The sequence below is a fragment of the Cannabis sativa genome, chromosome 7 (assembly GCF_029168945.1).
Source record: "Cannabis sativa cultivar Pink pepper isolate KNU-18-1 chromosome 7, ASM2916894v1, whole genome shotgun sequence".
NCBI classification, from domain to species: domain Eukaryota; kingdom Viridiplantae; phylum Streptophyta; class Magnoliopsida; order Rosales; family Cannabaceae; genus Cannabis; species Cannabis sativa.
Genome location: NC_083607.1, coordinates 45134488 through 45206576, shown reverse-complemented (window position 1 = coordinate 45206576; position 72089 = coordinate 45134488). Strand labels below are relative to the sequence as shown.

Here is a 72089-nt window from a genome sequence, read left to right as displayed (position 1 = left end):
CCTTCTCTACACTTAATTATTTATTTCTTGAATTTAATACATTTAATTAATTTAAAAATTAAATATCTAAGTTGATTTTCATCGTGATACTTAAATATTTCTTTTTCATGACACTTAATTAAATAGAAAATTATTTTTAGTTGAAATTTATTTTTTTTTCAACTAAATTTAAATAATTGTCAAAATATATTTTTTCTTTATTTTATTAATCAAATTTCGAAATTGCATTTCTTAAATGCTGGAATTTCGAATTTTATTTTTTAAAATAGATTAAAGTTGTAAATTATTTATTTTAATTTTGGACCAACTTAAATCAATGATTTTTTTCATTAATTGATTAATTTAAAATAAATGAATTAAAATATATTATTAGAAATTGAATTAATTAGTCAGAGGAAAATCTAGATAGGTGATATTTTTGCTTGCATTATTTTTCTAGTGTATTTAATTAAATAGAAAATTAATATTTAAGTTAATTTTCATCATCATACTTAAATATTTGAAATTTTTCTTATCTATTTAATTAAATAGCAAAATTATATTTTTTGTTGTAAATTAATTTTATTAATTAATTTTAGGCCAACATTAAATTAGATTAATTTTTCCAGGATTTATTTTTTATTTTAACATGCATTTTCGAAAATTGCATCCTTAAATACTTTAATTTTTCGAAATGCAATATATATTTATAGAAAATTAAATTTGAGTTGTAAATTAATTTAAATTAATTTTGTAACAACTTAAATTGAACATTTTTCTAAATATTTATTGGAAATTATTACTAAGATGGAAATAATTCATATTATTTTCATATCCATCTAAGTAAAATTTATAAATATTAAATTAAATTTATATTTAGAATTTTTCATTCTAAATTGGAAATTTTAATTAAATAAATATATATTTGAAATAAATAGAATAAATAAAGAGAATCAAAGAAAATACAACTCTCTTTAAATAATGAGCTTTATTATTAAGATATTCAATCTCCATTGTTGGTTTTACATCGCGTTTGTTTTAGTGAGTGATCCTCCCTAATGGAGGAACGTTCATTAGCAATTTCGCACCGTTTAATCTCGAAAGATAAGTAGTTTGTAAGTGTTTTATATGGTATGGATCACCCTAATGGTGGCGACCATATTTGACTTGCAAATTGCGAAACTATGGTGGAAGCTCATAAGATAGAATTGCCGTGACTCTCGCCTAAACGGGACAACGCTGAATTCTAATCTTGATCGAATAAAAGGTTGCTAGAATGTTTATTTTAGATGAGCTGACAACTCTATTCAATGGATGGTAGCTTTGACTCTCACCTAAACGGGACACTGATATCAGTTTGTTGAAAACTTTGGAAATTATTTAAGATTGTAAGTTTTAGTATTTTCACTTGTCATTCCTACTTGCTATATGTTTATAATTTCTGAATTGTGTATGAATTTATATTGAACCATGTTATTTTCTGTTATTAAGTTGTAGTTTAATTTCGAATCTTCATTGTTGGTCTATCTTGGCTTGTTTATCTAATGAGATAAATCCCTAGTGGATTTTCACCATTAGACATACATAATAGTGTTAGATCTCGAAAGATAAATATTGTATATGCGACATCTAGCTGTTCATCAATTGATGACACCTTAGACTAGTATTTTTGCGATATGAAACAAGAAGATTGTATAAATAAGATTACTTTGACTTTCGCTAATCGAAGCATCGTTGGATTCTTATTTTAAACGAAATTATCCTAATTCCTCTTAGCTTATTCATTTCAAATTAGCTCAATAACATATCATTGGATGAATGGTCTATAAATCATTTCATGTCATTTTATATTTTCTCTTAAGAAATTAAATGACACATATGATTATAATCCCAAAATTCTATTCCCAATTGATATAAATCCTCAATCTTAGAAATCTCCTACTTGTATGAACAAATCTGACTTAAGTTTGTATTAATTGTGGTGGTCCAAGATAGAATTACTCATCATATTTGGTATAAATTTAAGTCTTTGACTTTAATTTTAGATTCCAAATAGAAATTTTCTTATATTTCTAATTCCAGAATACACTACAGTTACACTTTCTCAAGTGTTTAATATCCATCTTCTATTAATGGATTAAAACTGTATGGAATATGAGTTAGGTATTCTGTGACAAGGATCCACTTGCAGTATTCTAAGAACTCTTTGATGTAACTAAACCTATGTCATCAAAAGACACTACCACATTTTTTTAATCTATGGCATTTGTATCTTGTTCATAGTGGATTTGACAAGATCAATCTCTGCAAAGAGTTAATATGCCTATATCCACTGAAAGTAGTTCATCTCATTCGCAGATGGATGTACATTCAGGGGTGGATATGAGTTTTTCGTTGTATTCTTAAAACGATAACTCTAGATTATACCTTTTAGCAAGAAATTTGAAATGTTTAAAAAATTTCATTAATTTCTAGCAATGGTTAAAACCATTAAGGTAAGTGGTAAAAGATCTTGCGAACTGATAGGGGTGGAGAAATAGTTAGTAGATATGCAGTTCAAAGATCATTAAATCGATTTTTGAAGTATATCCAAACTTACCTCCCCAAAAATTTTGAGTTGCATGTTGATGATTAGTTACTAGTCGTTGCCTAATTCCTTCTATGGTAACACAATTTTAGAATGATGTAATGGTTGTATACTTAATGTAAATCATTACTAGATTCATGGATGACCTAATCAAAATCTTAAGAAAAGCTAGAACTGTTAACCATGGTTTGTTAGCTATTCTAAGTGATTAGGGGTGGACCATCCCATAGTCAATAGATAAGAAAGTGTTTGTTTAAACAAATACTACTTTTCTAAGAAAATGACTAAGTCTGAAAATAAAGTAGCAAATAAAGGAGATATTTAATTCTTGATTCCAAAAGTGTTCTATCATCTTATTTGACATATGATGATCCCACTGCCTCTGTTGTCTTGTCACAACCAAAGAGGTTAATACCATTTAGTTTTCTTAGACATAATTCACGGTACCTTGTCGTAGTGGGAGAGTTTCTAGGAACTCACCTTCTTATGACTTGGGAGACACTAGTGATTAAAATCCATTGTGAGTTTAAACAAGTAATGGATTGTCAAGATAAGAAACTAAGAAGAAAGCCAAAAGAACTATGGTTTAATCCAGTCACATGGAATAACCTAAAGTTTTCTATTACAAGGACATAAAAGGAAATTTTCGTTTATAAGTCCATTCAATGGACTTAACAAAACTTCCTGTTCGTAGTATTATAGGTTTGAGTTTATCTAAACCTATGGCTTGTGGTATACCTGGTAATTACTTACTCTAATGCAAGCAACTTACTTTAGTAAGATGCTGAAGCATTTTCTTTCTAATGGCAATCTATAGAAGCTTCACAACTTCTTAGGTATAGATTTTATTTATCTAAGAAAAAGTCTCTACTATTCTAGAAAAGATAAAGCCATGAAAGAATTTCTTATATCAACAGTGAGAGGTCTCAGATATGCTTTGGTATGCCTTAGACCAGATACCTGCTGTTGAGTGGGAGTAATGAGTAGGTATCAGATTAATCCAGGAGAAGAACATTGGAAGACAATCAAGTAAATCCTAAGATTTAGAAGAGGAACTATATGTTAGTCTATAAGGGTGTGTTTAAAACTCTTAGACTACACCATATCAGATTTCGAAATTTGCCTTTGTGCTAGAAAATCTTTCTGATAAGATGGTGGTTACTCTGGGTGTGGAATAGTGAATTTGGAGAAGTGTAGAAACCGATCTGAAGTCTCTAGGTCTACCAGGAAGGGACTGAATGTTAAAGTTACAGGAAAGGTACTTATTCAGTCTAAGGAAAGTTTTATACATTTTTGGCACCATTCCAATTTGCCTTAACTACTTGTGTTACTTCCTGAATAACCAAGAAGTAGTTGCCAAAGGTATAGAATCCAGTATCCCAAGAGAGTAGACATATAGACAGGAATTTCACATTATTAATGATTTTGTGATTAAGGAAGAGTAATGGTGGAGAAAAGGTTGTGTTTAATTCAACCTTTCAGATCCTATTACGAGGAGTTTACTACTACTACACTTGATTTGTATATCAAGGGGTTGAGATTATTTGAAACGTACTTTTTGTTTTATATTAGTGCAAGTGGGAGTTTGTTGGGTTTTATGACCTAAATAAAACTCATTTCAATATAATCAGATTTACTTATTAATATAGATCAGAAATAACATTTAATGTTGCATGGTTCACATGATTTATTTCATGATTATATGTATATAATGTATGAATTCATCTGAAACCCTTTTCACATACTTGATCCTGTTTATTGTGCTGTCAACACATTGGAAAGTAAACATGACTATGTGAATAAAGATTCCTAGATTTATCAGACATAGGGTTTTACTGATATGATAATCTACAACAGAGTTTACTTGCATTTGGAGAAGTGCTATGTTCTTTCCAGAGCATTGGTTAAAGTAAAGCTCAGGTTGGATGCATGGAGTATGCATCGGAAGGGACCGATATTGAACTTTTACTTACATTTATTAAACTTATCGTAATCTCTATTCAAGTCAATATCACTTAGTTGATCCTAGATAAAATGTTCTTAATCCTGTTATGATTAGGCTCAATCTTGAAAGGCTATTCGTGTTCTTTGATTTGTTAGTTAAGCCTACTTTTAGGTCAGGGTGATACGTGCATTTTGGGAACACGGTAGTGCAACTGAGTGGGAGCGCTAGCATAAACATGGAATCTATAGCTTCTATTTGGCGAATAGTAAGAAAAGGATGATCTCCTTCGAGCTTGACCAAACGAACATAAATGGTGGAGTACTCATTTCACATAAGCTGAAATATCATTTATACGGGGTCAAGTGTTTTAAGGATAAAATACATAGTAGGGTGTTACGGTAATCTAATCCCTTTACAGTGTAGATCATTCATATAGAGGATCATTGATCACATTAGGATTATAACAATGGATAACTAATGATGCATCTATATGGTGGAACATATAGAGCATTCTATATACTGAGAGTGCAATTCTAAGTTCTATGCGTGGATTCAACGAAGAATTAATAAGTTAGTGAATTTTAGTGCTAAATTCTTGATCTACTTATTGGAAGCTTGGTTATATAGACCCATGGTCCCCGCACTAGTTGAGATAATATTGCTTGTAAGACTCATATAATTGGTTTTGATTAATCAATTATAATTCTCAATTTAGACTATGTCTATTTGTGAAATTTTCACTAAGTAAGGGGGAAATTGTAAAGAAAGAGTTAATAAGGGCATATTTGTTAATTATGATACTTTGTATGGTTCAATTAATAAATATGATAAATGACAATATTATTTAATAATTATTTATAGTTATTAAATAGTTAGAATTGGCATTTAAGTGGTTGAATTAGAAAATTGGCGTTTTTGAGAAAATCAGATGCAGAAAAGATAAAACTGCAAAATTGCAAAAAGTGAGGCCCAAATCCACTAAGCATGGCCGGCCACTTTTGTAGGTAATTTAAACTGATATTTTCATTATTTTAATGCCAAATAATTCAAACCTAACCCTAGTGGAATGCTATAAATAGATAGTGAAGGCTTCAGGAAAATTACTTCTTCTGATTCAGAAAAACCTGAGCCTTCTCTCTCCCTATCTGGCCGACCACTCCCTCTCTCTGTCTTCCCTCTTAAATTTCGAAATTCTTAGTGTAGAGTAGTGCCCACACACAGCAAGTGATACCTCAACCATAGTGAGGAAGATCGTGAAGAAAGACTTTCAGCAAGAAGGAGTTTCAGCATCAAAGATTCAGAGAAAGAGATCCAGGTTCAGATATTGATAATGCTCTGCTACAGAAAGGAATCAAGGGTTAGATATCTGAACGGAAGGAGTCATATTATTCTGCTGTACCCAATGTAAGGTTTCTTAAACTTTATACGTGTTTATTTCATCATTTTAGAAAGTTCATATTTAGGGTGTTAATCAACATACTTGTGAGTAGATCTAAGATCCTGGTAAAATAATTTCCAACATAAGTGTGATTTTCCTTTTATAGAAAATAAAAGTCTTCCTTCATTTTTCTTCACAAGATATCTGATCAAGCATATTACGAAACTCACACAAGATCAGATATACACAGTTGGATAGATAATGAAATGATGAGTCATCCAATTTACCCTTTATGTCTTATTTTCTATAAATAGAGAAGCTAGACATATTTCCTTCCATATTTAATTTAATCAATACAAAAATATGGAAACCAAATAACAACTCAGCCGAAATTAATAAATAAATAACAAAATATTTTTGTCAAATTAAAGATGCCAAAAATAGAATTAACAATCTATTCCTTTTGAACTTTGATTGACAAAATATTTTATAAGATCAAAACCTACATCAAGTCTTAGAAACAAAAACAATAAAGAATAGAAAATACTCCCCCTACATGAAATCATACTAACACATAAAATAAATAACTTTTTAAATGGAAAAGTTCACAAACCACAAACAAAACAAGTCCCCCTAAAATAAGGATCCAGAGTTGTAACCAACAATCCAAAAAATAAATACTATTCTCCCTTTTTGTCTATCAAGGAGTCAAAGATAACAAGAAAAACATATAAAGTCATAGTAGTTCAACAAAACATAGAGAATAAGAAAAATGATTAAAAAAAATGAACCACTTAAGCATCATCATTGAATCGAAAGAATTTCATGATGTTGTCCATTCTCCTGAGAAGTAAGACTTGACTAAATGCAAGTTGAATTCATCCATTTCTGTAGGAGAAAAATTGGAGGCAGATGCAGCAGGAAGTTCATCAGTAGCACCAGGCAAAGTAGACCAAGCCTCTTTCTTAATAGATTTTCCTTGAGGAGGTTTCTCTAGGACTTTGAAAGTGGTACCAACAGAAGGAAATTCAATAGATTCATTCTCATGACTCAACATCTTTTGGTTAGATAAAATCTTATAAATCAAGTGAGGAAAAACAAGATTAACCCTAGGTTTCTTGACCTTTCGAAGAGAGACAATTTGCTCCCAAATCATATGAGCCAAATTAATTTTTGCACTAGTAGAAACTTTATACAAAAAGAAAGCAAGTTCATTTGAAACATTTACTAGATTGGGGCAAGGAAATAAGTTGGGTAGGGCAAACCTCATAAGTGTAGCATGATGGTAGATAAGTTGAGACATGTCCATTGTGTGGGAGAGTTCCATATCATTGACACCAGTGAGAAACCTGAAGACCTTTTGATGATCAAATTCAACATCAGTTGGTTCAATTCCAATAGGCAGATAGAGAGCTTCAGCCACATCCATCACAGTAAAAGAATACCAGTGTCCTTTGACAAAGACTTTGTCAAACATAAAAGAGTCCTCATCGAGACTCTCAATAGTTATATTAGCATAAATCTCCTTGAAAATTCAATCCACATAGCCATCAAACCCGATCAGTGTATCCACCATTGTCTTTCTTTCAACAAATTATACACCCCAAAAGGATTATGAGCAATAACATTGAAATTTTCCTCCGTAGTAAAACTCTTATTTTCTTAAAATTTCATATCTCTAACATGATCATTGTAACAATAATAATGAGAATAAGGCTTGAAGTTTTCAAGAGTAATACTAAAGGGCCTTTTCCTTTTCAAACGAAGAATAGGGCTTGGAGAAACCATGGGTCTTTTTCCTTTGTCTTTCTTTTGAACTATAGCAGGAACAACAACTGAATATGTACTGGCAGGATCATCTTCTGGCACTTAACTTTTAAACCCAAAATCATAAACAAATGAGGGATCTTCTGGAACAAATTCCTCACTAGAATGAGACCCAGCCTCTGATTCTTGTTCTTCATCTTCATGCTCTTCTTTTCGTTCAGAATCTGATTAAGAGATGGAGGGTGGATGATCTTTGAGTCTTTAAGCCCTAGAAAATGAGGTAACCATCTTCTTCTCTTTGGAGACTTCTTTGGACTTCACCACCTCTAGTTTCTTATGAGTAAAAACCTTTAACCTAGTTCGAGAGCTTACCATAGGCAAATGAACAATGGCTCTCTCAACATTGGGAACACCATTGGAAGAGCACAACTTCAACGAGGTGTGATCCGATAAATGGGATTCATCGTGATCACCAAGCCAAAGGGTTGGAGATGCAATTGGAGAACTTATGATCAGAGGGGAGCTAAGATTGTAGGTCAACTTACGGGTTTGGGATTTTAATTTCCTAACAACTTGATGGAGCAGAGGATGACCCAGGAGGTTCGACCAGTGGTTCAGGGAGCATAGGTTGGGATTATGGAAAAACAGAGGAGGAAGCATGAACAAGTTTCTTGGATGGTTGAGCATTCTTTGTTTTTCCATTAATCCTTAAAACCCTAGAAAAAAGACCCAAAAAGAAGAATAAAGGAAACTTTACCTTCTTACCTTGAGCACCATGTGTACCATAAAAAGAAAACACAAGGGTTTTTCTAATTTTGGTCAAAGGTTACCAAAAATGGAAACAGAAATAAAAACTCAACCCCAAAAATCTAAAAAAAAAAATACAATGAATTTACCCAAAAAAAATTCCTTATACGAAAATGCCATGAAAAAGAAAACCAAAAAAAATTTAATTAAAAGCACATGATTCCTAAAAACTCACAAGAAGGATAAAAGCACATCCCCACCAAATAATAAAATAAAGAAAACTTACCATCCTAAGACTAATCGAAAATGATAAAAAGGAAATGAAAAATATGTAATGAATACATGTTTCCATAAAATAAATGAAAAAATGCTCAAAAATAACAAAACCCACAAAAAAAAGCCCCCTTATTTCTTGATTTTTTCAAATAATGCCCTTTTAAAAAAAATAGAATAAAAGAAAAGAAAATATGAGAAGAAAAACAACTTGAAAACACATAGGACGTTAAATAACACTTTTTAGAGCAAAAATAAAATGACTAAGAAAATAAAGAAACAAAACAAAAAATATTGTTTTTTTTAGAAAGCTAATTACAATTGGTCGAATTTTTTTATACATAATAAATATAAGAAAAATAAAAATAAACCTTGATATTATTGCCAACAAAAAGAACACCATACTTGCTTCATCTTTGTTCATGATGAAAAAATCAAACTCATAAGAATGTATAGAAATTATTTTAGCAAGCTAAGGAACAGTGTAATAAGATCATACAAGCTACACAAGAAAATAATTTAACTTAGTCACCAAGAATATGTTAAGTAATTCAAAAAGTATGTAACAACTTTATAAGACCATTTTCTAATTTCAACATGTTCTTTTAAATTGTGTCAAGCATATGTGTGTGAAAGTGAAAGCAGCGAACATTGTCTAAATTTTCAAAAAGACTTTTTTGAGTAAATGTAATCAATTGAGATACTGTCACACTACCTCAATGGTAGCCCTTTTCAGTGGTAATGTATCCCGTACATAACTTCTAATTACATAGTGCCAAGTTATTCAAAGACAGATTTCACACAATGAGATAGGTAGCTCAATTCTTCCAATGTAGCTTGAACACACAGTTTTTACACCTTTTTTACATTTCGAAAATGGTAGCTTACATAACACTATTTGAAGAACTCAAATATTCCTAGGAGGAGTGAAAAACTTTTCCTAAACTAGTCATATATGAAATCATTACACTAAAAGCATTAGAAATAAAAATAATGACTACAATTCTCTTAAGTTTGAGATTTTCTCCTGGAACAAAAACAAAGACAAAGCATTATAATCATTGAGTCAAAGCAAAAATTCAAGGACCATGAAACACAAAAAATTAGACAGTCCAAATCATTAAGGATTTCCTTAGAGAGATAAAATGAACCGAGTCAACAGCTTTAGTAAAAATATCTACTAATTGTTTGCTGGTTTCAATATATTCTAAGACAAGAATTTTATTTTCCACAAGCTCTGTAATAAAGAGATCTCATTTGTCAATATGCTAAGTGCAAGAATATGGAACATGATTTTTTGAAATATTTATAGGACAAGTATTATCACAGAAAATAGTTGAAGTTTTCAAATCAAACCAATACTCTTCCATCATTTGATTCTAACATAACAGTTGGGTACAACAACTACATATTGCAATGTACTCAGCCTCTATAGTAGATAGAGAGATTGAGTTTTGCTTCTTACTATGACATGAAACAAGATTGTTCCGAAGATGGAAACAATCGCAACTAGTTCTTTTCCTATCATCAGCATTACCTGCCCAATAAGCATCACTAAAACAAACTAGATTAGAATTAGGGTCCTTAAAAAACCAAATCCCAAAATCAACAATACTATTTACATAGCGAATGATTATTTTCACAACATAAATATGACATTCTATGGGATTTTCCTGATAACATGCACAAACACCAACACTATTGAAAATATCAAGAGGACTAGTAGTAAGATAAAGCAAACTACTAACAATACTTCGATACAAAGTGGGGTCAACCTTTACTCCTTGTTCATCTTTGGATAATTTTAAAGTTGTGCTCATATGAGTATTGGTATGTTTGGCATTTTCAAGCCCAAACCTTTTCACCAAGTTCTTTGCATATTTACTTTGAGAGACAAAGGTACCCTTATCAGATTGTTTCACTTGTAGACCCAAAAAATAGGTGAGTTCACCTACCATGCTCATCTCAAATTCTTGTTGCATTTGAGAAACAAAAACCTACACTTTAGAGTTAGAAGTAGAACCAAAAACAATATCATCAACATATATTTGAGCAACAATAACATCATTATTAATGTTTTGATGAAAAGTATTTTATCAAGATTTCCTCTATAGTCATGAGAAGAAAATATTCAGTTAGATGCTCATACTAAGCACGAGGTGCTTGTTCATATCCATACAAAGTCTTGTCTAACCTATAAACATGATTAGGAAAATGAGGATCCTCAAACACTTTGGGTTGTTAAACATACACTTCTTCTTTCAAAAAATTATTCAAGAAGGTAGAGTTAACATCATTTTGATATAATTTAAAGCAAAGAATACAAGCTATGGGAAGAAGTAACTTGATGGATTCTAGTCTTGCTACCAGATAAAAATTTTCATCAAAATCAATACCCTCAACTTGAGTGTATCATTGGGCAACTAATCTTGCCTTATTTTGAATGATAGTACCAAAGTCATCACTTTTTTAAATTCCACTTTGTTCCAATGATATTCACAAATGGTGGTCTTGGAATCATTGTCCACACCTTGTTCCAAATGAAGTTATGTAGTTCTTCTTGCATTGCTAGGAGTAAATCTTCATCCATTAAGGCTTCTTTCACAGGTTTTAGCTCTAAAGAAGAAACAAAGCAAAAGAATTGAATTGTATTAGCAATTTTTCTTCTTGTTACCATGCTTTTGTCCAAGTTTTCAAGGATGAGATCAAACAGATGGTTCTTTTTAAATCTTTAGGATGGTTCCCTCTGGATTGGATCGGTGATCACATTTGAAGGATGCTCCAATTATTTTATTGATGAAGATAATAGTAGAACAACATCTATAGCTACAGAGTCCCGCAATGTAGTCTCAGCTACAGCTTCTGTGGCATTATCGATTTCATTTTCCTCAGCAGAAAGCTATTATAGCAACTCTTCAATCTGTTCTCCGATTTAAAACTCGGAAAATTCTTTTTAGATCATCAACAACAACATTAGCAGATTCCATTACTGTTTGGGTTCTCATATTATACACATGATAAGTCCTACCATCAATGGAATACCCTAAAAAACATCTTCATCACTTTTTGAATCAAATTTTCCAGTGTAATCATGATCTCTCAAGATATAACAAACACAACCAAATACATGAAAATGACTTACATTTGGTTTCTTACCATTTCGGATTTCATATGGTGTCTTGTGAGTACTTGGACGTAAGAACACCCTAATTGTAATATAGCAAGAAATGTTGATTGCTTCAGCCCAAAGATGCCTTGTAAGCTTCTTACAATTCAACATCACTCGAGCTGTAAAGACTACTTAACTTTAATTTGGAAATTAGTGAATAGATATGCTTTAATTATGAAACTTGCATATTAGTTATGAATTATCATTTTATGGAGATTTATTTTGAATTTAGAATGCATTATATATGTCAAATATGAAATTTTATATTTTTGCATACTTTGTGTTCGGCAACATCAAAACGCGGGGTTTGGCTATTAGAATCACATTTTAGTATTTTTGTTATAGTGGGACAATATAGTTATACATTGGGAATGTTGAAAATAGTCGAGATTTTAGAATTGACCAAAATACGCTTGACTGGTTTAGTGACTTTTTGGTTAAGTGAAAGGCAAAATGGTCTTTTTGCCTAATTGGAATTTTGTCTTTAGTGGATTAATTTAAGTTATTAAATTTGATTATGACTCTAGATAAATGAAAAAAAAACTAAAATTGATTTATTCTTTATTCAAAAATAGAAAAATTCAAGAGAATTGCTTCTCTTTCTCTCTCTCAAGCTCCATAGAAGCCAACTAGGGCTTGTGATTTTTCAGCCTAATTCTGGAAGTTTAGCTAATTTCTTTGTGAATTAATCCAAGGTAATATCCTAGTAGCTTTTTTCTTTGTAGTTTCTTAGGTTTCAAGCAAGGCTTATGCATGATTTTGGGGTTAAGGTTTATGTTGTTGTGTTTTCTTTTCATTGGTGTTCTGAAGTTGGAATTATACTTATTGAGCTGATTTGAAGCTAGTTGGTTGCTTAATTTGGTTGTTAGACAAAGTTTGAGTTTTAGAACTCAAATTTTGGTCTTTGATGGTGGATTTTGATTCTGAGCTTGTTTAGTTGTTTTGTTGCTTGGAATATGTTTATTATGGTATATATAATAGGTCTGGAAAGTTTCGTAGAGTTTAAGGTTAATTTGTGTGAGTAGTGTAATTTTGGACCCCAGGAAACCCCACATAACTAGAATTCCCGTTGAGGAACCGGTCTATCGATTGGGGCAGTTTTGAGAACCCTAGTTTTTCCCATTTTTGCGATATTTAGGGTATTGCCATGTTATTTAACGACAAAGGAAACTTTTAGTTTCAATTTTAAGTCCCCGAAAAGTGAGTTAGCGTGTCACTCGCAGTTTTACGAATAATGTGATTTAGGGGCCTGCAATTCGTCGAGCAGCTATTCCACTCAGATTGGCCGACGCACCTGAATTCAAAAATAAGGTAAGATTAGTATAATAATATGCATATGTATTTACATGTTTAACATGCATGTTAGTTAAGCCTATTAGATTACATTATAATAACGATATTAGTATTTTTAATAATATATTGGATATCGATAAATGTATCTTGGCTTAAGTACTACTCGACAATATCATATCTGTACGACTAGAGTACGACTAGCGTACCGAGTATAGGCTGATATCATGATCGATAGTACTGTACTACTTGACAGTAACACATTAGTACGACAAGAGTACGACTAGCGTACCGAGTATAGGCTGATATTATGGTCGACAGTACTGTCGTACGAATGTTCTAGACTCAACACTGTGTTTGTAACACCCTAACTAACATAGGCGTATTACGTGATTTTTAAACATACTGTGCAGCTTGTTGCTAATCAACGAGGTTTATGGAAAAACGTGATTAATTAAAATTTTGCTTTTTAATTAAACTTATAAAACAATATTACCAAAAGACTCGGGATCCCGATCGTAAAATCATTTACAAAAAAGATTTAACTATTTAACTGTTACATAAAATAAAGTCGTCTAACGACCAGTTACAAAAATCAGCCTCGATGTCCCGATGATCGTACGCTCCAGGCCTAACCGCCCCGACATGTACAATCTTCACAAGCTCGCTCACGGTCCATCAGCTTTAGCCTTGCCTTTACCTACACATAAATGTAAACTGTGAGTCGACAGACTCAGTAAGAAAAGCATAATAATACTCATACATAATTCTAACTGCCTTGTCCAACACGATACTGAGTCCCGCTACTGCCGTGTCCAACACGGTACTGAGCCACTACTGACATGTCCAACATGGTACTGAGTTTTGAACGTTCACAGGGACGGTACTATTGACAAGTATCCTCCTGATCGGTCGAACCGGTCATACTCCGGCTGCTGGTCACACTCCAGCCTGTACCGACGGGATAGGTCAATAGCACGGAACCACCAACCAAATGTCAGCCTGATCGGTCAAACCGGTCATACTCCGGCTGCTGGTCATACTCCAGCCTGTACCGACGTGACAGGGTTGGATGGTTCGAAGCCAACATACAACTAATGTAATCTAATAGGCTTCCTACATGCACGCTAAACATGTAATCTACATATGCATACTGTTATACTAATCTTACCTGGATTCCGAATTCAGTGTGCTTGGCCAACCCGACCGGAACTTAGCCGAGCTACGGACATGTGCTCCTAAACCGTAAAAATCACAACACCGATAAGTGACACGCTAAATCACAACGGGGACAAAGGTTTTAAAACCAAACTTAACCTACTGCAACTTAATACAAAAATACCCCCAAACTAGCAGAGAACAAACTGTCTGAAAACCCGAAACTAGCACGAAACGACAAGTTGAGAAAACCGTTTCACACCTACCGCAAAATCCGGGTAACCGGTTTTACACGCAGTGTAAAACGGGTTAGCCGGTTTTACCCAGAAAAACCTCAAAAATCAATTCTCCAACCAAAACGTTTCCAAACTCAACCAAACTTTCCAGACCTGCTAATTAGACCCTAATAAACATTTTCCAAGTGATAAAACAAAGCTTCATGCACAAAATCAAAATCCACCATTAAAGCTCCAAGCTTTGAGTTCAAAACTCAAACTTGGTTAAATCTAACCAACAAGCATCCAAACCAACTCAAATCTACTTAAACATGCATAAAATCACCTCTGGAAACTACAACAAACATCACAGAACAGCAGCAACAGATTTCAACAATTTTCTTTGAAAATCATAGTTTTGAGCCAAAATTTCATAACTTAATAATCTCAAGAAATCATCAGCCCTAACATGCATGAATCAACATTTTAAATCAAAAATAAACCTCTGAAAACTACATCAAGATACGGCAGCAACCACAACTCAAAAATAAGCATGCAACATACCAATTTCATCATTTTTTCAACAAAACAAAGAAGGAAATAACAAAAGCTAACCTAGCTTGAAGTGGACCTTAAAATGAGATGAATCAACAAGCAACTTCAATGGAGAAAAATCAGCTCCTTGCTGCTCCAAAGCTTGGCCGAAAGTGAGAGGAAAGAAAGAGAGAGTGTTTTGCAATTTTTTTCTATTTTCTAACTTTGAAATTTTGAGTGAAATGAAAAAAAATGAAAAGAAGGCTTTACTAATAATCTATTTCAGCCACATAATCAAATAAATAACATATTATTTTTCAATTTAATCAAGTCACTAAAAGACAAAAGTCAATGGGGCAAAAAGACCATTTTGCCCCTCCACACTAAAATCACATAAAAAATCACTAAAGGGGGTATTTTGGGAAATTCTAAATTCCCGGCCATTCCCGACATTCCCAATGTCTAATAAACCGTCCCAAACTACTAACATACTAAGTTGTGATTTCTACTGAGCCAAACGCCGAGTTCCAAAATACCGGGCACCGGAAATGCAAAATATGAAAACTACTGAATGACATAGCAATGCATTTCTGAATTCAATAAATAACAGTATAATAAATTATTTAAATAGCTATAAATAATTTCATAATTAATCATAAACAACTGATAATTTCCAAATTAACTAAGCGGGCTTTACAACTATTCCCCCCTTAAAAGGATTTCGTCCCCGAAATCTAACCTGAATAACTCTGGATATTGAGCTCTCATATCTGACTCTAGCTCCCAGGTGGCTTCTTCCACCTTACTGTTTCTCCAGAGAACCTTGACCAATGCTATGGTCTTATTCCGAAGGACTTTATCCTTTCTATCCAGGATCTGCACTGGTTGTTCCTCATAAGTCATGTCTGGCTGTAGCTCAAGACTCTCATAACTGAGTATATGAGACGGATCTGAAACGTATTTTCTCAACATCGAGACATGGAATACGTTGTGAACTGCTGATAAGGCTGGAGGCAATGCTAACCGATATGCCACTTGACCTATCTTCTCGAGAATCTCGAAAGGTCCTGTAAATCTAGGGCATAACTTGCCTCTTTTCCCGAAACGTTTAATCCCCTTCATCGGAGATACCCGTAAAAACACATGTTCCCCTACTTGGAACTCAACATCTTTGCGTTTCGGATCTGCGTAACTCTTATGTCTGCTCTGTGAGGCAAGCATTCTAGCTTTTATCTTCTCTATCACCTCATTGGTCCGCTGAACTGACTCTGGACCTAGGTATTTCCTCTCCCCTGTCTCATCCCAGTGGATAGGGGATCTACATTTCCTACCGTACAACAGTTCATAGGGAGCCATCCCTATCGTACTCTGATAACTGTTGTTGTAAGAAAATTCTATCAACGGTAGATACTTATTCCATGAGCCTTCAAAGTCCATGACACAGGCTCTCAACATGTCCTCCAATATCTGAATTGTCCTTTCGGACTGACCATCTGTCTGAGGATGGAATGCTGTACTAAATTTCAGCTTGGTACCCATTGCTCGCTGCAAACTCTGCCAAAATTTGGAGGTGAACTTCGGATCCCTGTCCGAAACTATAGACTTCGGTACCCCGTGAAGTCTCACTATTTCTCTGACATACAATTCTGCCAATTGATCCAATGAAAATGTTGTTCTAACCGGCAGAAAATGAGCAGATTTCGTAAATCGGTCCACCACTACCCAGATGGAATCATACAAACCCGTGGTCCTAGGTAACCCGACCACAAAATCCATCGTGATATCTTCCCATTTCCATTCTGGTAGGGTTAGAGGCTGCAACAACCCTGCTGGTCTCTGATGTTCAGCCTTAATCTGCTGACAAGTGAGGCATCTCGATACGAATTCTACCAAATTCTTCTTCATACCGCTCCACCAGAAGTACGGTTTCAAATCTTGGTACATCTTAGTGGTGCCGGGATGCAGAGAATACGGGGTAGAATGAGCCTCCTCAAAGATCTCATTTCTAAGTTCCACACTGTTCGGAACACAAACCCTGGCTTTATATAAAAGCATCCCACTGTCTGACACTGAAAAGTCCTTGGCTTGACCCGCCAACACTTCATCTCGGATCTTCACTAACTCTGGATCCGTCATCTGAGCGACTTTTATTCTTTCCAACAGATCAGATTGCAGCGTTAAGTTGTGAAGCTGACCTATCACAAACTCAATGCTGGATCTAACCATATCCTCTGCTAGCTAAGGTGAGATCTGAACCATACTAGTTACTTGCCCGGGACCCTTTCTGCTCAGGGCATCGGCCACTACATTGGCTTTCCCGGGATGATAGAGGATCTCACAATCGTAATCCTTCACTAATTCCAACCAACGCCTTTGTCTCATATTCAAATCCTTCTGAGTAAAGAAATACTTGAGACTTTTATGGTCGGTATAGATCTCACACTTCTCCCCGTAAAGGTAATGCCGCCAAATCTTCAATGCGAAAACCACTGCGGCCAACTCTAAATCATGAGTCGTGTATCGCTGTTCATAATCCTTTAACTGACGGGAGGCATAAGCGATAACCCGATGAGCTTGCATCAATACACACCCCAAACCCTGTTTGGAAGCGTCGCAATATACTACGAATTTTTCCTTGTCCGAAGGCAAAGCTAGTACTGGAGCAGTAATCAACCTCTATTTTAGCTCCTGAAAGCTAGCTTCGCACCTGTCTGACCAAATAAGTCGCTGATTCTTCTTTGTAAGCTCGGTTAGGGGCATTGAAATTTTAGAGAACCCTTCGACGAACCTACGGTAGTACCCAGCTAAACCCAAGAAGCTTCTAATCTCTGTCACTGTCTTCGGTCTCAGCCAATCCCTGACGGATTCGATCTTCCCGGGATCCACCTTGATCTCATCTTTACTCACAATGTGCCCTAGGAAGGACACCTGAGATAACCAGAACTCACATTTCTTGAACTTGGCATAAAGCTTATGTTCTCGAAGCCGTTGCAGTACCATCTGAAGATGTAACTCATGCTCCTCTTCTGATTGAGAGTACACGAGGATGTCGTCGATAAACACAATCACACAGCTATCGAGAAAATCCTTGAATACTCTATTCATCAGGTCCATGAATGCTGCAGGAGCATTGGTTAGTCCGAATGACATAACCAGAAACTCGTAATGTCCATACCTAGTGCGGAAAGCCGTCTTTGGAATGTCCTCCTCTCGGTATCTCAACTGATGATAACCCGAACGGAGATCAATCTTAGAAAAGACTGTCTTCCCCTGAAGCTGATCGAACAAATCATCGATCCTAGGTAATGGATATTTATTCTTCACCGTCAGCTTGTTCAATTCCTTGTAGTCGATGCACATCCTCATAGATCCATCCTTCTTCTTGACGAATAAAACCGGGGCTCCCCAAGGTGACACACTGGGCCGAATGAACCCTATGTCAAGCAACCCTTGAAGCTGAATCTTTAATTCCTTAAGTTCAGCTGGAGCCATTCTATACGGGGCTTTGGAAACCGGTTCCACCCCTGGTGCCAAGTCTATCACGAAATCAATCTCCCGCTGAGGTGGTAACCCTGGAAGTTCTTCGGGAAAAACATCCAAAAATTCCCGAACCACTTTGATGTCTTCTGGCCGAATGGTATCTGGCCGAGTGGTGTCCACCACCACGGCCAGAAACCCTAAGCAACTGCCGTGCAATAATTCTCTAGCTGACATAGCCGAGATCACCGGGATCCGAGATCCCTGAACTGAACCAACAAATACAAATGGTTCCTCACTTTCCGGTTGGAAGACCACCATCTTCCTTTTACAGTCAATGCTCGCCGAATATTTAGATAGGAAATCCATTCCTAAAATAATATCGAATTCGACTAAACTCATCTCTATCAGATCAGCACTTAACTCTCTACCATCTATCCTGATCGGCATAGACCTAATCCACCTATTGGAGATAACCAATTCTCCGCCAGGTAACAGGGTTCCAAACCCTGATTCATATCTATCATACGGTCTACCCAATTTACCAAAGACTCTGGCCGCCACATAAGAATGTGTAGCCCTAGAATCAAACAACACTGAATATAGCGAGTTGTTAATAAAAAGCTGACCTGTGACAACTGATGGGCTGGCATCTGCATCAGGCTGCGTGATAGCGAACACCCTGGCTGGAGTGGGTATCGCTGGAGCTCGCGGTGCCTCTAGTCGGAGCTGGGGACAGTCCCTCTTGAAATGTCCGGGCATGCCACAATGAAAGCATCCCTGACCTTTGCACTCGCCCCGATGGTGCCTCTTGCAGCTAGGGCACTCGGGATAGGAGAATCGGGTCTTAGTACCACATGGACGACTCCCTCTGTTCTGGTTCCCCCGGAACCTCTTGTTCTGACTCGAGCCACCGGAAGCAGTGGGTGCTCTCTTCCTCTGATCAATGGTCGAACCACTACTCCCCCTGCTGAAGCCTGATGCAGGAGGGGTAGGAGCTCCGCCACTCACCGGAGTACTGGCTGATTCTGACATACACCCAACTGCGCCCTCAGCTCGCAGTGCCTTCTCCACCATCTGAGCATAGGTGGTGCTGTCGTCTGTGGTGATCATCAAATCATGCCTGATCCTGGCATTTAACCCGTCCAGATACTTCTCCTTCTTGCTGAAGTCGGTCGGCACAATTCCCAAGGCTAACCTCGCCAACCGATCAAACTGAGTAGTATACTCAGTGACGCTCATGTTCTCACGCTGGGTCAAGTGAGCGAACTCTTTCCTCTTGGCGCTTCTGACCGCCTCGTTGTAGTATTTTGCATTAAAGAGTTCCTGGAACCTTTCCCAGGTCATGGTGGTGACGTCATGGATCTGAGACACCATGTCCCACCAGACCAGCGCGTCCTCCTGGAACTGGAATGTGGCGCACACCACTCTGTCGTTACCGGTGACACCCATAAAGTTCAAGATCTTGGTAATCACCATCAGCCATTGCTCGGCTTTCATCACGTCCGGGCCTCCCAGGAAAACCGGAGGTGCTTGCTTCCGGAACCTTTCGTACAAGGGTTCCAATCTATGGGCCGCCACCACTATCTCGGCCTGGGCAGCAGGGGCAGGTGCCACTGGAACTACGGGCACTGGAACTGCAGGAGCACCCTGCTGTCTCAACCTCTGAATCTCGAGGTCTTGTTCTTCGATCCGGGCTTGCATCTCCGCAAACCGTAACTCCCAATTCTGGGCTCCCTGATCGGCTGGGGGAGCCTGGGCAGCCTGTGGTGGGTTCTCATCACCCCGACCACGAGCCCTGCCTCGGGGACCTCTACCTCGGCCTCTTACAGGTGGGGGAAACTAAGCTCCCTGTCCTTGGTTCGACCCCACTGAGTTGCCCTGACTCCTGGTGGTCCGCCTGGTGTCCATCTGATTAGAACCGCCTGCGAAACCAAGAGTTGGCATATCAGGTCGTATTCAAGGAGAGCTTACTAATGCCGCTTAATTTGGAAATTAAAAACGAAACATGCGCCTATTCTACTATCAGGCTACTAACATGCTTCCTAACAGGCTTTTCTTTTTCATAACTGAATAAAATAAACTACTAAAGCAATAAAGGCTTACTGAACCGTGATACGACCTAACTGGTGATGATGATTGTACATGTCGTGACGATCTTTGGAAGACAACCTGGCGGCTCTGATACCAAATTGTAACACCCTAACTAACATAGGCGTATTACGTGATTTTTAAACATACTGTGCAGCTCGTTGCTAATCAACGAGGTTTATGGAAAAACGTGATTAATTAAAATTTTGCTTTTTAATTAAACTTATAAAACAATATTACCAAAAGACTCGGGATCCCGATCGTAAAATCATTTACAAAAAAGATTTAACTATTTAACTGTTACATAAAATAAAGTCGTCTAACGACCAGTTACAAAAATCAGCCTCGATGTCCCGATGATCGTACGCTCCAGGCCTAACCGCCCCGACATGTACAATCTTCACAAGCTCGCTCACGGTCCATCAGCTTTAGCCTTGCCTTTACCTACACATAAACGTAAACTGTGAGTCGACAGACACAGTAAGAAAAGCATAATAATACTCATACATAATTCTAACTGCCTTGTCCAACACGATACTTAGTCCCGCTACTGCCGTGTCCAACACGGTACTGAGCCACTACTGACATGTCCAACATGGTACTGAGTTTTGAACGTTCACAGGGACGGTACTATTGACAAGTATCCTCCTGATCGGTCGAACCGGTCATACTCCGGCTGCTGGTCATACTCCAGCCTGTACCGACGGGATAGGTCAATAGCACGGAACCACCAACCAAATGTCACTGATCGGTCAAAACCGGTCATACTCCGCTTGGTCATACTCCAGCTCGTACCGACGTGACAGGGTTGGATGGTTCGAAGCCAACATACAACTAATGTAATCTAATAGGCTTCCTACATGCACGCTAAACATGTAATCTACATATGCATACTGTTATACTAATCTTACCTGGATTCCGAATTCAGGTGTGCCGGTCAACCTGACTGGAACTTAGCTGAGCGGCGGATTACAGGCTCCTAAACCGTAAAAATCACAACACCGATAAGTGACACGCTAAATCACAACGGGGACAAAGGTTTTAAAACCAAACTTAACCTACTGCAACTTAATACAAAAATACCCCCAAACTAGCAGAGAACAAACTGTCTGAAAACCCGAAACTAGCACGAAACGACAAGTTGAGAAAAACCGGTTTCACACCTACTGCAAAATCCGGGTAACCGGTTTTACACGCAGTGTAAAACGGGTTAGCCGGTTTTACCTTAAAAACCTCAAAAATCAATTCTCCAACCAAAACGTTTCCAAACTCAACCAAACTTTCCAGACCTGCTAATTAGACCCTAATAAACATTTTCCAAGTGATAAAACAAAGCTTCATGCACAAAATCAAAATCCACCATTAAAGCTCCAAGCTTTGAGTTCAAAACTCAAACTTGGTTAAATCTAACCAACAAGCATCCAAACCAACTCAAATCTACTTATACATGCATAAAATCACCTCTGGAAACTACAACAAACATCACAAAACAGCAGCAACAGATTTCAACAATTTTCTTTGAAAACCATAGTTTTGAGCCAAAATTTCATAACTTAATAAACTCAAGAAATCATCAGCCCTAACATGCATGAATCAACATTTTAAATCAAAAATAAACCTCTGAAAACTACATCAAAATACAGCAGCAACCACAACTCAAAAATAAGCATGCAACATACCATTTTCATCATTTTTTCAACAAAACAAAGAAGGAAATAACAAAAGCTAACCTAGCTTGAAGTGGACCTTAAAATGAGATGAATCAACAAGCAACTTCAATGGAGAAAAATCAGCTCCTTGCTGCTCCAAAGCTTGGCCGAAAGTGAGAGGAAAGAAAGAGAGAGTGTTTTGCAATTTTTTTCTATTTTCTAACTTTGAAATTTTGAGTGAAATGAAAATAAATGAAAAGAAGGCTTTACTAATAATCTATTTCAGCCACATAATCAAATAAATAACATATTATTTTTCAATTTAATCAAGTCACTAAAAGACAAAAGTCAATGGGGCAAAAAGACCATTTTGCCCCTCCACACTAAAATCACATAAAAAATCACTAAAGGGGGTATTTTGGGAAATTCTAAATTCCCGGCCATTCCCGACATTCCCAATGTCTAATAAATCGTCCCAAACTACTAACATACTAAGTTGTGATTTCTACTGAGCCAAACGCCGAGTTCCAAAATACCGGGCACCGGAAATGCAAAATATGAAAACTACTGAATGACATAGCAATGCATTTCTGAATTCAATAAATAACAGTATAATAAATTATTTAAATAGCTATAAATAATTTCATAATTAATCATAAACAACTGATAATTTCCAAATTAACTAAGCGGGCTTTACAGTGTTGGACACGGGGATAGGGTTATAATTGGGGGTATGGGCACCTGATGGAGCAACCGTGAGAGCGAGTAGATGGAGATTGTACATGTCGGGGCAGTTAGGCCTGGAGCATACGGTCTTTAGGACATCAGGGCTTATTTTGTATAGTCGCTAGGGGACAAATTTTTATATATGCATAGTGAAACTTTTGTAAATACTTTTGTAAACGGGATCTCAATTTTATATAAGTATGTTAATTTAGTGTTTATAACTAATTAAGTAAAGTTTTAATTAATCACGATTTTCAATAAACTCGTTAATTAGTAACGAGCTTGACAGTTAGTTAAAAATCACGTTAACATGCCTAAACTAGTAGGGTGTTACAATTTGGTATCAAAGCCGCGAGGTTGTCTTTCAAAGATCGTCACGACATGTACAATCATCATCAGCGATCAGCTCGTCTCACGGTTCAGTAAGCCTTTATTACTTTAGTAGTATATTTTAATAGTATGATTTAAGAAAAGCCTGAAAGGAAGCATGTTAGTAGCCTGATAACTGAATAGGTGCATGTTTTAAATTTCCAAAATAAGCGATAATTGGTAAGTTATTCTTGATCGCGATCTGGCTAGACTAGCTCTCAGTTACGCAGGCTATTCTAGTACTATAGACGCCAGGCGAAACACCAAGAGTCAGGGTAACTCGGTCGGGTCCAGTGGCGGTCAGGGAGTTCAGATTCCCCCAAATGTTTATGGCTGGGGCAGAGGCCCTAGAGGCAGGGCACGCAGTCAGGGTGATGTTAACCCGCCCCAACCTGCCCAAGCTGCCCAGGAATGCAAAAATAGGTTTGCGAAAATGCAACCTAGAATTAATGAGCAAGATGATGAAATCAGACGCTTGAGACAACAGGTGCTCCTGCGATCCCTGCTCCAAAAATGCAAGTAGCTCCTACCCCTGCTATGCAGGCAGGACCAGTTATTGCGAGAACTGTATGGAACCACTGTATGAAAGGTTCCGCAAGCAGGCACCTCCAGTCTTTCTGGGAGGTGCTGATGTAATGAAAGTCGAGCAGTAGCTGACTGTTATTACTAGAATTTTGAATTTTATGAGTGTCACCGGCAATGGTAGAGTGGCATGTGCCACATTCTAGTTTCAAGAAGATGCTCTAGTTTGGTGGGACATGGTGTCCCTAACTTGTGATGTTACCACTATGACTTTTGGAAAAGTTCCAAGAGTTGTTCAACGCGAAGTACTATAATGAAGTAGTCAGATGTGCGAAAAGAAAGGAATTTACTCAGCTGACCCACAAAGAAAATATGAATGTTACTGAATACACAACTCAGTTTAATCAATTGGCAAGATTGGCTTCAGGAATTGTGCAAGTTGATTTCAGTAAGAAAGAGAAATACCTGGATGGATTAAATTTGAAGATAACACATGCCCTTATGATCACCAGTGATGACAACAAACAACAACATCCCCTAATAAGAATGACCCCGTACTATTTTTGTTCTTTGTAACAAACCGAGTCATATGGCACACAAGTGTCGAAACAGGTCTAGTTTTGTTCCATAAGCTAACCTAAATGAAGTGTTGCCTTATACAGCTATGATTTCAAAGATCAACCTAATTGATGGATTAGTAGGGTGGTGGGTGGACAGTGGTGCTTCTTGCCATGTTTGCTTTGATCGTGCTATGTTCAAAACATACACAACTGTGACCAAGGATAAGAAAGTGTTGTTAGGTGACTCTCACACTATTATTGTTGCTGGTATTGGTGATGTGAAATTAACATTTACCTCTAGTAAAATCATGATTTTCAAAGAAGTCATGCATACTCTAGAGATGAGAAAGAATCTAGTCTTAGACTATCTTCTCAACAAGGCGGGGTTTACACAAATTATAGGAGAAAATTTGTTTACTTTAACTAAGAATTGGATTTTTATGGGGAAAGGGTATGCTACTAAAGGAATATTTAGATTGAATGTTAAAGTTAATAAAATGAATGTTTCTGTTTACTTGTTGTGTTCTCTTAATACTTATCATGCTAGACTTTGTAACGTTAACAAATGAATAATTAAGAGTATGACTAGTTAGGTTTAGTCCATAAATTATCTTTGAATAATTTCGAAAAATGTGACTTTAGTAGCCAGGCTAATATCACAAAAATACCACATAAATTTATAACTAGAGAAAGTGAGCCTCTAGAATTAATTCATTTAGATATTTGTGAATTAGACGGTGTTTTGACAAGAATCAAAAAATGTTACTTTATCACTTTTATTGATGATTGTTCTGATTTTACCTATGTGTATTTAATAAAAAATAACAGTGAAGATCTTGATATGTTTATGTTATTTATGGATGAAATTGGGAATCAACTGTTGGGTTTTATGCCCTAAATAAAACTCATTTCAATATAATCAGATTTACTTATTAATATAGATCAAAAATAACATTTAATGTTGCATGGTTCACATAATTTATTTCATGATTATATGTACATAATGTATAAATTCATCTGAAACCCTTTTCACATACTTGATCCTGCTTATTGTGCTGTCAACACATTGGAAAGTAAACATGACTATGTGAATAAAGATTCCTAGATTTATCAGACATAGGGTTTTACTGATATGATAATCTACAACAGAGTTTACTTGCATTTGGAGAAGTGCTATGTTCTTTCCAGAGCATTGGTTAAAGTAAAACTCAGGTTGGATGCATGGAGTATGCATCGGAAGGGACCGATATTGAACTTTGACTTAGATTTATTAAACTTACCGTAATATTTATTCAAGTCAATATCGCCTGGTTGATCCTAGATAAAATGTTCTTAATCCTGTTATGATTAGGCTCAATCTCAAGAGGCTATTCGTGTTCTTTGATTTGTTAGTTAAGCCTACTCTTAGGTCAGGGTGATACGTACATTTTGGGAACACGCTAGTGCAATTGAGTGGGAGCGCTAACATAAACATGGAATCTATAGCTTCTATCTGGCAAATAGTAAGTAAAGGATGATCTCCTCGAGCTTGACCAAACGAAAATAAATGGTGGAGATCTCATTTCACATAAGCTGAAATATCATTTATACGGGGTTAAGTGTTTTAAGGATTAAATACATTGTAGGGTGTAACGGTAATCTAATCCCTTTACAGTGTAGATCATTCATATAGAGGATCATTGATCAAATTAGGATTATAAAAATGGATAACTAATGATGTGTCTATATGGTAGAACATATAGAGCATTCTATATACTGAGAGTGCAATTCTAAGTTCTATGCGTGGATTCAACGAAGAATTAATAAGTTAGTGAATTTTAGTGATAAATTCTTGATCTACTTATTGGAAGCTCGGTTATATAGACCCATGGTCCCCGCACTAGTTGAGATAATATTGCTTGTAAGACTCATATAATTGGTTTTGATTAATCAATTATAATTCTCAAATTAGACTATGTCTATTTGTGAATTTTTCACTAAGTAAGGGCAAAATCGTAAAGAAAGAGTTTTAGGGACATATTTGTTAATTATGATACTTTGTTTGGTTCAATTAATAAATATGATAAATGACAATACTATTTAATAATTATTTATAGTTATTAAATAGTTAGAATTGGCATTTAAATGGTTGAATTAGAAAATTGGCGTTTTTGAGAAAATCAGATGCAGAAAAGATAAAACTGCAAAAATGCAAAAAGTGAGACCCAAATCCACTATGCATGGCCGGCCACTTTTGTAGGGAATTTAAACTGGTATTTTCATTTTTTTAATGCCAAATATTTCAAACCTAGCCCTAGTGGAATGCTATAAATAGATAGTTAAGGCTTCAGGAAATTTACACTAAATTTCTACACTTTTCTTCTGACTTTTCATTCAGAAAAAACTAATCCTTTCTCTCTCCCTATCTTTGGCCGACCCTTTCTCTTTCTTCTTCTCTCTTCAATTTCGAAATTCTTAGTGTTAGAGTAGTGCCCACACACAGCAAGTGATACCTCAACCATAGTGAGGAAGATCGTGAAGAAAGACTTTCAGCAAGAAGGAGTTTCAGCACTAAAGAATCAGAGAAAGAGATCCAGGTTCAGATATTGATAATGCTCTGCTACAGAAAAGAATCAAGGGCTAGATATCTGAACGGAAGGAGACATTTAATTCCGCTGCACCCAATGTAAGGTTTCATAAACTGTATATGTGTTTATTTCATCGTTTTAGAAAGTTCATATTTAGGGTGTTAATCAATATACTTGTGAGTAGATCTAATCTCCTGGTAAAATAATTTCCAACAACTGGCCTCAGAGCCATGGTAATTGATTTGCTTGCAAGAAATTTGGACTTTAAAACGATTGTTTGATGTTTTGGATGGTATCATGTTGTATTGACTGTTATTTGATGATTGAATGATGTTTGTGAATTTTTGTGAAAAATAATTGAATATCTGTTTCTGAAATTATTTTTATTGGATAGTATGGAAAAAATTATGCAATTTACCTTTTAACAGAACTCAATTTCGATTTAATTTGAATTAGTTATGATTTTTTGAAGTTTCGAAAATATCGGGGTGGTGTCGCTGCAACTCGCGCGCGCGCGAAAATCATGCAGCCTTCCCCTGCGCCGAGATTTCACGCCCAAACACCCCCCATGCGCGCGCGGACGGGTATGCACAACATACCGTCCGTACAGCTCGCATTTTTTTTCGTTTTTCTTCGATTTTTCATGCTTTTTCATGGATTTAACTTCTGATTTTTTGTGTAGTTTTGTATTTATACATTTACTATTCCTAATTCAATTCTAATTATCATAATTAAATTAATTAATATTTTTTAAATTTAATGCATGATATCAGTGTAATTTGAATTTGAAAAAATAGTAAATATCTATCTTTTTTGTTTAATTATCTATCTTATTTTTAAATTTGATTATATCTTATCTTATTTTTTAAATTTAAGGTCAGATATTAAAATTTTTAAATTAATTTTTTTTTTAAATAATTTGACCTTATTTAAATTTAAATTAAGATAACTATAATCATGTAATTTTAAATAGATCTAAGATATTTTGCTAACTTTTAAATTTTGTTATTTTATTTATTTAAATTACATTTAAAATTTGAAAAAGATATTTATTTATCTTTTTTAATTTTTTATTTAATTTTTATTTATAAAATAACATTAAATTTTTAAAAATAGTTAGCAAATTTTGAAATGATATTTAGGTTGGTTGAAACTTAATTTTTCAAAATTGTACGTTTAATTTTAAATATTTTTTTATTAATTTCAAAATTTTTAAATTTATTTATTTTTATTATTTTCGACAATAATTTTTTTTAAAATTAATTTTTCGAAATTAATAATTTAATTTAAAATTAAATAAATCCTACATCCAACTATCTAGCTAACCTTGTTGCAGGAGTATATGTTTTAGCTTGTTTGTAAGTTTTTAAAACCTATTATTGCTTGATTGCAAATAGCCATGGTTAACTTGTTGACAGATCCAATGATCTGATTTTAACTCATGGCTCCCTTGGTCAAGTAAATAATTTGTAACAGGTATATTTACAATCTTCTTTCATCTGTGTATGACCTAGCAACATGATAGTACCCATCCAAAGTGTGCCTGTGTGAGCCTATGTGTTTAATTTCATTATAGATGCATATAGGTTGTTGTTGCTAAATAAAATATCATAGTTCTTGATAGATTTTATTTAGGTCCATCTAGTTTTTGGGCCTATTCAATTAATAACAGTTGTTCATTTTAAGGTTAAATTCCTCTCTTTTGGGCCTTGTGTGAGAGTTGGGAGCCATAGTAGTGGGTACGACATACTGAACCCAACACCCCCTCACATGAACTACCCCAATTGTGAAGGCCCATTTGCCTGATTTGAATAACTGTACTAGGTTAATTAAACTAGTTTAACCTAATAAAATTGATTAGCAACATAATTAATTTCATTTATTTTGAAATTAATTTGAGAAAATCATAGTTTAAAGAATTTTATTCTAAGCTAAACTATATGTATTTTCTTGTATTTAATTAAATATAGAATTATAACCATCTAGATTCTTTCTGAAGCTTAATTTAAATTTTTCATTAAATATTCCTATTTAAGTTGACATTTAGTTATCTATAACTAACCAGCTTAAATCTGAATATCTTTTGGATTTAAAATTTCAAAATTAAGTTGAGGAATTTTAGGCATTGGTTATTAAGATTCTTTAGATATTTTTTAAGTTAATATCTTTTCGAATATTAACTTAAAATGGAATATTTTTAAATTAAGTGGTTACAACTTAATTTTTGATATTTAATTAAATTTAAATTTGAAAAATATTTAGGTTCTATATTTTTTCTAATACAACCTAAATTAGATATTTTTTTTCAAATTTTGTGGAAAAGATACTTAGTCAAATAAGATATTTTCTAGATAGTTATTTCTAGACTACTTATTATTTCTAATATTAAATAGGAAAATATTATACATTGTGAAATTAATTATTTAAATAATTAATTTTGGTACAATTTATTTTAAGTATATTTTTCCTAGTATTAAACTAGAGATTAATAATTAAGCTTTCTCTACACTTAATTATTTATTTCTTGAATTTAATACATTTAATTAATTTGAAAATTAAATATCTAAGTTGATTTTCATCATGATACTTTAATGTTTCTTTTTCATGACACTTAATTAAATAGAAAATTATTTTTAGTTGAAATTTATTTTTTCAACTAAATTTAAATAATTTTTTAAAATATATTTTTTTTCTTTATTTTATTAATCAAATTTTGAAATTGCATTTCTTAAATGCTGAAACTTCGAATTTTATTTGAAAAATAGATTAAAGTTGTAAATTATTTATTTTAATTTTGGACCAACTTATATCAATAATTTTTTTTTCATTTAATGATTAATTAAAATAAATGAAGTAAAATATATTTTATTAGAAATTTAATTAATTAGTCAAAGGAAAATCTAGATAGGTGATATTTTTGCTTGAAGTATTTTTCTAGTGTATTTAATTAAATAGAAAATTAATATTTAAGTTGATTTTCATCATCATACTTAAATATTTAAAAATTTTCTTATATATTTAATTAAATAGAAAAATTATAATTTTTGTTGTAAATTAATTTTATTAATTAATTTTGGGCCAACATTAAATTAGAATAATTTTTCCGGGATTTATTTTTTATTTTAACATGCATTTTCAAAAATTGTATCCTTGAATACTTTAATTTTTCGAAAAGCAATATATATTTATAGAAAATTAAATTTGAGTTGTAAATTAATTTAAATTAATTTTTGTAACTACTTAAATTGAATATTTTTCTAAATATTTATTGGAAATTATAACTAAGATGGAAAAAATTCATGTTATTTTCATATCCATCTAAGTAAAATTTATAAATATTAAATTAAAATTTATATTTAGAATTTTTCATTCTAAATTGGAAATTTTAAATTAAATAAATATATATTTCAAATAAATAGATTAAAATAAGTACCAGAGAAAATACAACTCTCTTTAAATAATGAGCTTTATTATTATTAGGACATTCGATCTCCATTGTTGGTCTTACAATAGTTAAATGTTTTCAATATAACCTCGAGAAGCTAGACTTTGTCCCCCTATGGATGGTTATTCGTTGAACGCATTTAACATCGTAAGATCTCATTTGATAAGTGTTTTGTAAGTTTTCGTCTCTATTAGACTCTCCCCTACGGTGACTACTTAGAGATAAACTTATAAAACATGAAACAATGGTGGAAGCTCATAAAATGAGAATAACTTTGACTCTCGCCTACCGGGACAACGTTGGATTCTTATTTTGATCGAATAAAAGGTTGCTAGAATGGTTTGCATTTTAGATGAGCTGACAACTCTATTCAATGAATGATACTTTGACTCTCGCCTACCGGGACACTGTATCAGTTTGTTGGAAACCTTGGAAATTATTTAGGATTGTATGTTTTAGTATTTTCACTAGTCATTCCTACTTGCTATATGTTTAATAATTTTTGAATTGTGTATGAATTTATATTGAACCATGTTATTTTCTGTTATTAAGTTTTAGTTTAATTTCGAATCTTCATTGTTGGTCTAACTTGGTTTGTTTATCTAATGAGATAAATCCATAGTGGATTTTCACCATTAGACATACATAATAGTGTTAGATCTCGAAAGAGAAATATTGTATATGCGACATCTAGCTGTTCATCAATTGATGACACCTTAGACTAGTATTTTTACGATATGAAACAAGAAGATTATATAAATAAGATTACTTTGACTCTCGCTAATCGAAGCATCGTTGGATTCTTATTTATAAATGAAATTATCCTAATTCCTTGTAGCTTATTCATTTCGAATTAGCTCAATAACATATCATTGGATGAATGGTCTATATATCATATCATGTCATTCTATATTTTCTCTTAAGAAATTAAATGACGCATATGATTATAATCCCGAAATTCTATTCCCAATTGATATAAATCCTCAATCTTAGAAATCTCCTACTTGTATGGGCAAATCAGACTTAGAGTTAAATTAGTAGTGGTGGTCCAAGATAGAATTACGCATTATATTTGGTATAAATTTAAGTCTTTGACTTTAATTTTAGATTCCAAATAGAAATTTTCTCATATTTCTAATTCCAGGATGCAATACAGTTACACCTTCACAAGGGTTTAATATCCATCTTCTATTAATGGATTCAAACTGTATGGAATATGAGTTTAGAATTCTGTGACCAGGATCCACTTGCAGTATTCTAAGAACTCTTTGATGTAACTAAACCTAAGTCATCAAAAGATACTACCACATTTTTTTTAATCTATGGCATTTGTATCTTGTTCATAGTGGTTTTGACAAGATCAATCTCTCTAAAGAGTTAATATGCCTATATCCACTGAATGTAGTTCATCTCATTCGCAGATGGATGTACATTCAGGGGTGGATATGAGTTTTTCGTTGTATTCTTAAAACAATCACTCTAGATAATACCTTATGCAAAGAAATTTGAAATGTTTGAAAATTTTCATTAATTTCTAGCAATGGTTAAACACCATTAAGGTAAGTGGTTAAAGATCTTGCGAACTGACAGGGGTTGAGAAATAGTTAGTAGATATGCAGTTCAAAGATCATTAAATTGATTTCTGAATTATATCCAAACTTACCTCCCCAGAAATTTCGAGTTGCATGTTGATGATTAGTTACTAGTCGTTGCCTAATTCCTTCTATGGTAATACAATTTCAGAATGATGTAATGGTTGTATACTTAATGTAAATCATTACTAGATTCATGGATGACCTAATCAAAATCTTAAAAAAAGCTAGAACTGTTAACCATGGTTTGTTAGCTATTCTAAGTGATTAGGGGTGGACCATCCCATTGTCAATAGATAAGAAAGTGTTTGTTCAAACAAATACTACTTTTCTAAGAAAATGACTAAGTCTGAAAATAAAGTAGCAAATAAAGGAGATATTATTCTTGATTCCAAAAGTGTTCTATCATCTTATTTGACATATGATGATCCCACTGCCTCTGTTGTCTTGTCACAACCAAAGAGGTTCATACCATTTAGTTTTCTTAGACATAATTCACGGTACCTTGTCGTAGTGGGAGAGTTTCTAGGAACTCACCTTCTTATGACTTGGAAGACACTAGTGATTAAAATTCATTGTGAGTTTAAACAAGTAATGGATTGTCAAGATAAGAAACTAAGAAGAAAGGCCAATAGAACTATGGTTTAATCCATTCACATGGAATAACCTAAAGTTTTCTATTACAAGGACATAAAAGGAAATTTTCGTTTATAAGTCTATTCAATAAACTTAACGAAACTTCCTGTTCCTCATATTATAGGTTTGAGTTTATCTAAACCTATGGCTTATGGTATATTTGGTAATTACTTACTCTAATGCAAGCAACTTACGTTAGTACGATGCTGAAGCATTTTCTTTCTAATGGCAATCTATAGAAGCTTCACAACTTCTTAGACATAGATTTTATTTATCTAAGGAAAAGTCTCAACTATTCCAAAAAAGATAAAGTCATGGAAGAATTTCTTATATCAACAGTGAGAGGTCTCAGATATGCTTTAGTATGCCTTAGACCAGACACCTGCTGTTGAGTGGGAGTAATGAGTAGGTATCAGATTAATCCAGAAGAAGAACATTGGAAGACAATCAAGTAAATCTTAAGATTAAGAAGAGGAACTATATGTTAGTCGATAAGGGTGTGTTTAAAACTCTTAGACTACACCACATCAAATTTTGAAATTTGCCTCTGTGCTAGAAAATCTTTCTGATAAGATGGTGATTACTCTGGGGGTGGAATAGTGATTTTGTAGGTGTAAAAACCTATCTGAAGTCTCTAGGTCTACCAGGAAGGGACTAAATGTTAAAGTTGCAGGAAAGGTATTTATTCAGTCTAAGGAAAGTTCTATACATTTTTGGCACCATTCCAAATTGTCTTAACTACTAGTGTTACTTCCTGAATAACCAAGAAGTAGTTGCCAAAGATATAGAATCCAGTATCCCAAGAGAGTAGACATATAGAGACGAATTTCACATTATCAATGATTTTGTGATTAAGAGTAATGGTGGAGAAAAGGTTGTGTTTAATTCAACCTTTCAGATCCTATTACGAGGAGTTTACTACTACTACACTTGATTTGTATATCAAGGTGTTGAGATTTTTTGAAACGCACTTTTTGTTTTATATTAGTGCAAGTGGGAGTTTGCTGGGTTTTATGCCCTAAATAAAACTCATTTCAATATAATCAGATTTACTTATAAATATAGATCAGAAATGACATTTAATGTTGCATGGTTCACATGATTTATTTCATGATTATATGTACATAATGTATAAATTCATCTGAAACCCTTTTTACATACTTGATCCTGTTTATTGTGCTGTCAACACATTGGAAAGTAAACATGACTATGTGAATAAAGATTCCTAGATTTATCAGACATAGGGTTTTACTGATATGATAATCTACAACAGAGTATACTTAAATTTGGAGAAGTGTTATGTTCTTTCAGAGCATTGGTTAAAGTAAAGCTCAGGTTGGATGCATGGAGTATGCATCGGAAGGGACCGATATTGAACTTTGACTTAGATTTATTAAACTTACCGTAATATCTATTCAAGTCAATATCGCCTAGTTGATCCTAGATCAAATGATCTTAATCCTGTTATGATTAGGCTCAATCTCAAGAGGCTATTCGTGTTCTTTGATTTGTTAGTTAAGCCTACTTTTAGGTCAGGGTGATACGTACATTTTGGGAACACGGTAGTGCAATTGAGTGGGAGCGCTAACATAAATATGGAATCTATAGTTTCTATCTGGCAAATAGTAAGTAAAGGATGATCTCCTTCGAGCTTGACCAAACAAAAATAAATGGTGGAGATCTCATTTCACATAAGCTGAAATATCATTTATACGGGGTTAAGTGTTTTAAGGATTAAATACATTGTAGGGTGTAACGGTAATCTAATCCCTTTACAATGTAGATAATTCATATAGAGGATCATTGATCAAATTAGGATTATAACAATGGATAACTAATGATGTGTCTATATGGTGGAACATATAGAGCATTCTATATACTGAGAGTGCAATTCTAAGTTCTATGCGTGGATTCAACAAAGAATTAATAAGTTTGTGAATTTTAGTGATAAATTCTTGATCTACTTATTGGAAGCTCGGTTATATAGACCCATGGTCCCCGCACTAGTTGAGATAATATTGCTTGTAAGACTCATATAATTGGTTTTGATTAATCAATTATAATTCTCAAATTAGACTATGTTTATTTGTGAATTTTTCACTAAGTAAGGGTGAAATTGTAAAGAAAGAGTTTTAGGGGCATATTTGTTAATTATGATACTTTGTATGGTTCAATTAATAAATATGATAAATGAAAATATTATTTAATAATTATTTAAGGTTATTAAATAGTTAGAATTGACATTTAAATGGTTGAATTAGAAAATTGGCGTTTTTGAGAAAATCAGATGTAGAAAAGATAAAACTCCAAAATTGCAAAAAGTGAGGCCCAAATCCACTATGCATGGCCGGCCACTTTTGTAGGGAATTTAAACTGATATTTTTATTATTTTAATGCCAAATAATTCAAACCTAACCCTAGTGGAATGCTATAAATAGATAGTGAAATTTACACTAAATATCTACACTTTTCTTCTGACTTTTCATTCAGAAAAAACTAAGCCTTTCTCTCTCCCTATCTTTGGCCGACCCTTTCTCTTTCTTCTTCTCTCTTCAATTTCGAAATTCTTAGTGTTAGAGTAGTGCCCACACACAGCAAGTGATACCTCAACCATAGTGAGGAAGATCGTGAAGAAAGACTTTCAGCAAGAAGGAGTTTCAGCACTAAAGAATCAGAGAAAGAGATCCAGGTTCAGATATTGATAATGCTCTGCTACAGAAAGGAATCAAGGGCTAGATATCTGAACGGAAGGAGACATTTAATTCCACTGCACCCAATGTAAGGTTTCCTAAACTTTATATGTGTTTATTTCATCGTTTTAGAAAGTTCATATTTAGGGTGTTAATCAACATACTTGTGAGTAGATCTAAGATCCTGGTAAAATTATTTCCAACATCAACTTAGTTGAAAGATCAAGAAGCTACGTAGTGATAGAGACACTGAATATGATTCCCCTTTTATTGATTTTTATAACTCACGTGAAATTATACATGACAAGGCTAAATTGTATTCACTTAAAATGAATCGTAAAGTTGAAAGAAAGAATAGAACTTTTACTGAATCTATTTTTGTTATTTTACTTAATTCATGTGCTGCTTCTCATTGGTGGGGAAAAATTCTTTTAACTGTATGCTATGTGCTGAATAGGGTACCTAAATCGAAAGGAAAAATTTCTCCTTATGAGATTTTGAAAAATAAACAACCAAACATTTCCTATTTTAGAACTTGGGGTTGTTTAGCTTATGTTCGTATTCCTTATCTTAAGAGATTTAAGCTAGCAATTAGAGCCTATGACTGCGTATTTTTAGGGTGTGTTATTAATTGCTAATCCTATAGGTTCTATGATCTTAATGCGCATGTGATAGTAGAATCTAATTACGCTGATTTTTTTGAAGATAGATTTCCATTTATATTGTGAAATTGTGGGGTGCATAAACTAGCAATATTCTAGTGATTGGGAGTAATGAACATGCTGAGGATTTAGAGGATGGACCTAGAATAAGTAAGAGAGTGAAGGTAGCTAAAGACTTTGGTTATGATTTCTATGCTTATACCTTAGAGGAGGATCCTGGTAACCTCCAAGAAACTGTCTTCTTTAGATGTAGAGAAGTGACCAGAGGCCATAGATGATGAGATAGACACTCTTGTGACCAACAAAAGCTGACACATTGTAAACTTACCACCTAGCTAGGTTGTAAGTGAATTTTGAAAAAGAAATGAAACCTAATGGAACTGTTGACAAATACAAGGTTTGTTTAGTAGCCAAGGGTTATAGACAAAGAGAGAATGTAGATTTCTTTGACACCTTTTCACCAATCACTAGAATAACATCAATTAAAGTTTTAATTTCACTAGCTGCCATATATAGCTTAGTCGTGCACCAAATGGATGTTAAGACCTCAATGGTGAATTAGAAGAGAAAATTTACATGGATCGACCTGAAGGGTTTGTGATCCCTAGCTAGGAGCATAAGGTCTACAAGTTGGATAAATCTCTATATGGTCTAAAATAGGCAGTGGCATGAAAAATTTGACAATTTAGTCATTTCAAATGGCTTTAAAGTGAATGAAAGTGGTAAGTGCATTTATTACAAATCTAAAAACAACATATGCACAATGGATGACTTGCTTATTTTTGGTTCTAACATTCAGGTCGTGAACACTATGAAATCAATATTGTGTTCCAACTTTAATATGAAAGACCTTAGAGAAGCAAGTGTAATCCTTAGAATACAGATTACTAGGTCTGAGATAAGGGAATTTTTCTAGATTAATCTCACTACATTGAGAAGATTCTAAGAAAATATAATTACTTTAACTGTAAACCCGCTTGTATCCTATATGACCCCAAGTGTAAAATTATTTAAGAACACTAGAGATGGAGTAAGACAGTCAGATTATGCTAGCATAATCGATAGCCTTTGATATGCTACTGACTGTACTAGACCCAACATTACCTATGTCTTGGGATTACTGTGCAAGTTTATTAGTAGACCTAGTATAGAGTATTGACATGCTATTGAGAGGGTCATGAGATACCTTAAAAGAACCATAAATCTTGAATTACACTATCAGAAGTTTCTAGCTGTCCTTGAAGGATACAACGATGTTGACTGGAATACTTTATCAGATGACTCCAAAGAAACTAGTGTCTATATTTTTAGTATAGCTGGTGAAGCTATATCTTGGAAATCAGAAAAACAAACTATTTTGGCACAGTCCACCATGGAGTCTGAAATGATAGCACTAGCAACTGCTAGTGAAGAAGCATGTTGGTTGAGAAGCCTACTAGTTGAGATCCCTTTATGGGAAAGACCGATACCCACTGTGTTGTTCCACTGCGATAGTACTGCAACTATTGCATAAGTTTAGAATCGTTATTATAACGGTAAGAGACGACAGATACATCGTAAACATAGTACAATTAGGGAGTTCCTCTCTAATGGAGCAGTAAGAGTGGATCATGTATGCACTGATGAAAATTTAGTCGATCCTTTGGCGAAAGGATTTGCTAAAGAGAAAGTTCTTAAAACCTCAAATGGTATGGGACTATTGCCCTTAGAATAATGAGTCACTCATAATGGTAACCCGACCTATAGACTAGAGATTCTATGAAATAGATTCAATGGGTAATAATAAGTTATGATGTGATAAGAATGAGATCATGCTATGGTTACAAGAAATATGAAGCATGAATTCCTGAAGCGATATAAGGTAATAGAAACTCTTAATGAGAACCGTACTCAATGCAGATTAGAGTACCGAGCTACAGGAGTACTCTTGATAGACACACCTACGTGAATGAGAGAGTGGGACTGCTTCCTATGAATTAGATGTGCTGGCAATTAAAGCACGGGCTTTTGGACTACAGCCAAGAAAAGTTATGCGTGGTACATCATTAGAGATAGAGTTTAAGACTACGAGTCACTCTAGTATATTCTAATTTGTATTCACAACGCAAAGGTTCAAATGGAAAAATACATTTGTCTATGCTTAATCTTATTGCTTACATTACTCGTCAAGAAAATATTTTTTTAAAAAAATTTCAAGTGGGGGATTGTTGGAACTATGTGAAATTTTACAAAATGAGAAGTGAAGTGTGTGAGTTAATGGAGTCCCACATGGGATAAAAAAAAGTTTATTAGAAGTGTATATAATGTGTAAAATTAGAACTTGGGTTGGGACCCCAAGGGGTACCCAATTCTGCCCACCGCTGTCCGACCAACTGAGCCGATCGAGCGGGTGTGGTGTCACTTTATTATTTTTTTGAAGAAAATTTATTTATTCAATCATTATTATTTTTTAATTAATTAAAATAATTTTAAATGTGTTTAATTAATTAGTAAATAGAGACATTTTCCACTCCTAATTTTTAGCATTGTTCCCATGATTCCACGTTCTAACGTTTCCTTCAGAAACATCTTTCTTCCTGTTACTACCTTCTGTGTATTGCCTATATAATGCATCAAAACTAATGGGAGAAATACATCTTTTTCACACAAAAAAAAATATACGATTATATTAAATATATATTTTGGGCAGTAGTACGATTATTGGGTGTGGTATTTTAACGGTTCTCTATTGTGCAATAGAGTTTCGATACAGTATTCTTGATTGGGCTATGATGACGAGGCTGATAGTCTGCTTGTGCAATTCTAGGTAGTGCCGCGAATGTCATAAAGAAAACGACCTATTCTGCGACTCAACCCAAATTTTAATTCGGTAAATTTGTTCCTTTTATTTTTTTGCAGCAACTATTTAAAACAGTGATCAAAGAAAAATGGTGTCAGAAATAACATTCATGTCTAACTTTTTTTCTTTAAGGCTACTTTTCTAAGTTAGAGAAAAAAAGAGTAAAGAAAATATTGGAAAAAAAATCTATTGAAAAAAAAAAATCTATTTTTTATGTTTGGTATGAAGAATTTGTTGAATTATTTTTTTTATCTATACAATTTTTATTTGTTGGAATATATTTTACCAAGACCTAAATTTACTAACAATTATATTTTTAACATCCTAAATATGAATTTCTAAAACGATGAAAATAAACACATATAATGTATGAAAAACTTTACATTGGTTGTACTGGAATTAAATGACTTATTCCGCTTAGATCTCTAACCCTTGTATCCTTTCTGTCGTAGCTTATAATCAAGGTTGGAGCCCGACCCTCCTTCAGTTGTTTGGATTCTTCACAGTCTTACACACTATGATTGAGGACTAACTTGCTATGGGTGAGCATCCACTCAATCACTAAGGCTTGAATTTTAATGGTGAGGAAGACTATAATTTTGAATTACAAGAGAGAAAAAAAGAAGAAGAAGTCTCAAAGTCTCTAGTTGTCTGACAAGAAGAAAACTAGGTCAACAGTCATTAGTTGGATTATGAGACCATTTTTTCTTTTTATACTAATTCACTTAGGGCTAGTTATGAAATATTTAGAATAAAAAATGATAAAATAATACCAAAAAGTAGACTTAGTGGCCAGCCCCATGTGTGTCCATTAGATTTTTGTCGTTTTTCTCAACTATTTATCTATTTTTCACAAATACCACTTTTTGCAATTTCAATCCTATAAATGCCAAAATTATTTATTTAATAATTAAAATTAATTATCAAATAAAATTGTCATTTATAATATGTATTAATTAGACTCCTCTCTTAATTAATAAATAAACCCTAAAATCATTTTTCTTCACAATCAAGTCATTTCTTAGTGAATTAAAATCAATTAACTGAGTCTTACAAGCAGTTTGTCTCAACTATTATGAGGACCATGGACCTATATAACTGTTTTAACGGCCAAAAAAGTTCAGGGGGCATAATTTGGTACATGTGAAAGTTCGGGAAAAAAATTATTAATTAGTCAAAAAATTAGAATGCTACTCTGGTTAACCCGAGTAGGTTAGTGCAGCAAGCTAAGGCATTAATTAAAACTAAAATTTAATGTGTAATGTCAAAGAAAGTACACCGAATGGATGTTATTTGGTTTGGAGCTTTGTAAGTAATTTTAGTTAAAGATATATTTTAAATAGTTGGAAATGGAGGCCTCCTTTCGTGGAGTGCTCTTAGCTTGTACAAAGATTGTTGTTTGGAGTAATGAATTTTACAGCTAATTCATCAAAAAAATAAATAAATAAATAAAATATTAGAATTTTCTTTTTACTAGAAAACAAGCAAAATATAAAACGCTTCTAAAGTGCCAAAATCATATAAATATTTTCAATCCTAAATCAATTTATCACCAAGCTAAGAATGCAATTAAAATACATATAAATATTATATATATATACATAGAAAAATTATATTTATAGCTTTTTCAGCTACACTGAGATACTCTCAAGCATACATTTACAGAGTTGTAAAATGTTGACACAACCTACCTCCAAAAATATTGTCTTTTCAATAATTTATCTAGTTAAGCATTTCTCCCCACATTTGAATTATCTTTCCAATGTAAGAGCTTTCAAAAATCTGCAAAGGGGTAACCATAAGCAATTGCAACAATAAATAGACAATGAAATGAGAAACAAGAAAATGTGGGAGTGTAGTTGGAAGATCCACTGACCTCAACAAAGTAAAGTAGTCATCGTGCATAGGTCGTAGCAAATCCCTGTCAAGGAGACTTTGGTGCAAATCTTGTACATCCTCCTCTATTGACATTGAGGGACCCGTAGTCAATTTTTCTTTTCTCTTTTTCTCTCTTTAGTTAATGAGTGAATTTATTAGGCATTAGTCCCTTTCTGCTTGTGGTTACAAATTTTCGATTGCCTCCTCTCATCTTCAGAATTTTCATGAGTACTCATTCCTTCTAGCCCTTAAAGAAAAAATTAAAGTAGGAGTAAGATATCATATGGATAAATACCAATTTTTTCCTACACATCTTCTTCTTCCCAATAAAATAACTCATTAGCTAGTACAGTACTTTCAAAATTATATTTGGCATGACATGATAAGCTAGTCTACCTCAGCACCAAAGGCCTTCAATTAAGTAAGCATACCTAGCAATGATTTCAACTTGAAAGGACAAGTCTTTGATCCAATTGAGTAATCTTCCAAGGGTAAAAATAAATTGGCAGAAGAAGATTCTTTCACGTACATGGGCTACCTATGCTGTCAAGAACAGAACAAGCATCTTAGAAGCAGACCAGGCAAGATTAAGACCCCAAACTAAGACACGAGTACTGAAAATTTTACAACAATCAAATGCATATTCAAAGTATCTGTTAAAATGGTAGTCTAATGAAGGATCACTTATGCTATTGACTAAAATTTCAGTGAGCTACTCTAACTGTATTCAACCCACCAAAGAGAAAGGGGTTAAGTATTAAAATACTCAAACAAAAAGAAATAATTTGAATGAAGTGAGAGAGCTGGAATCAGATAGAGATAAGTGAGCTTCTAACAATCAGATTGCTGTGCCATTGAGGAGACGAAGACTTTTTCGAGGGTGATTATACATAAAAAACACATATAAGGTTATTTATTATAAAGAACCCAAAAAAGAAAAATGGATTAGGTGAAGCTAAACACAAAATCTAAATCAACGCTATTCCACAAACCAAATTGCCACCCTTGGTCGGTTTCTCGAGTCTAATTTTTCTTTCCTCTTCTCCGTAAGGATACATTAAAAACAGAGTAAAGCCTTCGGAGAAGAATGAATTGATTAAATGATTATTGAATTCGTATTGATATTGGATATGGGATAATACCTTTGGATTTGGGGACAGAAAAATGGAAACCCTATAGGGAGAAATCGATCATAGAATAGCGTATGACGTAAATTCTCTGGTTTTCTAATTTTTACTAGCACCTGCGTGCCTCGGCCTTCGACGTCGATCGTCGTCGGGTAGAGAGGTAGAGGTAGGCGGCGTGATATCGTTACTTTCCCCTTAATTGTAGCATGCCACGGTTGGAAGGGAGGCCGAGATTTGATGAATTGGTTAATTTTAGTAAAAAATAATTAATTAAAATCTAAGCACTGTAAGCACGCACTCAACTAGTTAAAACCTAAGCCGTACACATGCAAACACAAGTACGGCACACTCACTTTTTGTAGTACGGCAACATTCATACTCTTCCAATCATTCCAACACAAGCATAGATAGTATATGACACTGCTCTTTTTCTAACACCCATTTGAACTATTCTAAAGGAATTTTCTGACGTCAAACCAAGTTTGACAATGTCACAGACCAAAAAATACAAATATAGTCAAGTGTATTGTAATTATAATTTTCCTTCATTATTATTGTTAAATTAATCTCTAATTTATATATCAATATTATCTTAAATGTATAACAAGCAACATTATTTTAGTGTAGGAGTAAGTAAATGGCAAATTAATTATAATGAGCATTTATATAAATATAATAATAATAATAATATTCGTAATATCTAGATATGACAATTTTATATTTTTAATTTATTCTCAACACAACTAATGGCTAAGATCTACTTTTTTTAATAATTATTTTTTATTTAACATTATGTAAAGAAATCACTATATATACATGCCTTATATCAAAGTCTAGGCATAACTGAAAGCCAACACATTCCGAGTATTGAGTAACCAAAACACAAATTATTAGCTACTAATTAAATCCCACAACTCATCAAAACATGGCCACTATTACAACCAAACTTCTCAACCTCATTAAAATTTCAATTTTTCTCATCTCCATCTTCACTCCCAAAGCCCATGCACAATCCAACGAATGCAACTCACAGTCCAACAACAGCTGCAACGACAAATCTGCAGCGCTACCGCTGAAGATCATCGCCATTGTCTCGATCCTCGTGACGAGTATGATCGGCGTCACCCTACCTCTCTTCACCAAAAAGATTCCTGCCCTTCATCCGGACAGGAATCTCTTTGTGATCGTCAAGGCCTTCGCAGCCGGGATCATCCTCGCCACAGGATTCATGCACGTTTTGCCAGACTCCTTCGACATGTTGTGGTCGGATTGTCTTAAAGAAAATCCCTGGCACAAATTCCCCTTCACCGGTTTCGTGGCCATGTTATCCGCAATTGTTACTTTGATGGTAGATTCCATGGCCACTGCAATTTATAGCAGCAACCAGAAGAAAAGCAGTAGTACTGCTATTGCACCTCATCATCAAGGTGAAGATGATGAGGAGGCTGTTGTTGAGAGAGGAGAACAAGAGATGGCGGCCGCTCCACCGAGGCCGGCCGGCCATTTTCATGGACACCATCATGGTATGGGCAAGGATCGAGAGAGTTTCGACACTCAACTTCTTCGTTATCGAGTTGTTGCAATGGTGAGATCCATATAATTTTTTTTTCTTTAACAATTGATTATATTAATTAGAGTGGTGTGATCCAGATTCAAACAATTTAATTTTAAAAATTGATTATTACGTTATGATCTTATCATGTGATATTTTATACATATATAGATATATATATATATATATATTTTTGTTAATAGTAATGAGATCATTAACATTTTTTTATTATTCATGTGGGGGTCAAGTGCGTAGACTTTTGTGACTATATATGATATTGATATCTAAATTTATCTCTGTACATTAGTATTATATAAAATATAGATATATAAATTTGATGATTGGGGGCTGCAGGTATTAGAACTTGGAATTGTTGTTCATTCAGTAGTCATCGGCTTATCACTTGGAGCTTCAAACAACACATGCTCAATCAAAGGTCTAATTGCTGCCCTTTGCTTTCATCAAATGTTTGAAGGAATGGGTCTTGGTGGTTGCATTTTACAGGTAAAAAAATCAAATTTAAAAACATTAATAATTTATTATACACATTATTAATTGGGGTTTATGCTAGATTAACGCTTAATTCTCAACTGTTTATTTATAGAATATAAATATTCAATTAGCTACCTACCACATACTTCATTGTTTTCTTATTTATTCGTACGTATAATTTTCAAATAACAGTACTAAATTTTGCTTTTTGTCAAACTTGTATCATAATTATCATTAATTAAGAAAAGGAAAATACTCATCGTTAAATAAATATTTGCATTGACAACAGGCTGAATACAAGTTCCTAAAGAAGGCACTTATGGTGTTCTTCTTCTCAGTGACAACTCCATTTGGCATTGCCCTAGGAATAGGAATGTCTAGTATATACAAAGAAAATAGCCCAAGTGCATTGATAGCCGTTGGATTACTCAATGCTTCATCAGCTGGGCTTTTGATATACATGGCTTTGGTAGATCTTCTCTCAGCAGATTTCATGGGCCCAAAACTTCAAGGCAGCATTAATCTTCAGATTAAATCATACATTGCGGTCCTTTTGGGTGCTGGTGGCATGTCCCTCATGGCCAAATGGGCATGATCAATCCATCCATGTACATGCCGATGTATACACACACATATTAGTCATAATTGATGAAATTTAATGTATACAAAGTTTAAAATTCAATGCAATAAAACGTTGTGGCTATGTTTTTCTCCCGAGCTTGTTCCAAAATTTCTTCTCTAAGAGTCTTGCCTTGTCATGTGTCAAAAAGTCATCACTATTTTGTCAAGTGATGGAAAAAGATGAAAAGAAAAGTTGTTATGGTTTTAAAATTTGTCATATGGCTGTTAATACGAGTTAATTAAGGTTTGATTATATTTGACATTTTTGTTTTTTTATATGCCATTGGAAATGATGTGACATTAGTTGACTTTATAGAAATTGGCCTCAGAAAAATATTTTTTTTTTAAAAATAAAAAGAAAAAAAAAAGAACGCCATAGAAAAATTAATGTTGGTACATATAGTATCCTTGCATTCCCAATGAGCTAGAATAGTTCATTTTTTTAGTGCACCAGCAAGAACGTTCGCAGTTTGCAGAAGGTAAAATAACCCTGCAAGAACTACCACCAACTATTCCTAAAAAAGAAATAACATCAAAAGTGATTGACTGACATACATTATTAGAATTATGACTATTAATATCGCCTGTCAAATCATTTTTAATAATGGAGATATAAAAAAAAGCCATATTGTTGAGCAATATGCAACCTCAATCTAAGCGCAACTCATTCTGCCACATTCACTTCAAAATCTCTAGCTTACCCCACAAGGTGGCCAAGTAGAAGTCAAGTAGTAGCGCATCTTGGTGCGCATGCTGATGCTTAGTTTGTACGGTAGTGATATTTTTGTAAATATCATCAATATTACCCGAATCGGGACGGGACTTGGTATTCGCCATTTATTTGGGTCTACGAATACAATGGTGCAATCATATTTGAGAAACTCTAAGATTTGGTATATGGTGATGACCATATGTCTATATAGCAAAAATCATTTATGTTCTTGGTAGAAGGTTAAAATCTTAGAATACTCTTTAAGGGGAGAGTACCTGGTGTCAGCTCTCCACCATCCCCTAGCACCTTGTACTAGAATACTGTAAATCTGTATATAGCCCTAATTAATTCAAGAGAATCAAACAATAAGATTAAGTAATAGGGGAAGCGTACCGGAGTCCATAAAATCGACCTTTAAATGATCTTTAATTGGTGTGATCTTCCAATTTGCATCAAAACCTTTCTCTTGCTCTTGGTGATGGGGATACAAGAGTGAAAAGATACGATGCAAATGGGGACCATTACCCGTTATATTACCAACAGACAAACCTGTTGGTAATATCTATTGACTATTTCTATTTGGCCCCTCATCAAAATAGAAATTGTCCTAATTGTATCCACATATTACAATCATGACAATTATGCCATTAAGTCATAAACTTTATTCCAAAATAGACCACATAAATTTGACTTATTTATTTGATGATCCAACACACATTTAATATATACAATTGTTACCCCAATAAATTCTAACAATCTCCCAGTGGGTCACATATGTATACATATAAATGTGTTAACCTTATTGAGCTCATAAATTTGTCATCATAACCATAGGCATATGCAATCTCGTCCATTAACTATATCAACATAGGATCAAAGCAATTTTCGTTGTATCAATCACAACTAAACCCATCAATGGTCACATACATCAACATAGCCAAATGACATAGATCAATCATGATAATGTGGTATGAAAATTACATGCATGGTGATCTATTCATGTCAATTTTCAATTGGTCCTACTTTACTTTATGGAGATCAAAACTTTAGCTTAAATGTACAAAGTGAAATAAACTGAATAACATAATTTCTTATCAGAAAAATATCCAAATACACATGTTTCATGAAACAAATAAAACACACTAAAGACAAACTCCCACTGAATCTAGATATCCTCATAATCTAAAATACCCATACGAGCAGTGTGCTCATGAAAGACCTTGGGTGGCAAACCCTTAGTAAGGGGGTCTGCAATCATGGAGTTTGTACTTAAGTGTTCTATACAAATTTGTCCACTTTGTACCCTTTCTTTTACAACAAGGAACTTGATGTCAATGTGTTTTGACTTCGTCGAGCTCCTATTGTTGTTGGAATACAATACAGCCGACTTATTGTCACAATACAACTTAAGAGGTCTTTCAATTCCATCCACAATGCGCAGCCCAGTGACAAAGTTCCTCTGCCATATACCATGGTTGGATGCCTCATAACATGCAACAAATTCTGCTGCCATGGTGGATGAAGCTATGAGTGTTTGTTTTTGAAATTCCGTATTTTAATATTCCCAGTTTGATTATTTAATTAAATGCGGAATAATGAAACTGGTACTGAAAACAGTTTTCTGTAGTTACAGAATGCAATTCTGTAACTCCAGAGAAACCTAGAAAAACAAACAGTGCATAAAAGTAAAAACACACAAGATTTTTGTACGTGGTTTCAACAATCCTTTCAGATTGTTACTAGTCCACGGGGCCACGCCCAGAGATAAGATTCATTAGATCGGTATCAAAAATACAAAGTAATTGACTTATGCATAAATAGACTCCCTCTTATTGTATGCCGCAAGCTTGATGTATTCCACCTACTAACCGAATCTTGATAAAACTCCAAGAGCTCGAACTCCCTTCGATCACCTTGAAGAGTGCTTGAATCCTCCCGATTCAAGGCTTAAAGGCTATCTCCCGAAAGCCTATACAACCATCTCCCGAAGGTTGTGTGCTTGTATCATCCCGATGCAAGACTTCAAAAGCAATCTCCTGAAAGCTTGTAAAACCCTTCTCCTGAAGGTGTGCTTGTATCCTCCCAATGCAAGACTTCAAAAGCAATCTCCCGAAAGCTTGTAAATACCCTTCTCCCGAAGGTGCACTGATGTTCTTCTTCATTGTAGACTTGAATACAGACTCAAGACAATACAAACAACAAATAAACAGAGTAAGAGTAGAACAACTCTTCTCTACAAAACAAAGACACTCTTTTCTTATGATATGAAAGTGAATAAAAGAGTTAACATAACAAAGACACTATTTCCTTAAGATATGAATACAATTCTAAGTGATTGAAAGAGATGCAAAACCTAGCTACTATAAGATGTATTTATAATGAATATACATCTCATAGACAGCTTACATTCGGTCTGAAAAAGACCTCAACCCACTAGAAACTTCCCTAAAATAATTCTTCAATCAGTCCAGGAATTTCCGTTTCTGTACCTACAGAATCGTGGGCAGTAACTACAACTTTCCTTTTATAGAAAAGGAAAGTTTAGCTCTGGTTTTCTCTTCAAGAAACTTGATCTTAGAAAATGAGAAACTCAACACAAGATCAGAATAACAGCTGGTTAGCAAAGAATCAATGTGTACTCAAAACTTACCATATTTACCTCAATTTCCATAAATAGGAAAGCTAGTCAACTTTCCTTCCAAGTTTACATATACACAAATAGGGAAACCATATCAATATATGCCAGCCGAAATATACAAAGAATAATAAAATATTTTTGTCAATTAAATATGCCAAAAATGGAATTAACAATCTCCCCCTTTGGCACTTTGATTGACAAAACATTTTATTATGAGAAAACCTGCATCAAGTGTTAGAAACCAAAGCAAATAGCTTTTTAAAGATACAAGAGTATAGAAAATACTCCCCTTGCATGAAAGCTCTCTAACACATAAAACATATAACTTTTTTTGGACGGAAAAGCTTGCAAACCGAAGGACACAACTTTTTAAACGGAAAAGTGTTAAACCACAAACAAGCAACTCCCCCTAAAACCAAGGGGCCAGAGTTGTAACAAAGAGTTCAATGAATCCAAAAAATAATACTACTCCCCCTTTTTGTCTATCAATGAGCCAAAGATAACAAAAACAAACATGGACAAAGTCATAAGTTCAAATAAACATTAATAAAAAGCAAAAGATAAAAGATTGAACCACTTATTCATCATCATTGGGTCGGAAGTATTTCATGATGTTGTCCATCTTCCTAAGAAGCAAGGCCTGACTTGTCTCCATTCTTCCCAAACGCAAGTTGAATTCTGCCATTTCTGTAGGAGCAGAAGTTGAAGAAGATGCTGCAGCAGGATCATTTGTAAGACCAGGGGAAGCAGACCGAGCCTTTCTTTGAGCAGCCTTTCCTTGAGGAGGCTTCTCAGGAATTTTGAAAGTGGTTCCAACAGCAGGCATCTCAATTGATTCATTCTCAAGAATCAATTCCTCTTGATCAGATAAAATTTTATAGATTAAGTGAGGAAAAATGAGATTGAGCCTAGGTTTCTTACCCTTTCGAAGAGAAACAATTTGCTCCCAAATCATGTCAGCCAAATCAATTTTAGCACCAATTGAAACTTTATACAAAAAGAAAGCAAGTTCATTTGAAACATTTACCGGATTGGAGCAAGGAAACCAATTGGATAGGGCAAACCTCATGAGAGCAGCATGTTGATAGGTGAGTTGGGACATATGCATGGTGTCGGAGAGTTCAATTTCATTATCACCAGAGAGATAACCGAACACCTTTTGACGATCAAACTCCACATCAGTTATCTCAATTCCCATAGGCAAATTGAGTGCCTCAGCAACATCCTTCACAGTAAAGGAATACCAGTGTCCTTTGACAAAAACTTTGCCAAACATGAAAGAGTCCTCATCGAGAAACTCATCAGTGATGTTAGCATAAAATTCCTTCACAATTCTATCCACATACCCATCAAAACCGATCAAGGTATCTACCCATTGTCTTTCTTTCAACATGTTATACACTCCAAAAGGCTTATGAGCAATAACATTAAAATTTTTCTCCACAGTAAAATTCCTATTCTCATAGAATTTCATATCTCTAGCATGATCATTATAACAAAAATAATGAGAGTGGGGCTTGAAGTTATTAAGAGAAATACCAGAGGGCCTCTTTCTTTTCTGTGGAAGAACAGGATTTGTAGAGACAATGGGCCTTTTTCCTTTGTCCTTCTTTGGAACAGTAGGAGGGATTGGAACAGATTTTGGAGTGACAGGCTCAGTTTCTGGTTCTTCACTCTCGGATCCAGAATCATCAACAGCAGAAAGATCTTTGGGCACAAATTCTTCACTTGAATCGGACAAGCCCTCTGAATCATGATCCTCCTCACTTTCTTCTGGTTCAGAATCCGAGGAAGAGACCGAAGGGGGATTCTCCTTGAGATTTTTGCCCTTTGAAGATGAAGAACCCACCTTTTTCCCTTTGGATGCAATTTTAGGTTTAACCACTTCAGGCTTTTTAGGAGTGGAAACCTTGGACCTTGTTCGAGAACTCACCGTGGGCAAGGTCACCAAAGCTTGGTCGACATTAGGAACACAATTCGAAGAGGAGGATTTCGACAATGTGTGATCGGATGAATAGGATTCATCATGATCACCCAACCCAGGTGTTGGAGAAGCAATAGGAGAGGCACCAACAAGTGGAAAGGAGAAATTTGCCACTGATTTTCAAGCTTGGGTCTTCGATTTCTTGGCAGACTTCGTCGGAGCAGAAGACGAACCAGAAGCTCCGGTTGCTGGTGCAGGCGGCGCAGGCGGGGTGACCGGAAAAGCAGAAGCAGAGCCACGAGAGGGCTTCTTGGACGGTTGAGCATTCTTAGTTTTGGCCATTTTTCTTTGAAACCCTAGAACACAACACTCTTACACTTTGAAAAATATTAGACCTTTAATTACCCAAAAAAAAATTGTAAAAAGGAAAGTAACTTACTTACCTTACTTACCACGTGGGGAGAGGAAAAAGAGGAAACCAAAAAAAAGTTTTTCAAATATAGTCAATGTTTCCTTAAATGGAAAAAAGGAAACCAAATATTCCCACAAAATCTAAGAAATAAAAACCCCACCAAATCCGAAATTGCCACCAAAAAGGAAACCAAAATTAATTAAATATTTAAGAACAAATTTCCTAAACACACCAAAAAGACCAAATCTCCACAAATAAAGGAAACATTCTAAAAAAAATACAATTAAAACATGTTTCCATAAAATGAAAAAATAAAAGAAAAAAATTTACAAGGATTCGAAAAAAATTCGAAAAGAAAAAAAAATATGCCCCCCTTTTTCTTTTATTTTTTCAAAAAATGCCCCCCAAAGAAAAATTGCAAATAATGAACAAGAGAACACACAAAGACACAAAAAGCACTAATCACCACTTAAGAGCAAAAAATTGTGTCTAAGAACATATTGAAACATAACAAAAAATAACAAGAATTTTTAACAAAGCTCACTTGACAACTTGATCACGAACCCTTTTTTTTTATTATTATTTTTTGATTAAAAGACAGAAAAATAAAATAACCTTGATATTTTTGCAACTAGAATTCACAATGTCCATTTGTCTTTGTCCCTGATGAAAAAATCAAACTCATAAGAATAATCAGAAATTATTTTATCAAACTAATGAAGTAATAGAATGAGGTCATACCGGTTCACAGGAAAAATTGACTCCGTCACCAAGAATATTAAAGCACATCAAACAGTATGTAACAGCTTTATAACACCATTTTCGAGAATAAACAATTTTTACCACAAACTGTGTCAAGCATTAGTGTGTGAAAGTGTAAGCAGGGAACATTGCCCAATTTGTCAAAAAGACTTTTTCTGATAAAATGTACCCATAGGAGACGCTGTCACACTACCTCAATGGTAGCCCTTTTCAATGGTAGCGTATCTTCTACATAACTCCTAATTACATAGTTCCAACTTACTCAGAGATGGCTTTCACACATTGAGATAGGTAGCTCTATTCATCCAATGGAGCTTGAACTCACAGTTTTTGAACAACATTATTCGAAAATGGTAGCTTACATAACACTGTTTGATGAACCTGAATATTCCTGTGAGGAGTGAACAATTTTCATGACAAACCTGTATGACATCATAATATTACAACATTAGCAATAAAATAATTACTGAAATTCTTATAAGGTTGAAATTTTCTTCTAGGACAAAGACAAGACATTATGAGCTCTAAGACAACTCAAATATCAAGGATTATGAAAAAATAAAAGCATTAAACAGTACAAACCCCTAAGGATTTCCTTAGAGAAATAAATCGGACCGAGTCAAGAGCTTTAGTAAAAATATCTGCAATTTGTTTGCTAGTTTCAACATATTCTAAGACAAGAATTTTATTTTCCACAAGCTCTCTAATAAAGTGATGACGAATGTCTATGTGCTTTGTGCGAGAGTGTTGAACAGGATTCTTAGAAATGTTTATAGCACTAGTGTTATCACAGAAGATGGTTAAAGTTTTCAAATCAAACCCATAATCTGCCATCATTTGTTTCATCCATAACAATTGGGTACAACAACTACCCGCAGCAATGTACTCAGCCTCCGCTGTGGACAGGGAGATTGAGTTTTGCTTCTTGCTATGCCATGAAACCAGATTGTTTCCAAGATAGAAACATCCACCACTAGTACTTTTTCTATCATCTGCATTACCTGCCCAATCAGCATCACTAAATCAAACAAGGTTAGAATTAGTGTCTTTTGAAAACCAAATCCCAAAATCAATAGTGCTATTTACATAGCGAATGATTCTTTTCACAGCAGAAAGATGGGATTCAATGGGATTTGCCTGATATCGTGCACAAACACCAACACTATAACAAATGTCAGGACGACTAGCAGTAAGATAAAGCAAACTACCTATCATACTTCGATACAAAGTTTGATCTACCTTTACTCCTTGTTCATCTTTGTTTAATTTCAAAGTTGTGCTCATGGGAGTGTTGGTATGTTTGGCTTTCTCAAGACCAAACTTTTTCACCAAATTCTTTGCATACTTGCTTTGAGTGACAAAAGTTCCCTCATCTGATTGCTTCACTTGAAGACCGAGAAAATAAGTGAGTTCACCTACCATGCTCACTTCAAACTCCTTTTGCATTTGGGAAACAAAAACCTGCACTTCAGAGTTAGAGGTGGAGCCAAACACAATATCATCAACATATATTTGAGCAACAATCACATCAGAATTAATGTTTTTGATGAAAAGTGTTTTATCAACATTTCCTCTCTTGCAATCATGAGAAAGCAAGAATTTAGTTAGACGCTCATACCAAGCACGTGGTGCTTGTTTTAGACCATACAACGCCTTGTCTAACTTATAAACATGATCAGGAAAATGAGGATCCTCAAACCCTTTAGGTTGTTCCACATACACCTCTTCTTTTAACAGCCCATTCAGAAAAGCGGATTTGACATCCATTTGATACAATTTAATACCAAGAATGCAAGCTATGGAAAGAAGCAACCTGATCGATTCCAGTCTAGCTACTGGAGCAAATGTTTCATCAAAATCAACACCCTCAACTTGAGTGTATCCTTGGGCAACCAACCTTGCCTTGTTTCGAATGATAGTGCCAAACTCATCACTCTTATTTTTGAAGATCCACTTGGTTCCAATGATGTTCACAAACGGTGGTCTTGGAATTATTTTCCAGACTTTGTTTCGAACAAACTGATGAAGCTCATCCTGCATAGCTAAAAACCAATCTTCATCCATTAGTGCTTCTTTTACAGATTTAGGTTCTAAAGAAGAAATAAAACATAAAAATTGAATTATATTGGCATATTTTCTTCTTGTAACCATGCTCTCATCCAAGTTTCCGAGGATGAGATCTGAAGGATGATTCTTTTTAACCCTGGAGGATGGTTCCCTCTGTATTGGATCAGTGATTGAATTTAAAGGATACTCAGATTCTTTTGTTGTTGGTTTTTCTGTAGCAACAGATTCCTGCACATAAGCCTCGACGACTGCTTCTGAAGCTTCGTCAGGTTCCTTTTCCTCAGCAGCAGGCTTTTCAAGTAAATCTTCAATCTGTTCTTCTGTGGAAAACTCAGAAAAATCTTTTAGATCATCAACAACAACATTAGCAGATTCCATAACAGTTTGGGTTCTCATGTTATACACACGATATGCCCTACTATTTGTGGAATATCCTAAGAAAACACCTTCATCACTTTTAGAATCAAATTTACCAATGTAATCACGATCTCGTAAAATATAACACACACATCCAAACACATGAAAGTGACTTACATTTGGTCTCTTACCTTTTCAGATTTCATATGGTGTTTTGTGAGTACCTGGACGTAAGAATACTCTGTTGATGGTATAGCAAGCAGTGTTAATGGCTTCGGCCCAAAGACGCTTTGTGAGCTTCTTGCTATTCAACATTACTCTAGCCATTTCTGTTAGAGTACGATTCTTTCTTTCAACCACTCCATTTTGTTGAGAAGTTTTAGGAGCAGAAAATTCATGAGAAATACCGTTAGCTTTACAAAATTCATCATATATGGTATTTTCAAATTCCTTACCATGATCACTCCTAATCCTAACAATTTTACCAATGTTACAATCTTTTTCAACTCTTAATTTCAAACACAAGGAATGGAAAGCTTCAAAAGTATCAGATTTTTCTCTCAAAAAATCCACCCATGAAAATCGAGAAAAATCATCAACACAAACAAAAATATACCTCTTACCATTTAAGCTTTCTACCTGGATTGGACCCATTAAGTCCATGTGCAAGAGTTCGAGAACTCTAGAAGTATTCACATTCGGGACACTCTTGTGAGAAATTTTCAGTTGCTTACCTAACTGGCATGGTCCACATTTTCCCAATGACTCTTTACCTAGTTTCGGTAATCCTCGAACAATCCCTGAAACAGATAATTTTTTCAGATTTTTAAAATGGATGTGACCAAGTTTTTCATGCCATAGGTCAGTAACATTTTCAATGACAGAATGACAAGTGGCATACGTAGTGAGAGTATAACAATTATCACTAGATCACAGCCCTTGTAACACAATTTCATCAAGAATATTATATACATAGCAATGATTGCTATCAAAGCTCACAGTATAACCCTGATCACAAATCTGACTAATGCTAAGTAGATTAGCTTTTAGTCCTTCAACCAACATGACATTCTTTAGTTTAGGAAGCCCTTCGAACTTGAGAGTTCCCATTCATATGACTTTACCAGTAAGACCGTTACCAAATGTAACTTCTCCACAGTGCATTGGTCTTATGTTCACAAGAAATTCTTTTTCACCTGTCATGTGTCTAGAACAACCACTATCAAAATACCACATGTTAGAAGCAGCAGTTTTAAAACAAGTAGAACCTACCAAGCATTTGTTTTTGACAACCCATTTTTGTTTTTGTAAAACATGTTTATTTCCAACGAAATTAGATTTAAACATGTTATGCATGGTTATGCATTTAGGTCGAATGTGACCTTTTACTCCACAAAAATGGCAAATAGGAATGAAACATCTTCCAGTCCCTTTGAAATTGTCAAACTTACCGTGCTGCTTCTTTTCTGTAACAGCAGAGATCTTTGCTATAGAGACAGAAACCAGCGAGGTAGAAACAGTTCTTCCAGAAACAAAACTATTAGTGGTATTAGAAACAGGTTGATTTGGAACATAACCCAGCCCAGCATGATTGGTTTGGCCAGATTTTTGAATTTTTTTGAAGATGGTGGAACCTGGATTTAACATTTTAACATTCTTTTTAATGTTATCAATTTCCTTGGTTAAAGAAATAATCTTTGACTCTTTTAAAGACAATTCAGATCCACAACATTTGAGTTTATCTTCCAACTCATTAATGTTGTTACACAAAATTTTATTATCTTTAACCAGGGAGCGATTTTCAGCACAAGTTTCCAACCACTTACCAAACATTACCTTGTAGGATTCAACCATGGAATCCTCATCAATTTCTGACTCATTTGATTCGGATCTGGATTCTTCCTTGTTGTCATTGATCAGGATATTATTCAAGCAAATGCTCTTTCCTTTTTCCTGCAAATTTCTTGACAAAACACTTATTAGGACAACTTTTTCTTTGTCATCCTCACTACTCTCAGAATCATCACTCCAAGTAACATTTAATCCCTTTTTATTTTTCTTTAAGGTATTAGCACATTCGGATTGAGTGTGACCAAAACCTTCACATTCTCTGCATTTAATACCTTTCTTATTGGTAGATGAAAAAGGTTTAGAGGGAATATTACCAGAAATGTTACCTTTTGGGTTCTTTGAAAAGATCTTTTTATTTCCAGCAGATTTCATGAATTTTTGGAAATTTTTTGCCAATAGAACCATTTCATCATCAGAAACAATATTTTCAGAAGCATCAAAGGCAATACCTTTACTTTTCTCATTCGAGAGACTTTGCTTACTCTTTTTCTTGATTTTTTGATTCAACTCAAAGGTTCTTAAAGATCCCATGAGTTCCTCAACCTTCATTTTGCCAAAATCTTTTGCCTCTTCCATTGCAAGCAACTTTGTATCAAACCTGTCAGGAAGAACTCGAACAATTTTTCGAACCAAGACAGATTCATCTAGTTTTTCTCCCAAGGCAAAAAACTCATTAGAAATATCAGATAATCTTTCTTAAAAATCATTTAAAGTTTCAGTATTTGACATTCTCAATTCATCAAATCTAGTTTGCAGCATGGTAAATCGTGATCTCTTTACATCAGCAGTACCTTCAAATTGAATTTGAAGCATTTCCCATGCTTCCTTTGCAGATTCACAAGATGAGATTAATTTAATAAAGCCTTCACCAACACCATTAAAAATAGCATGTAAAGCCTTATTATTATAACCAGACAGTTTTTCATCTTCAGTGGTCCAACTGAGTTCAGATTTTACCTGAGTATTACCTTTTTCATCATTTTCAGTAGGTTGAGACCAACCTGTAAGAATAGCTCTCCATGCCTTCTCATCTTGCGATTTGATGAATGCTCTCATCCTGACCTTCCAATAAGGATAATTCGACTCATTCAATAGAGGAGGTCTAGAGATAGAACTCCCTTCTGCAAACAAAGACATCTCACACAAAACAAGTTAAACGGAATAACCTCAAGATCTCACTAAGAATTTAGTGACTTGCTCTGATACCAAATGAAATTCTGTATTTTAATATTCCCAGTTTGATTATTTAATTAAATGCGGAATAATGAAACTGGTACTGGAAACAGTTTTCTGTAGTTACAGAATGCAACTCTGTAACCTGTGAGAAACCTTAAAAACAAACAGTGCATAAAAGTAAAAACACACAAGATTTTTGTACGTGGTTTCAACAATCCTTTCAGATTGTTACTAGTCCACGGGGCCACGCCCAGAGATAATTTTCATTAGATCGGTATCAAAAATACAAAGTAATTGACTTATGCATAAATAGACTCCCTCTTATTGTATGCCGCAAGCTTGATGTATTCCACCTACTAACCGAATCTTGATAAAACTCCAAGAGCTCGAACTCCCTTCGATCACCTTGAAGAGTGCTTGAATCCTCCCGATTCAAGTCTTAAAGGCTATCTCCCGAAAGCCTATACAACCATCTCCCGAAGGTTGTGTGCTTGTATCATCCCGATGCAAGACTTCAAAAGCAATATCCTGAAAGCTTGTAAAACCCTTCTCCCGAAGGTGTGCTTGTATCCTCCCGATGCAAGACTTCAAAAGCAATCTCCCGAAAGCTTGTAAATACCCTTCTCCCGAAGGTGCACTGATGTTCTTCTTCGTTGTAGACTTGAATACAGACTCAAGACAATACAAACAACAAATAAACAGAGTAAGAGTAGAACAACTCTTCTCTACAAAACAAAGACACTCTTTTCTTATGATATGAAAGTGAATAAAAGAGTTAACATAACAAAGACACTCTTTCCTTAAGATATGAATACAATTCTAAGTGTTTGAAAGAGATGCAAAACCTAGCTACTATAAGATGTATTTATAATGAATATACATCTCATAGACAGCTTACATTCGGTCTGAACAAGACCTCAACCCACTAGAAACTTCCCTAAAATAATTCTTCAATCGATCCAGGAATTTCCGTTTCTGTACCTACAGAATCGTGGGCAGTAACTACAACTTTCCTTTTATAGAAAAGGAAAGTTTAGCTCTGGTTTTCTCTTCAAGAAACCTGATCTTAGAAAATGGGAAACTCAACACAAGATCAGAATAACAGCTGGTTAGCAAAGAATCAATGTGTAATCAAAACTTACCATATTTACCTCAATTTCCATAAATAGGAAAGCTAGTCAACTTTCCTTCCAAGTTTAGATATACACAAATAGGGAAACCATATCAATATATGCCAGCCGAAATATACAAAGAATAATAAAATATTTTTGTCAATTAAATATGCCAAAAATGGAATTAACAGTTTTGCACTCCTCCATGATATAGCTCCACCACCTAACAGATATATGTAGCCCAAAGTAGATCTCCTACTATCTTGGCAGCCCGCAAAGTCGGAGTCAGAATATCCAATGATCTCAAAGTGATCTGACCTCCTATATGTGAGCATGTACTCTCTTGTTCTCTTCAAATATCTCATAACCTTTTTGGCTGCTTTCCAGTGATCAATTCCTGGATTGCTTAAGTATTTGCCTAACACTCCAACAATGCACGCTATATCCGAACGCGTACAAACTTGAGCATACATTAGACTCCCAACAGCCGAAGCGTAGGGAATCTTTTCCATTTCTTGAATTTCAAGGCTTCCTTTAGGGCATTGTTTAAGACAAAATCTGTCTCCTTTAACAACAGGGGTATCACCTGGTCTACAATCTTGCATGCCAAACCGTTTGAGGACTTTATCGATATAGCTCTTTTGTGATAATCCAAGAATACCCCGAGAATGGTCTCGATGTATTTGAATTCCTAAAACAAAAGAGGCGTCATGAAGATCTTTCATCTCAAAATGCTTCAATAGAAATCTCTTGGTTTCGTGCAATAAGCCTATATCATTAGTGGCAAGCAATATGTCATCGACATATAGAACCAGAAATGTACACTTACTCCCACTAAACTTATGATACACACAATCATCAACAGCATTCATCTCAAAACCAAATAAGAGAACCACTTGATGAAATTTGTGGTACCATTGACGGGAAGCTTGCTTGAGTCCATAGATGTATTTTTTTAATTTGTAAACCATTTTCTTTGGGCCACCAACCACAAAGTTTTTTGGTTGCTCCATATAAATCGTCTCGTCAATGTCTCCATTGAGAAACGTTGTTTTAACATCCATCTGATGTAACTCAAGATCAAAGTGAGCAACAAGTGCCATTATTATCCTAAAAGAGTCTTTCGATGAAACTGGAGAGAAAGTCCCTTTATAATCAATGCCTTCTTTCTGAGTATAGCCTTTTGCTACAAGACGTGCCTTAAACCTCACCACATTACCATTTTCATCCCTCTTGGTTTTAAATATCCATTTACAACCAATTGGTTTTACACCTTCTGGTAATGGGACAACTTCCCAAACTTTATTGTCTTGCATAGACTTATTCTCTTCATTCATGGCACCATTCCACTTTTGAGAGTTAGAACTTTTCATGGCCTGATGAAAGTTGATTGGATCATCTTCCATCATTCCAATGCCATCCTCATGTTCTTGAAGATACACTATGTATTCATCTGGATTAATAGTATTTCTTCTTTCTCTAGTGGATCGTCGCAAAGGCACTTGTTCTTGAGGTTGTTGAGTTTATACCTCTGGGGTTTGATTGACTATGTTTGGTTGCTCTTGATCTAAAACTTGATCAATATTAGGAATGGAATCCTGGATATTGTCAAAAGCAACTATTGGAATAGGAATCAACTCATCCTCAAGAGGAGCGGTTGATTCTAAATCCTCCTCAAAAACAAAGTCTTTAACCGCATTTCTCCCCACAAACTCAATATCCTCAAAGAACTTTGCAGTTCCCGTTTCAAATATATTCTTTACTTTAAGATCATAAAACTTGAAACCCTTAGATCGTTCAGAATATCCAATAAAGTAGCTGCTCACAGTTTTGGGTTCCAGCTTCTTTTCATTTGGCCTATAAGGCCTAGCCTCAGCTGGACATCCCCAAACATGAAAGTGCTTAAGACTAGGCTTTCTCCCTATCCAAAGCTCATAAGGTATTTTTGCATCTGCTTTAGTTGGTACCCTATTCAAAATATAGGCTGCTGTCTTAAGTGCCTCTCCCCAAAGTGATTCTGGTAAGGTTGAATGGCTGATCATACTCCTTACCATATCTTTAAGAGTACGGTTTCGTCTTTCAGTAACACCATTCATGCTAGGAGATCCTGGCATAGTGTACTGTGGGACAATTCCACACTCCTCTAGATATCTAGCAAAAGGTCCTGGATGTTGTTCACCTGATCTGTCATATCTGCCATAGTACTCACCACCACGGTCAGACCTGACTTGCTTTATTCTTTTGCTAAGTTGATTCTCAATTTCAGCCTTAAAAGATTTGAACACATCCAACACTTGGGACTTTTCATGAAGTAGAAATAGGTACGCATATCTTGAGTAAGCATCTATGAATGATACAAAATATCGTTGACCATTCCAAGAAGGTGCAGGAAATGGCCCACAAATATCTGTATGTATCAACTCTAAGACATCTATAACTCTTTTCGCACCCAATTTCTTTGTTTTGGTATATTTTCCTTTGATGCATTCAATGCAAACATCAAAGTCTGAAAAATCAATTGAATCTAAAACTCCATGAGACACAAGTCACTCAACTCTATTTCTAGAGATGTGACCTAACCGTTTGTGCCATAAGGAACTTGATTTTTTATTATCCATTTTACGCTTAGTACCAGGTGATTCCACATTCAAGGTTTCATTATAAGAAGCAACAGTGTCAAGCAAATATAAGTTGTCATAAGCCATAAGAGAACCAGTTCCAACAATATTTGAATTAATTGATAAACTAAAGCAATTGTTTCCAAATGAACAACAATAACCCAATTTGTCCAAACAAGAAACAAAAACCAAATTCCGTCTAAATGACGGTACAACAAAAGTATCTATTAAGTCCAAATAGTAACCAATACTTAACAACAACATAAAATGCCCTATTGCTTCCACATTTACCGACTTGCCATCTCCCACATAAATACTTCTTTCAGCATCATTTGGCTTTCGGTAACTCAGGCAACCCTGCATAGAAACACTGATGTTAGTGGTAGCACCGGAATCTAACCACCAAGTGTTTCCTGGTACCGAAGCTAAATTTACCTCAGAACAGACCAAAGTAAGAAATGTACCTTTCTTTGCTCGCCATGCAATGTACTTAGCACATTCCTTCTTCATGTGTCCTTTCATGTTACAAAAGAAACAAGCATCACCATTGCTGGCTTGAGTTTGTTTCTTATGTACAGGACCTTTATCCTTAGCAACCTCATTCTTTCTTTTCTTGCCCTTATTGTTGCAAAAATTATTAATTACTACGCAAGTGCACGCAATCAAGTAGTATACTCACGCAAGTGAGGTCGAACCACAGGGAATTGGATTAATTACGACTAAACTATACTTATAATTCTATTTGGCAAATCAAAAGTATTTATGATTGAAAAAGGAAGAAAGAAATTCAAGAAACTTAAAGAAACAAGTGAATATTAATCAAGATGAGAGAATAGGGAGACGAATCCTGTTGTTAAGTTACCAATGTTAATGTCTAATTGCTATCCTTCTCTTGAAGTGAGTGACAGATTATAAATTAACCTAGCTCTTTTCAGATCTTCTAGGTTCTAAATCTCATGCTCTCTAATTAATCTCTTAATTAAACTAACATGAAATCAGCATTAAGCAATAATCTAAATATCACAAAGGCTATGTAAATACTTTCGTTTCACATCAAAACCTAGACTATCCAATTTTAGCATTCTCAATTCTCACTTTTCAGATTTCGAATTGAGATCATAAAACATGTAAAAGGTGATCAATCTTGCACATGGAAATTAAACACAAAAATGAATAGTGTTCACAATCAAGATGGAGGAATGGCAATTATTCATTAACTAGGAAAAACTTAAACAACATTCATCATTCTCCCTAAATAGGAGTTTAGTTCAAAACATCCATAATCAAATCCATAATTAACATTGAAACAGAAAATAGCATAGAAGAATTAAAGAGAAGAGAAAGAACTAGTTGAAGCAATTGATCCGGGTCGCCACAAGCCGCTCTTCTAGCCTCCTTCTTTGTTTCTAGGGTTCTAATTCTGAATCAACCCTAATTTTCACGAACTCCCTCTATTTAAACCAATTCTCATCTTTAAAATTCGTGAAATTACAAAACTGCCCAAAAATCCCGTCTCTGGGTCCCCGTCGCGATTGGCAAAGCCCCCGTCGCGACGGGGTTAAACTTTGAAACTTTGAGATTTTTGCTGCCAGTTCCCGTCGCGACTGGCAAATTCCCCGTCGCGACTGGAACAGGCAGAGACACCAATCTTGGTTTTTCTTCTCGATTCTTTCACCACTTGTCCTCAATTCTTGTACATACTTTCTTTAAACACCCAAGGACCTGAAACAAAAGAATCAAGCATAAAATAGCCCTAAAACTAGAAACAAAGAGTGAAAACTAACCGAAAATACGACCCGAAACTTAGACTAATTTTAGCCTAACAAATTCCCCCAAACTAGATTCTTACTCGCCCCCGAGTAAGGTAAAAAAAAACTAACTACACTATCAGATAATCACTACGCTGCTGACTCATGCTCTGCTTACTTCCTTGTATAAACTAGAATTTCGATGCTACTAACTCCAACAATTAACTCGAATGCTCAATTAATAACACTATGTACAACTGCAAAAATTTATTCAAATGTGAAACATTGTTATAAAAGCTTTACTCTTTCCAACAGTTCCACAGCCCGATAACTCATAAGCTTGCATGCTTACCTTTCTCCACTAATGTTGACAGTATTCTTTGGAACCATTAGGTCTTTTCAAGGCTTAGGTAATATGGCTCAGATATTCAGGGATAGGCTAAAGACAATTTTGGCTCAAGATATCATAAGCACACAAACAGAACCCACAAGCTTCTTACTTTTCTTTTTTCTAAGATCCCATAATATTCCCGAATTTACCAAGAATGATAGAAGACATCTCTATTATTTTTTCCAACATCACTGAATTTTTTTCTTTTTTTTTTCCACACATATTTTTACTTTTTATTGTGTTTTTCTTTTCATCATATTTCATTTTTTTTTTCAGTGACATTGAGTTAGACAATTTTCCTCTTCTCAATCTTACAAGTTTTTTTTTTCCCCTCACTATTTCCTCACACTAAATATTTCTCCTCCCCCAAACTAATTATGTAGCTTATGATATCATGGATAACATGGTGAAGAAAAATTAATAGTGTGGTTGCAATTTTTCAAATCGATGGGTGAAAAACATAACGGGTTTAGGCTCAAAAGGTTAACTAGGGATACACATTATTACGGTAGGCTTGAAAGGCTCAAACTATCCAACAAATGCCTAAGTCATATTCCAATTGAACACTATCAAGGATTTCGTCTCAAAAGAATAAACATGCAAGTTCTAAGCTATCCTGTCAATCTTACCACAACCCATTGTAAAACAATTATAACAATTTTCACAGATTGAGTATTTGCAGATAAACACAGGTTTCTAAGCATCCAAACTAATCCAAAGAGTTAGCAGAATCAGGCACACAGTTATTTTACAATTTCAGATCACATCACACTAATCAGCAGTATACAACTATCGTCAAGCTTATTGCCATTCCTTAACTAAAACAAAAAAAAAAAACTAAAACAGATAATTAAAATGCAGAAATTAAAGTGCAGAATTTAAAAATTTTAAGTCTCTCCCCCCAAAGTAAATATGACATTGTCCCCAATGTGCTATTATACTCAAGGTGAGAAGGACTTACCTGAACCCCCATCAGAAGGGGTTGGGCGGACCCTTTTCATCCAAAAGAGCCCTCGTACTAAATGAAGAAAATTTACCACCAATCGTGTTGATTTCAGAGTTTCGCACAAGAGTAAGCTCAACTTCAGAACTACCACACATCAATCTTTTCCAATGACGCCGAATCGTTCGAAGTCGCTCTTTAGGCTTTGCTTTCTTCTTATCAGCTTTAACAAAAGAACCCTTCACCATCTCAATCTTGCAACAGGTAGGAATGTCGGTTAGGGCAAAAACATTAAAATTGACCTCTTCATCTTGCACTCTCAACTTTAACTCTCCCTTTTGAACATCTATTAATGCTCGGCCTGCGGCTAAGAATGGTCTTCCCAAAATAATGGGAATAGTTGAATCTTCCTCCATATCAATAATTAGGAAATCAGCAGGGACGATAAACTTACCAACCTTCACCAGTACATCTTCAATTATCCCACGAGGATGAGTCAAAGAACGATCCGCTAGTTGTAAAGTCACTGTTGTGGGATTTGCTTTTCCCAATCCTAGCCTTTTGAAGACAGACAAGGGCATTAGATTAATGCTTGCTCCCAGATCACATAGAGCTTTAGTTTCCACCGAACCCCCTATAGAGCATGGAATATTGAAACTACCCGGATCTTTAAGCTTGGGCGGTAGTTTTTTTTGCAAAATGGCGCTACACTCCTCAGTTAATGCCACTGTTTCATAGTCCTCCAATTTCTCTTCTTAGACAATATCTCCTTCATGAAGTTCACATAACGGGGCATTTGTTCCAAGGCTTCGGCAAAAGGAATGTTGATGTGTAATCTCTTAAATACCTCTAGAAATTTTGTGAACTGCTTGTCTAGATTGGTCTTTCGGAGTCTCTGAGGATAGGGTATTTTCACATGATGATCAATACTGATTGGTGGAGACTGCTGTGGTGGTGCTGGACTATCAGTAATCTTCTTATCTGATGATGCTTGAGTTGGTGCTGTTTGATCTTTAATCTCTTCATCCACTGGCTGTATCATCTCAGGCCCATCATATTTCTTTCCACTCCTTAAGGAAATTGCTTTACATTGCTCTTTTCCTTTTGCATCATTAGTGCTAGGCGAATTTACTTGAGCTTGTTTTTCCACTTGAGTAGCCAATTGTTCCATTTGACTTTCTAGAGTTTTAATAGAGGCTCTAGTTTCCATCATGAATTGGAGCAATAAATCAGCTTGGATAGTGGAGCCTCCGCTAGAACTTTATTGTTGCAACTGTTGTTGGTTTTGTTGGGGCTGGTTTCTTTGCTGGTAGAACCCCTGTTGGTTGTGCCCATAATTATTGTTATGGGAATAGTTTCCAATGGCTTTTGCTTGATCCATTGGCAAATCATCCACATCTGCCTGACACTCAGAAAAGTGATGGGGACCTCCACATATCTCACAAACCACTTGAGCTTGTTTGGCTTGCACTGCGATCAGCTTTGTTAGGGCCTCAACCTGAGCTGTCAGCTTTGTAATGGCATCCACCTCTAGCACACCAGCTACCTTCTTAGTTTGACTCCTTTCAGTTGGCCACTACTGATTGTTTAGAGCCATCTCCTCCAATAGATCATAAGCCTCATTAGCACTCTTTCTCATAAAGGCTCCACCAGCTGCTGCATCTATCAGGGTTCTAGTGTTACCAACCAACCCGTTATAGAAATTATGAACCAGCATCCACTTCTCAATACCATGATGAGGACACTTTCTAATTAAGTCCTTGAACCTCTCCCAAGACTCATAGAGAGACTCATTCTCTTGTTGACAGAAATTGTTGATCTCTCCTCGCAGCTTAGCAGACTTTGCTGGGGGAAAGAACTTAGACAGAAATTTAGTTGCTAAGTCTGTCCATGTTGCTATGGAATTTGGTGGCAAGGAGATTAACCAGCTCTTGGCTCTTTCTCTAAGTGAGAATGGAAACAGTCTCAAACAAATGGCATCATCACAAACTCCATTGACTTTAAAAGTCTCACAAAGTTCCATGAAGTTAGAGAGATGCAGATTAGGATCTTCAGAAGGGAGGCCACCAAACTGAACCGAAGACTGCACCATTTGAAGTATGGCAGGTTTGATCTCAAAGTTATTTGCATCCACTGCCGGTGGCCTGATACATGACTGCACTCCCGTCAGAGTAGGGAGAATGTAATCTCTCAAGCTACGACCATTAGCTTGGTCTTCCACGGCACCACCATTATTGTCGTTATTTGCAGCATTCGCATTCACATTAGCAGCCATGATTTCTGTTGTTTCAGCATTTGCTGAAACTCCTTCTTGCCTCTTGTTCCTTCAGTTTCTCCTACAAGTTTTCTCAATTTCAGGGTCGATGGGTAGTATAACTGCTTGCCCTTGGCGGCGCATGCACTCAAAATACCTGAAATAGATAAGAACAGTTTTTTTTTTTTTTTTGCAAGAGAAAGGTTAGAAAATCAGCAAGAGAAAATATACCAAAGTAGAAGTTAGTATAATTTTGTGTAATATTAATCTTTAAACAATTCCCCGGCAACGGCACCAAAAACCTGTTGCAAAAATTATTAATTACTACGCAAGTGCACGCAATCAAGTAGTATACTCACGCAAGTGAGATCGAACCACAGGGAATTGGATTAATTACTACTAAACTATACTTATAATTCTATTTGGCAAATCAAAAGTATTTATGATTGAAAAAGGAAGAAAGAAATTCAAGAAACTTAAAGAAACAAGTGAATATTAATCAAGATGAGAGAATAGGGAGACGAATCCTATTGTTAAGTTACCAATGTTAATGTCTAATTTCTATCCTTCTCTTGAAGTGAATGACAGATTATAAATTAACCTAGCTCTTTTCAGATCTTCTAGGTTCTAAATCTCATGCTCTCTAATTAATCTCTTAATTAAACTAACATGAAATCAGCATTAAGCAATAATCTAAATATCACAAAGCCTATGTAAATACTTTCGTTTCACATCAAAACCTAGACTATCCAATTTTAGCATTCTCAATTCTCACTTTTCAGATTTCGAATTGAGATCATAAAACATGTAAAAGGTGATCAATCTTGCACATGGAAATTAAACACAAAAATGAATAGTGTTCACAATCAAGATGGAGGAATGGCAATTATTCATTAACTAGGAAAAACTTAAACAACATTCATCATTCTCCCTAAATAGGAGTTTAGTTCAAAACATCCATAATCAAATCCATAATTAACATTGAAACAGAAAATAGCATAGAAGAATTAAAGAGAAGAGAAAGAACTAGTTGAAGCAATTGATCCGGGTCGCCACAAGCCGCTCTCCTAGCCTCCTTCTTTGTTTCTAGGGTTCTAATTCTGAATCAACCTAATTTTCACGAACTCCCTCTATTTAAACCAATTCTCATCTTTAAAATTCGTGAAATTACAAAACTGCCCAAAAATCACGTCTCTGGGTCCCCGTCGCGACTGGCAAAGCCCCCGTCGCGACGGGGTTAAACTTTGAAACTTTGAGATTTTTGCTGCCAGTTCCCGTCGCGACTGGCGAATTCCCCGTCGCGACTGGAACAGGCAGAGACACCAATCTTGGTTTTTCTTCTCGATTCTTTCACCACTTGTCCTCAATTCTTGTACATACTTTCTTTAAACACCCAAGGACCTGAAACAAAAGAATCAAGCATAAAATAGCCCTAAAACTAGAAACAAAGAGTGAAAACTAACCGAAAATACGACCCGAAACTTAGACTAATTTTAGCCTAACACTTATCCTTAGAGGTGCTTGCCAAATGAGCACTTTCAGTCTTTTCTTGCTTCAATCTTTCTTCCTCTTAAACACAAAATGAAATGAGCTCATTAAGAGTCCATTTCTCCCTTTGGCAGTTGTAATTGACCTTAAATTGACTGAATTGTGGAGGAAGAGAGATAAGCACTAAATGCACAAGCAAGTCATCCGAAAGCTCAAGCTTTAGTGCCTTCAAGTTTGAAGCAAGGTGAGACATTTCCATAATGTACTCCCTTATGTTTTCCTTGCCCTTAAACTTTATGGAAATAAGTTTCTTTAAAAGAGTACTTGTTTCCGCCTTATCGCTTTTTGCAAAACGTTTCTCAATTTCAGCTAGGAAAGTTGTGGCATCGGTGACCTCCTCGGACACCGCACCCCTAAAAGCCTCAGGTATGCTGCGCTTAATGATCATAAGACTCATGCGGTTTGAACGGTCCCACTTCTCATAAATCCTCCTTTGCTCGGAGGTACTGGTATCCGTAAGAGAAGCAGGACGATCCACCCTTAATGCAAGGTCAAGATCCATGCAGCCAAGAACAATAAAAATTTTCTCCTTCCAGTCCTTAAAGTTATTACCATTAAGGACCAGTACCGAATTAAGATTAGCAGATACACTAGCAACAGCTGAAAAGAACAATACAATTTCATAAATAACATGCTCATATAAGAATCCAAATAAAATAATAAATTCAAATAATGGTTAATCCCATCTCAAGATACCAAACACAACATTAATATTAAGTCTTTCGACAATAATATTAATTGTAAGCGGTACTCTTGTTGTAGTGATCAAACATTGACAATAAATTATGTCAAATAATATGCAATCTTTGGACTAACATATTATTCACATAAAATAACTTATAATTGTCACACATTTATCACCACAAACATGCCTGAAATTCAACTAAATATTAACTCACCTTTGGGTTAGTTAATAAATTTATGAATCACATACACACAATTATCATAATATTTTTATTAAATTAATCTATACAAAAGAGATCACTTTGGTGATATTTTGTTTCAATTAATTTAATTAAATATTAGATATCTTTAATAAATTTTAAACCAAAATTTGAATTAATTGTTACTGAATTATTATTATTATTACTTAAAACTATTATATATTTTAATAAAATAATAATAATAATAATAAAAACAGAATAGAATGCTAATCGCATTCTTCCATTTCAGAACAAAAGACCAACAAATATATATAAATGGCATATGCATCAAATCAAATACTGTAACATGACAGTATATATAAATCTAAAAGCAAAACAATATTCACTCTCATAATTATTGTGAATATATTAAATGCATTTATACTTTATACTGTAGTGACTAAATGCCTATGATATTATTCCTCATCAATCCTCCGGCGGAGACAAGTGTTCAAATAAAATGTCAAGCAAAGGTAAGTGTTGTATATATAAAGCAACAACTTATTTGATTTATATGAATTCAAATTAAAAGAAACAACCAAAGAACCGTATGTATATATCACTTCAATCGCAGAATGATATATCACTTCAAAATAGAAGAAATATACATATGTGCGACTGGTTTAATCGCAGAATGATATATTACTTCAATCATGTATATATATATAAACGATTATAATTAATGAAGAAGTCATCAAACACAAAAAAATATGGAAGACCAACACTACCATATATTCTTAAGAACTAATTTAGGGATGCTCTTGATACCACATGTTAGAATACTATAAATCTGTATATAGCCCTAATTAATTCAAGAGAATCAAACAATAATAACCAAAGTCCATAAAATCGAACTTTAAGGGTGTGTTTGGAAGTAACTGTGTAATTACTAGGTAGAGTAATTACTAGGGTAGTAAGGAATAGCGGAAGCGTACCAGAGTCCATAAAATCGACCTTTAAAGGATCTTGAATTGGTATGATCTTCCAATTCGCATCAAAACCTTTCTCTGTAAACTTTTGCTCTTAGTGATGGGGATACAAGAGTGAAAAGATACGATGCAAATGGGGACCATTACCCGTTATATTACCAACAGACAAATCTGTTGGTAATATTTATTGACTATTTCTATTTGGCCCCTCATCAAAATAGAAATTGCCTTAATGGTATCCACATATTAAAATCGTGACAATTATGCCCTTAAGTCATAAACTTTATTCCAAAATAGACCACATAAATTTGACTTATTTATTTGATGATCCAACACACATTTTATATATACAATTGTGACCACAATAAATTCTAACACCTTGGTGCTAAGTGAGCTACTACTAGTGAGTGAGACTAGTAGGGTAGGCATATGAGAACCACGATGGGACTCATATACCTCCATGTGTTGGAATACTCATGGACATTGTCGGGACGACCCTGTAGTGCATCTAAAAATGTTGCCAAAGGTTAGCAGGTACAGTTCTATTGGCTTACCGGTATGCTGCTTACACGGTACGTGGCCTAAACCTCCAAGAGACGTTGTGGTGCACATTGGCCACGTGTCTCAACACAAGATGATATAGGTAGTCATTTGTGGGCTAGTTTGCGTACAAACATATGAACCATGGTGGAAAGAGATAGAGGTCTAACATTTGCTACTAGTTTGGTGGCTTATCTCGAGGGCCTGCCAACATGCATGGAGGCATGGTGCCTCGAGGATCGGACCATGGATGTATGGGAGTCCTTGGGTGATAAGGAAAACTATTCGGACAGTATAGAATGGGTCATGATTAGAAGCGTTGGCACGTCAGCTTAGTGTTGGCATCTTGCCACACATGCTACCTTGGTCACGACTGACAAGGTGATGGACGGCGTTGGGATTTGCCTTATCATAGTGGGAACCTATGGACAGTGCAAGTATCTGTTGAGTATTATTTTACCATGACACTACTACAAAAAGGAGTATTTTCGTCAGTTTTTTAGTAACATTTAAAGATTTTGCGTCGGTTCACAAAATCGACGTAAAAACTGTAAACGCAAATAGTATTTTATTTGCGTTGTTTCTAAAAAGACGCAAAAAATAATTTTCTTCATTTTAAAACCGACGCAAAAAATAAAATATTCTTTATAACATACTGTGTCAATTTGGAATTGACACAAAAAGCTTTGTGCTATTTCAAAACCGACACAAAATATTTATACCGTCAGTTCTTAAATGACGCATAACTTATTGTAAAATATTTGTTTTTCACCTATTGCGTCAGTTATAAAATGAAGCAAAGGTGTAGGTAAGGTAAAATTGCAAATTTCCATACAATTTTTCCTACATGTATTTTCAGATTTTATAATCATTAACTATAAAACTAACTATAACTAAATATATAATCCAAAAAAAATTAAAAAATTATAATTAAATGAAGCATGTAATCACTAAATAAGTTAGAAAAATTATCTGCACAAAAAAAATAACCAGCTAAACTTTACATTAATACATAAAATTATATAGTAACTTGATTACACAAAGATATTGTCATAATTAAAATGTTGATTCCAAGAAAATAAACCTACATGACAAAGTGTAAACCAAAGTTAGGGATAAAAAGTTACAACATTAAGTAAAACTGAAACAAGATAAAATAAAACATAAAAAGTAAATCTGAACATTTCACCAATAGAAGTGGCAACTGACCTCAGCCAGACCTTTTGGACCAAAAACTAACAAAGCAACCACTCCAATCACCAAAGCTTCAGGAGCTCCAACCCCCAAAAGAGAAGCATAAGCAGCCCTATCTTTACACTTCTTCTTCTCTGCAACACCACGATCATTACAAAATCTAACAACCTAGCACATAAACTCAAATGAGTAATCAAACAACAATCTAGATCACGAAAAGATTATTATTTTCATAACTAAATTCAAAGATCTCCACTTAACTGAAATCCCCAAATGCTTCAAAAATTTAGAAACAAGCTTTTGGGGTCCTGAAAGTCAAACTCAAAGAATTAGAATTCAAATTATTTCAAGTAAAAAATGATTATTCACTCTAACTATACACAACTAATGCAACTCAGCTAAACAAAAGACTTATTATCATGATATAAAAAGGTTAGGAACTAATAATATGAAGAAGAAAAAACACCACTCACACCCAAGCAATAATGAAAAACAAACCACATTATTCACATACTTGAAAATATCCATTGCAATTATTAATAAAATCAAGCAAAGAAAGAAAAAAAACAAACCCCATTATTATTAACATTATTAAGCTACCACTCACTCACACTCTTCACAATTTCTAAGCACAAGAAGCTTGTACAGCTAATCTCTTAATAACAAATAAAATAAATATATTTAGAAATCAGTTGTTTCCAAGTAGACATCTGTGAAATATGAAAGTACTATCCTCTAGCTAATTGATCTTAAAATAATGATTATAGTGAGATATTGGGCAATTTTGTGACTAGAAAAACCAGAATGGTCAACATCCAAAAAAAATGTAAGACTTGCAGTATTAATACTGTTGTTTCTCCAAAAAGTATTATCTAAAACAAAATGGCATTATCTTCTTCTTTTGCTGTGTATTAATGGCAGCTTGCTCCACTGTAACCGCTACTAAGCCCCATCCTCAATCAAAAAACATAAATATTGAAAATATTCTCAGGTGCACTATATTGATCTTGGCAATGAATACATTGCACTCATGACTTTGAAGTAGAAACCCCAAGACTCGTTACTCTCACTAATAGGCATTTGACCAAATGGGTTTTCCTCCACAAACTTCTCAACATCTTCAACTGCAGACAATTTTTCCAGATAGACCCTGATATCACCTCCAGCACCTAATGAATTTCCAGTTTCCACAATCAACAGAGCCAAATATGTTTGTAGAAACATTAGCAGACCAAGACTCTTTTCCAACACAAGCCTTTTTATGTTCTTCTTCTTTAGTCTTGGTGAATAAACAAGTGACATAGAAGCAAATTAAATGTCATTTTCAACCCAAGTATCCAATTAACTTTTTATAAGTCAATGGCATTAATATTTCAGCACTAATTGAATAAGATCATATAACAAGTAATATGTTAATTTGTAGAGACCAAACATGATTATCTCTTTTCTAACA

At 34.7% G+C, this 72089-nt stretch overlaps 1 protein-coding gene, 1 long non-coding RNA gene and 1 other non-coding gene across 3 annotated transcripts; 2 read left to right on the top strand and 1 right to left on the bottom strand.

Moving 5' to 3' along the window:
- Positions 1–40375: 40375 nt before the first annotated feature.
- LOC115697907 (uncharacterized) lies at positions 40376–42246 on the bottom strand. The gene is made up of 4 exons (XR_004008001.2): positions 41888–42246; positions 41177–41288; positions 40744–40992; positions 40376–40649 (listed from the first exon to the last, which is right to left on the bottom strand). It is a non-coding gene; the product is annotated as an uncharacterized LOC115697907 (long non-coding RNA).
- A 441-nt stretch (positions 42247–42687) lies between these two features.
- Positions 42688–44630, top strand: LOC115696886 (fe(2+) transport protein 1). Its single transcript, XM_061118885.1, has 3 exons — positions 42688–43457; positions 43779–43928; positions 44206–44630. Exons 1-3 carry the CDS (start codon positions 42798–42800, stop codon positions 44509–44511), a joined length of 1116 nt encoding a protein of 371 aa, XP_060974868.1. The 5' UTR covers positions 42688–42797; the 3' UTR covers positions 44512–44630.
- Positions 44631–64975: 20345 nt separating this feature from the next.
- On the top strand, positions 64976–65082 carry LOC115718213 (small nucleolar RNA R71). The gene has a single exon (XR_004011797.1). It is a non-coding gene; the product is annotated as a small nucleolar RNA R71 (small nucleolar RNA).
- Positions 65083–72089: the final 7007 nt, after the last annotated feature.

Excerpts from the sequence above, each read along its gene's own strand:
- LOC115696886 (XM_061118885.1), top strand. The coding sequence starts at position 42,798 with ATGGCCACTATTACAACCAAACTTCTCAACCTCATTAAAATTTCAATT. Across the intron at positions 43,458-43,778 it reads GTTATCGAGTTGTTGCAATG|GTATTAGAACTTGGAATTGT; the intron begins GTGAGATCCATA and ends TGGGGGCTGCAG. Across the intron at positions 43,929-44,205 it reads TTGGTGGTTGCATTTTACAG|GCTGAATACAAGTTCCTAAA; the intron begins GTAAAAAAATCA and ends CATTGACAACAG.